Source organism: Saccostrea echinata, unplaced genomic scaffold, assembly GCF_033153115.1.
Source record: "Saccostrea echinata isolate AGI-Se365-2 ecotype Australia unplaced genomic scaffold, CSIRO_AGI_Sech_v1 ptg000018l, whole genome shotgun sequence".
Classification (NCBI taxonomy): domain Eukaryota; kingdom Metazoa; phylum Mollusca; class Bivalvia; order Ostreida; family Ostreidae; genus Saccostrea; species Saccostrea echinata.
Window position 1 is genome coordinate 466153 of NW_026889767.1, and position 72089 is coordinate 538241.

Sequence of the window (72089 nt, forward strand, 5' to 3'; positions counted from 1 at the left end):
CATTGCGAGGGGATAATAAGCAGATAAAACGGTTGTGGAATAAGGCTAAATGGAGAATAAGCATAATAATCATAGAAATTACGAAATGCTGACTTTAACGAGGTTGTTGAAATCCCTACAACATCAACGTACATGTTTGTGTGAGTAACCTGACTTGGTTTAAAAATTAATCCTACTCAGAGCATGCTCTTGAGTAGCGAATAAATTAATAGACATAAACTTCATAGGCAGTTGATAGCTGTATATAACTACATAAAAAAAGGACATTTGGAGATGGAAAATAAGAAGTCATCTCATCTGTAATGCAATTTCTTTGTTATTTGGACTTTGTCGTCTCTAGTCCAAATATGAAACAGATATGGCAGACTCAAGTTCACTGAGATAATAACCTTTTTGTGACATGTATTATTCATATACAATGTTTGTCAATTTTGTTTAGGAGTTTATGCTCCTAGTTTTACACATACCTAGTTTAGTGTAACCCTGTTATGTATCTAGCTCTACCCAAACCACAGTTTTGCCTTTTTAGCCAATCAGCGTGGCTGCTCACCATAATGTGATCATTGTTTATGGGTGGGCGGATCCAATATCCTATTGGATTTCTGACCTTTATTTTTTAGATAACCCACCTTTTTTGTGGATAGGCAGGTTGCGTTTTGTAGCTGATTGAGAAGTAGATTCTCATGTAATTTTATGTTATGTTTGTTGGGGGTCAGATTGCATAATACTTCTTGAAGATACCCTTTGTTTGTCAATGTTTTCTAGTCTTTTCTGACTATTTATTTGTAAAAGTTTTATAGTCGTCTTTTTTGCTCAAATGACATTCTTTCAATTCAACATTGTGTTACTGGTTCTGTCTGTCTGGTCAAAAAAACAAAAAACAAAAAAAAAAAAAAAAAAAAACAAATTCAGTCAACTCGGCAAGGTATTTAAGCAATCAATGGAACATAAAGTATTTTTTTTTTAATTTTACTGATGACCGGTAGCAAACAGCAGCTAACATTTCAGCAAGGAGTAAGGATAGGGGCTTCGTAGAGTATTTGCTGATACCTGTTTATCTTTGTTTGTTTGGATTTTTATGAAGTTATGGAATCAAGTATGGATAGAGTAGATAGAAGTTATCTTGGTTGACTGGAATATTAAAAGTATGAAACACTGAAATGTGATTTGAAGAATTTCATCCTAGGAAAGTGAACTGCGAGTATACATTATGTAAGGCTTTAGACGGAGAATTAAAAGCGAGATCTTCCAAAAATAATGATATAAAAAGCAAATTAATATTTAAATGTAGCTAAACTTGTTGACGTCATCTTTTTACTCGACGTTCTTTTTTTTTTTTTTTTTTTTTTTTTTTTTTTTTTTTTTTTACGAAGTACTATTTCATTGTCTCTTGAATATGGTGTTTGTATATACATGTTTATTCGACTAACACAAGTTCGATCAATGTTGAAAGCTAAGCAGGCTAATGACTAATACGTTGATGTTATAGAGATTTTAGGAATCTCGATTTATTCCTTCTATAATAAATTCTTTAGGTCTATGGGTATCAATCGTTTTGTTTTTTCCCCGGAAATGCGAACTGAAAATGTATACTCAATGGGATGCATGCGTAGTGTTTAATTTAAGTTAATTTTTTTTCTGATACTTACTTCAATTTGTATAAACTTTGGCTTTTATTTCTTGTTTCTTCATTTGAACTAACTGTAAACGTATCTGTGTTTTCGTGAAAATATATTATTGTTCGGAAAACATGTACAGGGAGAATAACTCAACTTGTGGGAGAAAAAAAACCCATACATCTCCTTCATTCAGAGTTGTTTTTTTTTTTTTTCATCAGTAACTTTCTAAAAAAAACGGTAAGGATAGTTTAAAATCATTATTTTTTTTATTAAAGAAAAGAAAAAAAAACAGGAAGTATTTATATGAATTATATGATAATAAGATAGACAGGTAATCTCAATGTTATTTGTCAAATTGTAATACGGAAAAAAAAAAACATTGTAACTTAAATATTTACTGATAAAAATGTTTCTGTATAATCACAAATACAGTTGAAAGGATTTATCAACTAAATTTAAATGAGGAAATCTAAGGGATAATTTTCTACGATAAAGATCCTTCACTGCTCAATGGCCCTGAATGCCAAGTACAGATCTAAATTTGAAACCCTTCAGAGGTATACGGTGACGTCTCTATATGAGTGAAATTTTTTTTCGAATAGGACGTAAAACAACGTACAATCAATCAATCCTCTTAATGGAGGGGAGGAGGTTCTAGCAAATGCGCAAATGATCGAAGATAGGATTTTGTATCCGTTAATAAACCAAAAATCAAAACCTATAATCTATTTTACTTTAAGAACATTGGGATCGTATCGCTCGTCATTGTGACGGTTAATAATTAAAGTCATATTCAACTTCAAGTTGATTTGAAATCGCAAGAGTTATCTGAATCACTGTGCTTTTCATCTGTAATCCTAACACTCATTCCCTTCAACAGAAATATGATATTGAATTTGGAGACGTCTTTTCCTTTTAGGGCTAATCAAGATTTTTTTTTCTTCAGGTATTTTTTTTCCATACAATGCCCTTCTCTCTCTTTCTCTCTCTCAAAATTGAAGCTATGTGTCTTACATTCATGCCCAAAATCAATGTGATAATTTATCCACCTTCGAAGTATATTCAGCTTGCCCTAGGGCCTTGTGAATGGCACTGCTGTGATGGCTAAATCATCGTATTGACCTCAAAGACAGAATCTATAGTTGTATTATTATAATAATATTATTATTTTTATTTTATTTTTTTTACAGATGATCATTTTTTTTTTTTTTTTTTTGAAAACAAAATTGTTTGAATGTTACTATAGGTTTGAATAACGAGATTGTGCGGTAATTCTTTCGAGGATTTTCCAAGTATTGTGATAAAAAAGGCATTTACTTACCAGAATGATGTAGCAGACCCATCTGAAATATTTAAAAGTGGTACATTTACTACAGTCGTAAAGTATAATTGAAAACAAGGTTACTTTCGGTTTGATATCCCAAAACGTAGACTTTACCTTTAAAACTTATAAACGACACAAATGCTTTTGGTCGTGTCACGACTTGATTCTATGGTGGCATATTTCTGCTACCTATATGCAATAAGTAAGTCCACATGCAAAATGATAAAATCAGCTTATATAAAGTAATGAAATCTATATGCTATACAATATGTTTATATGCATTTTAGCAACTCTTTTAAAGTGGGTAGTTTACTTACTATCCCAACAGTTTACATCTTGTATGCATGATACATGTCTGTAATATTCGATGTGCGGGAGTGAATCCCTCTCATTAGAAAAGAGAGTGATATAACAATCCAGGAATGAATTGCATAATTATATAAAGTTCCTGATTTCAAATATAAATGACAGGGAAAATAAATAATCTTAAATGCATTTTTCAAATACGTATCTTCACCAAATGCCAGGAATGGCTGCTAGAAGAGTAATTACGGTAAACATAATATTAATGTCTAGATCTTTTATTTTTTTAATTTCTTTACTTGCAGCTTTCACCTTTAGACTGATGTCACTTCTAGTATGTCAGAAATACTAAGAATACACATTTTTAACTACAATGTGTATTGAGCGTTTGCGTTGTTAATACATAAAAGTATACATGCTCAATATGTTATAGTTTTTTATATAAATGCGTATATATATATATTTTTCTGATAAAGACTATTTGTTTCTTTCGTAAATGTACTTATGATTTAGGCATTGTTTAAATGCTTTGGATATGCTGGAAATCTATAACTGAAATTTAATTGTTTTATTTGATCTTTAGAAAGAGCAATATTAAAGCTCCAGATAAGGTGCACATTTTGAGAAATACGCATTGAATTTTACAAAATACGCATTGAAAATTGAAACTGGGCGTACAGTAACGCATTAGCAATCGTAAATAAGTATTACACTATAGCATTACACTATTACACATAGCATTACACTATGAAAGTACTGCATACGATTGAATAATACAAGTACGACTTAGCTAATGATATGAACTAAGGTCAGCTCAGTATTTCATTTTACTCAAAACGAAATTTGGATTTAAAAGCGTTTCAATACCCAGGGGGTATTCTAGTAATGGCGACGACGATTTCTCCAGTTCGGGAGAAAGAATTCAAAGATTTAGATTAAAATCAATAGAAAGACTATGCACTAGGCACAGTAACTTTAAAGTACACAATTTAAGCTTGTTTCGTCTATATAAGATGATAATGTAACAAGTGTAATAAATAAGCACGAAAAGTAATAGAAAACAATGTTACCTAGAAAACAAGGATAGTTGGACAAAAAAGTCTTAGCTGGAGAAAAAAGTGTATAGTACTGAAATGCTATCAAAGTGTACATGTGTAAAAATAAATAAATAAAATAAAATAAATAAATAAATAAATAAATAAATAAATAAATAAATAAATAAATAAATAAATAAATAAATAATAAAACAAGCGATATTTGTGACAAAATAGAAACATTCTCCAACACCCCATGCATTGAAATCAGGATTTCGAACTTCTCGGATTTTTTCGACAAAATCGGAAATCGTGACGAAAACATGACGTCATATACGATTGTTTACTGAGTTTTGTAGCGTAGAAAAAGCCTGTTTCCTGGGCCTTCCAATAATGCTGCGCAGCATTATGGGAAGGCCAGGGAAACAGGCTAGCGTAGAAAATGCATAAAATGATTATTTGTATATTTTCAAGTAAGTTGTTGCTATGTTTAAGTCACCATGTTGCACCGCAGAGAATTATTGGGTGTGAATTTTTTTTTTCACGTGGACTCATAATATTTTCTTTGTGCAGATTAAACTCGAATTTTCTCCGTTCGTACACGTTGTCTATGGAGATCGCTACGCGAGCAGCACTTCGCGCCGCCTAGCTGCGCTTGCAATTAAAACCATATCGAAAAAAAAGCTTTGTTAAATCTCACGGCCAATTACATGAATAAAATGCTGTAGATTGACATTACACATAACATTTATTTTAGCTAACCGATTAAGACTTCTCCTAGATTCTCAAGAGTTCTCTAGGGTTTTTCTGTTTAGTAGGACCCTTACACACGGTTTGTAAATAGCGGTTTTTATGATTGGTCCATTGCCAGTTTCTTATTTCTCTCAACTTGTCATATTAATGAAGGTTATTTTTTCCTCGGTTTGATATCTTCTTATATGGAGGAAACATTTTGTGTGCTTTTCGTAACTTTACCTACTGTATGATCCTCCTTGTCAATAAAAAGTTTCTTACTTTTAGCAAAAAGCTAACAAAAAGTCTTGTTGGCATTTTAAAATTTTTATTTAAATAAATGCAGGAAGTGACCTTTGTATTTTTTTTCCCTCTTCTAATATACTATTTTTTTCGATAACAAGCTCAAAATTACAATAGATTTCAAAACTTTCTTATATTAACAAAATACTCTTAAATCATTTTACTAAAAATCAAAATCTGCATTGATATGAAAATCTACGAAAGCCATGAAGGGACATGAGGATTTTCAAAGAAGTGTAAAAGTAAACCGAGATCTCGATTTATATAATCCGTTCTCTCGGATTGACAATCTGTTATAACGAATTACTAATTCGTTCTCACAGATTATCAATTCGTTCCCTCAAATTACACAATCCGTTATCTCGGATTGTAATTCGTTCTCTCGGTTTAAACAATTCGTTCCCACGGTTTGATTATTCGTTCTCTCAGATTATCAATTCGTTCCCTCAAATTACACAATCCGTTATCTCGGATTGTAATTCATTCTCTCGAGTTAAAAAATTCATTTTCTTGGAATGTTTGTCGTTATCGGGAGGAAAATAATTTGTTTTACAGGTCTTCCATTTTGATTTCATGCACCATTTGCTGGTCTACCAGCTGGCAGCTGAGTGCACTTATTCATCTGTCCATCTCAATATATATATCTCATATCTCACACATCTCATATAGCAATATTTGTTTAATGAAGAGAATATAGAATAGTACACACTCTACATTTCATTACATATCACGGTCCTTACTGAGAAAATTACACGAATATTTTTCCAATCCATTTACTAGTACTAATATTTGTACAAGTAAATTCTTAGATATTTGGTTATTTTAGAATCATCGAAAACACTGATAAAAGTAAACATGGGTCCTCTGTAATTATTTTTATTAAATAAATTTACATTTACTTAATTTAAAAATACTACGGAACGGCCTGTTGCATAAACAAAATAGAACGCATGAGTTGAGATAAGGGAATGGATTCTTCAAGTCGTAAAACATGTAATTGATGGATTGTCTAAATCAAGAGGCCGAAGTGATAATTAGTGGGAACGGATTATGTAATTCGAGATCTCGAATTATAAACCGAGGGAACGAATTGGTAATCAGTGGGAACGGATTATGTAATTCGAGATCTCGAATTATAAACCGAGGGAACGAATTGGTAATCAGTGGGAACGGATTATGTCATTCGAGATCTCGAATTATAAACCGAGGGAACGAATTGGTAATCAGTGGGAACGGATTATGTCATTCGAGATCTCGAATTATAAACCGAGGGAACTAATTGGTAATCTGTGAGAACGGATTGTGTAATTCGAGATCTCAAATTCATTTTTGCTTTTTTGAGAAATCGACGTGTCCCTTCATGGCTTTCGTAAAAATCAGGGAGTACATACACTTTGGGTTAAAAAATTATCTGGAGCTCTGCAGCATTGCCGCACGTATTTGTAATACGTTCTATTTCCACCAAGGAAGAGATATAGTTCTTAACACACTCTTTTATGAAAAAGTCGGAAAATGTACAAATCTCGCGGGATTTCTGGGACAATCGTAACAACACATAAACAATATGTTGAATGTCGATGAAAAAAAAGCCTAACAAACATGCAAATGAGACATTGTATTGTTGTGGACTTAACAAGCATCAGAAGTAGAAACGACAACGTCAATTTATGCAGCACGGGATTTGTTGACGAGACTTAGTGTTGCGTTTTGTCTCTAAATACAGTTTACATACCTGGGAAACTGGTAACTAGTACTACCGTACTAATAATATACATTGTCAATATTAAATTATTTCAGAGTTAATAAAAAGCCAAACAAAAGCGATATATATAGGATGCTTTAATGTAAATGTTTTTGTCTTTTTGCGATAATAAATATGTAAACAATATTTATTCTGTGTAAAATAAAAAAAAAAATTATTGACACATTATTTATCACATATATAAAATACCAAAAACATACTTAAACTTAAAGTATAAGCGGATTTACTTTTACATGTCGATTTTCTTAAACGAAACGTATAATTTCTTCTATTAAACTATATTATTCTCGATGTTTTTTGCATTAAATCTGATTATACTTATTTGAAAAGTGTAGTAAATTATATCACAATATATTTTATATATAATGTAACGTTATACATAAATTAAATTCAAAACAAGAAATTTAATTAAGTAAACAAATTTATTAAATTATATTAAGCGCAACTTTTCATGCAGTGGACCTTTATCAATGGATGATAAATTCAGGGCTTTTGCAACCTCATATGCCTATTAGTTCTTCTTTTCTTTTACTGGAATGACACATTTAACATTCAAAATTGGATTGATTGATTAATTGTATGTTGTCAAAATTGGATTGAGATTGGCATGTATGTATTCTCCGCTACGTCACTGTTGTCTCAGTCAGACGACCAAACGCAACTCTAATTTGAGGCAATCAAATTTTGGAACGCAGTTCGCAATTCGCAATTCAAAAGTGAACTGCATTCTAGAACTCAGTTTGCAATTCAAAAATTAACATATGCCTCCAGGGTCTGAAATTTTGTGGGTGGGGCACTAGGGGTCACTTACCACTTCTGTGAAAATATGGTGATGGTACCATATCTAGTTTCCGAGATCAACCCCTCCACTTTTTATGCCTACTATATAATACTGAGTGAATAAACATCGGGCTTGGGTACATAGAAGTCCACGTCCTGGGGTCTGAAATTTTGGAGGTGGGGTACTAAGGGTCAGTTACCACTTCTTTATCATTATAACAAGTAATAAAATCTGAACAAAAATTGCGAAGAATACATCTGCATTTTTTGCACCAGAGTTTCGGAATATCTTAAAACATAATGCAATTAAAATGACAACAAAAAGATAATGTTTTTTATACAAAATAGCTTTTATTAATCCCGTGACGTTACTAGGCATATCTTTAAACAAGAGGCCCATAAACCACATCGCTCACCTGAGCACATTGGCTTAGGAAAAGTAGAAATCAGTTCAGTGTTGAAACGTTCCTCTGAAAAACTCTAACTTGTTGCCCCACCCTAACCAGAGGGTCAAGATTTCAAAAACAAATGAAAGTACACTACCCGAGGATACTCAATATCAATATGACTAATCATGGCTTCCCTGTTCTTGAGAAGAAGATTTTTAAAGATTTTTTTTCTATATATTCCTATGTAAAACTTAAGCCCCCATTGTTGCCCACCCTACCCCCGGGGGTCATGACTTGAACAAACTTGAAATAACACTACCTGAGAATGCTTCTATAATTAAATGATTAATCATGGCTTTGTTTTTCTTGAGAAGAAAATCTTTAAAGATATTTCCTAAATATCTTATGTTAAACTTTGACCCCCTGCTGTGGTCCTGCTCTACCCCCAGGGGTCATAATTGGAACAAATTTCAATCTTCATTGCCCAAGGATGTTTCTGTTATAATATTGGTAATCATGACTTTGCTGTTCTTGAAAAGAAAATGTTCAAAGACTATATATCTTTCAATGTAAAACTTTGACCCCTGTTGTGGTCCCGCCCTGTCCCCAAGGGTCACGATTTGAAAAAAAAATATAATTGAATCTACGCTACCCGAGGATGCTTCTATATTGATATGACTAATAATGGCTTATCTGTTCTTTACAAAAATATTTTAAAGACATTTACTATATATCCCTCTGTAAAACTTTGACCCCCTGTTGTGGCCCTGCCCTACCCCGGGGGTCATGATGTGAACAAACTTGTATCTACACTACCTGAGGATGTTTCTATAATAATATGACTAATCATGACTTTGCTGTTCTTGCGAAGAAGATTTTTTAAGACATTTCCCTGTTGTGGCACTGCCCTATCTTCGGGGGTCATGATTTGAACAAATTTGAATATACACTATCCGAGGATGCTTCTGAATTAATATGACTAACAATGGTAAGCTGTTTTTGAGAAGAAGATTTTTAAAGACATTACCTATATTTTTCTTTGTAAAACTTTGACCCCCCTTTGTGGCCCCGCCCTACCCCCGGGGGTCATTATTTGAACAAATTTGAATATACAGTATGAAGCTTTAGAATAATTTTTTTGGACCCAGTGGTTCTTGAGAAGAAGATATTTAAATGATTCAACCCAATTTTTATTTTTTCTTAATTATCTCCCCTTGAAAGAGGGTGTGGCCCCTCATTTGAACGAATTTGAATCCTCTTAACCAAGGATACTCTTTGCCAAGTTTGGTAGAAGTTTACCTAGTGGTTATTGAGAAGAAGATGAAAATATGAAAGTTAATGACAACGACAGACTACGGATAAAGTTTGATCAGAAAAGCTCACTTGAGCCTTCGGCTCAGGTGAGCCAACAATAGGGTATAGAAATGTATATAGTAGAATATAAAAAAAGAGAATAAAAGAGTTTGTGACTAATGTGGATTTCCTGACAATAGGATATTTAAAGAAGATCATTTTAAACGGTATAGTCGATTTTTCAGCTTGAAAAAAAAAGAAAACATGAGCAAGAGATTTGAAACCCACTTTAAACAAATCAGCTTTAGAACAGTCATAAAAAAATATAAATAAATAAATTGGCCTTTCTAATAAAACTAGTTTGATCTATAGAACAAACAAGAGACCTATTGGCAACATCACTCACCTAAGCACATTGGGTAAGAAAAAGCAGAAATCAATTCAATATTGAAAAAAAATAAAGGGGGGGGAGGGCTTAAATTTACACTACCTCAGGATACTTTCATATCAGTGTTACTAATAATTGCTTTGTTCTTGAGCAGAAGAATTTTAAAGATTTTTCCCCTTATGTTTTTCTATGTTAAAAAAAAACTGATTGCTCATTGTGGCCCCACCCTATCCACCCTAAAAATTTGAATCTACATGAGGATGCTTCTACAATAATATGACTCACACTGTATCATGGCTTTGCTGTTCTTGTTTACAAGTTGATTCCTATATATTATTATGTAAAAACTTTTACCCTTTGTTGTCCCCCCTCCAACCCCTGGGGGTCATAATTGGAGCAAACTTGATTCCACAATACCTAAGGTTGCTTCTGTATAAATATTGCCAATAGTGGCTCGGTTGTTCTTGAGAAAAAGATTTTTAAAAATATTTCCTATGTAACATGTATGATCAGGTTCTCACAAGAGACATATATATGTATGTTTTCTTTTTAGTCTGTGTGAGTTAATGATTGGAATGCTTTTAAATAAGACCGCTCTGTCTAAATGACACACAATACTAAAATTTTTCTCTTATCTAGAGACGGGGACTGGGTAAGGTACTACTTGCACTGTGTATCTCCCCTAGGTTCGTCGCCCGCGTGGCGCAGTGGTTAGAGCGTTTGCTCTAGAATAGCGGAGTAAGGAGTTAATCCTTACGTCGCAGGTTCGAATCCCACTGTGGGACGTGGAGACCGGTCCTTCGGATGAGACCGTATAAACCGAGGTCCTGTGTCGCAGTAGGTGCTAGTAAGTAAATGATCCCTCACTGCTCAATAACCCTGAGTGCCGAGTATAGGTCAAAATTTGCAGCTCTCCACCGGCAAGTGATAGATAAGAACCGGATGTATCAATCTTCTTCAGATTAACTACACCCAAAACCTAGCATCAATTCCCTAGGATACTTGTCACTGGTGCTTATAACTTTTAGTTTGATCTTAACCTTAACTTTTTTTCTTGCTGATTTAACGGCCAACATCTTCAACTACAGTAGCTGCAACGTTATCGTTGACAACTTACACGAACGATCACGTTACACGAACGATTCCGCACGATTCACGCACGATAAAATCTGTTACACGAACGATCCTTTACGCACACGATTCTACACGTTACACGATCTTACACGATTGCTAACGCAACGCACGATTCGTCACGCAAAATAGTTCAAATTCTTTAGGAATGGATATTTTCAAAACGAAATAAGGCTTAATACTTATTTTAGATTTCAAATAATTATTGATATTATTTCATCGACTTTGAAAAATGGGGAAAAAAATAGAAATAGATATTTCTGGAACTAAATATATGTAAGATTTATGAATTATTTTAGATTACAAATAATTATTTATGTAATTCTCTGACTTTAGAAAACTGATTTTTTTTTTTTCGTTCTATCAGAGGATGTACATGTAGGTGGACCGTGAGTTTTGATTGAATTGGATTTTATAATATGCAGAAAGGGATAAGTTTGGAAAAAATGGCATGAAAATGAATTAAATTATAAGTTATATCCACGTTTCAATTTGTGAATCTCTAAAATCAACAATTATTTTACAAATCATTTATTTGCAGAAATTATAAAAATAATTGAAAGTAACTTCCAGAGATAACACTGATAAATGAAACCCCGAGAATCATGTCGTGTAAATGTACATTCGCCGACTAAATACTTATGTAAGCATTGAGAATTATTTATTTGTAAAAATGTCTATTTTTGATCTATTGATTTTAAAAATATCTTGACCATAATTAGCAATAAATATAATTAACATCAGAGAAAAAAATCAAACATCTAAGCACGGTTTATCAGAAAAAAAAAATCATGCTATTTGACGAGAACACAATATTGTACGACTTACTATGTTGTTTATTTCCAAGCGATAATTAGTTCGTTCTGTTTTCAATTATGTAAATCGCGCTTCATTCTTTTTAATTTGGATTGAAAAAAAAAAACAAAAAAAAAAAAAAAAAAAACAGACAAGCGAAATGCTTGTATAACAAATAACATTCCGATAAAAACTTACAAAACGAAATTTACACGTTTCTTAACGCACGATCACGCACGATTAAAACCGCAAACGATTGAGTCTGATACACGCACGATCTCGCACGTTACACGAACGATCACGCACGTTACACGAACGATTCTACACGATTCTTTTGTCAACAATAACGTTGCAGCCACTGTAGCTTCTGAATGCCCGAATTTCCCAAAGCTTTCCCTTATATACCCTTTGGCTAGTCCATTCCAAGGGTTGTCAGGCCACTCCACAATTTGAAGACCTCAATGCGTTTTTTACGGAAATGCCCCTTCACCCTAACACCTTTTATATTCCTATGTAAAGCTTTAACCCACTATTGTGGCCACGTCCTACCCCCGGGGGTCTTGATTTAACAAACTTAAATCTACACTACCTGTGGATACTGATATGAGTAATAATGGCTTAGCTGTTCTTGAGAAGAAGATCTTTAAAGATATCCCTATATATTCTTATGGTAAACTTTGACCCCTTTTGTGGCCCTGCCCTATCACTAGGGGTCATTATTGGAACAATTTGAATTAATAATATGACTAATCACGGCTTTGCTGTTCCATATTGAACTGAAGAAGATTTTTAAAGAATTTTCTATTTATTCCTTTGTGTTAGGGTACGATATGAACAAACTTTTATTATTATTCTTTATTTGCTTAATACATACGTATTATCACAATTGTATTACATTATACACAGAAAAAATCAGAATGGTATGGTATGACGCTTCTGTACATGAAAAAGCAGCGCATGCATTATAGAACAAATTTGCATGGTTTGGCGCTTCTATGCATGAAAAGATAGTACAAATATTGTAACACATAATAAATACATATATACAGACAGGACAAATGAAGAATGGATCACAGCTTTTTTTCATTTCTTAACTTAAAAACTAAATGCAAAAATTTTCCGAAATTACAGAGCTCAGAAAAGATTTGGACACTCAGTAATTGAACTAGTTTAAATGCGGATGGTTTTTTCCAGTAATAACTTTTAATATATTTATTTCTCAGTTCTTTGTATAAGGGACAAATCAAAACAAAATGAAATTCATCTTCTATGTTGGTTTTACAAAATTCACAAAATCTTCTTTCTTTTACAATATTTCTATGACGCCCGGTTTCAATTGCAAGGTTATGTGAAGACATTCTTATTCTACTTATTTGTTTTTTGTAAAGAGAAGGTATTGATTTTCTTAAATAATACTGCAATGTTAAGTAATCTACAATATATCTGTAAAAAATACATTTTGTTGAACAATTAATTTCAGCCATGAGATTTTGTATGAAATTATCTGTTATTCTTTGTTTGATAATAGGAAAATGTTTATTAATCAATCTCTTGTCTTGTTCATACCAGATAAATCCAAGTCCATTTTCAAAAAGTTTTTCCTTGATATTTACAACCCAGCTGTCAGAGTGTTTGCTGGAATATTCACATTCATGGAACAAAGATTTATAACACATTTTCAGGATACAATTATCAGTTTCTAACAACTTGAACCAAAATTTAAAAATACGAAAAATGCGAACAATCTTCATCGGAAGTCTACCAGTTTCAATATAAATCATAGCAGTATTTGTGCTCTTTCTTACACCTAAGACATATTTAATAAAGTCCAAATGCACTTTTTCAATATCACTAGCATTGTGTCCGCCCCATACTTCGCAGCCATAATTCAATATGCTTGCAACATAAGTATCAAAAAGTGAAAACATTGTCTCCGTATCTAAACACATGTGATTGATTTTTGATTTCAATGGAAACATTGCTTTTCTACCCTGGAATGCCAGCTGTTTTTGAGTAATATTAAATTTCCCATTGTAATTCAAAAGTACACCAAGATATATAATTTGGTCAACAACCTCAACTGATTCACCGTTTAAATGCCATTTTTCTTCCTTACGAACTTTGCCACCGTTTCTAAAAATAACAATTTTTGTTTTCGATATATTTACAGAGAGGTTCCATTTTGAGGAATAATCATATAAAGTGTTTAACATTCTTTGAAGTTCATTTACAGATTCTGCAAAAATGACCATATCATCTGCATACATTAAAACAAATAAATTCAATTCTTGCAAATCAACAGGCACATTTCCTTATTTCAAAAACTCTATTTCAAGGTCATTTACATATAAAGAAAATAAAATAGGAGACAAAACCTCACCCTGCAAGAGGCCGTTATTTTTAAATAATTCTGATAGCAATCCCGCGTATTTTACACAACATTTCATACTAGAGTACATCGACCGTATAATGCCAAGTATTTTTCCCCTGATTCCATATACACTAAGTTTGTACCATAAATGCGCACGTTCGACAGTATCAAATGCTTTTGTGTAGTCTATAAAACAACAACAGAGTCTATTTTTCTTACTTAATGATTGATTTATCAATGTATGTAGACAAAATATTGCTTCAGCTGTTCCACGTTAGGTTGGAATCCAAATTGTGCATCTGTTATAACAGAGTTCTCATTTGACCATATTAATAATCTTTGATTTAATACAGTAGTAAAAAGTTTGCAAAAACAACTGAGAAGACAAATACCTCTGTTATTATTTGTATCATTTGTATCACCTTTTTTAAATACAGGCACAAAAATTGATTTTGTCCACATATATGGAAAAATACCAGAATTAAATATTCTATTAAATACGTTATATATAATAGGCAGCAAAATAGTTTTAAATTCAATGAAATACTCATTAATAATCAAGTCAGTTCCATGACATTTTTCTCTCTTTAACTTAGTAAGTGCGTCTAGTATTTCTTTATTAGATATTTCACAGTCCAGTTCTTCGAAAACTGTCGTATCGTCACACGGTATATCACTTACATTGGCACTGACGGATGTTGCAAGCTCTCAAAAGTGTTCAAAGAATCGCTCGGGTTTAACCACTGATTGTTGTTTATTATTCTTACGGAAATTTTTGTAGAAAACTTTTGGGTTGTTTTTACGTAAATATTCTAACATGTTTCCTTCAATACGCTGGTAGTTTCTCCGAAGCTTTGCGGATAGAGTCTTGTATTCTTTCTTTGATTCGATCAGTTTACGATGAGTGTCCGCTCCTTTATTTTTATTGAAAATGCGAAGATCTGTCTTATACATGTGATATTTTCTTTTCAATTCAGGTGTCACCCAGGGTTTATCATCGGGGTTCTGCATGAGTAATTTTCTTTACTAGACCGTGTCGGAATGTTGTTTTTGATCTCAAAGAAGGGTTCCATGGCTTTAGATATTTCTGACGTAAATAGATCAATAGATCTATCTATTGATTCTTGATTTTCTTTCTCTGGACATTCTATACAGAACTCTAATACATCTAAATGCGTTAAAAGACTATTTTTGGCTTCTTCTAAATAATCTGGCTTCCACCTAATTGTTCTAGACTGGGTTCCTTGCGTATTTGTATATTCATTTTTTTCTTCACATTTATCAAAACTGGTAATTTTCAGCTGTACATGTAAAGGTGCATGGTCAGAAAACGTCGTAAAGTTTGAAACAATAAATTTTTCGATAAGGTCAAAAACATCTGGGGTAGATATACAATAATCAATAACACTTAGCCCCTTTGATCCCATAAAGGTGAAATCTCTGTCCAAGTTTCTATTGTGTCGTCCATTAAGTATTCTTAAACTACTGAACTTACATAGACTCAGTAACTTAATTCCATAATCATTAATTCCTCGGTCAGGATTAATACGGGGAGGTAATACAGAATCCATTTCGTATGATAACATTTCTATCACTTAACTTGAATCTAGAGTATGTAATGATGCTTTCACATAAGATTTATCCATTCTTGCCCAGCGGTTCTTGAGAAGAAAAATTAAAAAAAAAAATGCAACCAATTTTTCACGAAATCTTAATTTTCTTATTTGTACGCATCTTATTTGTATATGAAATGCATTTACATAATACATACAGATATATGTGTATTAAAGTACTTATTTACACCGGCCTCTTAATCTTATTTTTAGAATTAAATTCTAAATGTGCAAATTCAAGTATAATCCACATTACTCTCCACCCACTTTGGAATAGATGTCTTTACTTGGCTTTAGTACATTTTCAGTTACAAATTTGTTAAGAATGAAAAGAAAGACCAGGGTACATGTATCTCTTATCAAATATTTATCCTAAGGCTTTTGAAAAGGAACTATAAAACACTTTGAAGCAATTTGACACTAGTTCTAGTTCTAGTCTATACCTGGTTCTCCTTGTATTATTTCTTATCGTACATAAATCGACACAGGGAAATAACTTCGTGACAATTCATTTTGCTTATAACCCGTTTACTATCGAGTTTCATAAAAATAAGTAAATTGCTGTAATTCTATAATAAAATTCTCGATTTATTGCTATTATTAAATATAAGAATAGAAAATACCCTCAAAGTGAATTCAAAATTGAATACTGTTCGGCTCGTCAGAAAATAAATATATTCAATATGGCTACGTGCCTTGTATATCTAAATAAATGCTTCTTTCATATTACGATGAAGTCAATCTCCTGCATTTTATATTTAAAAAAAGTAAATGTAATAATCACAGGGGCTTGAGGACAGAACCCCCCCCCCCCCCGACCTCCGGATATAGACCAACGGGGCCTTCCGACTTTCCGATGTTTTGCTGAATCAATTTCAACCAATTTTGGCATAAAGCATGCATGAGTAAAGGTGAACAAAAATTGTGAAACCTTAGGCCCTGGCATCATGGGGCCTGAGGGGTGGGGCAAATGTAAACCTATAAGGTTTGAGACAATTATTTTAATAAAAAAATAAAGATAAGTTAATTAAAACGTACTCATGATAGGGTGCACTGACCTATAATCCAGTCGGAATATGGAAGTGTAACACTTTTCCGTAAGAATAAACAAACCTGGTAATCGGATTAGGAGTAGTGTAAGCTACCAGGATGTAGGCCTTTCAACTGCCGCTAGGGTGCGATGTTAGGAACGATAACTCATTACCGGAACATGTTTACAGCAGGTCTGAGGTAGCGAATTGTTTTTAGGCATGTCAATTTTTAGTGTTTTTCTTGTGGTTTTAAAATTCAGCACAAATGGTAAACTTATTTATCATGAAGTTACTGACACCGCACAATAATATATGAGTGATACTTAAAAAAATATAAAGTGAAATCTACTCCCTTCTAAATTTTAACCTGATTGCATATTTATACTTTATCGTTTTTCTTCGTGCTTAGCATAAAGAATAAGATACTTAATTATCAAATTAATTGTAGAAATATAGATCTTTATAGAAGAAGCACAACAATGCAAACACAAAAAAGTGACATCATATTTTCTTCTTCATAATAACTGTCAGAGAGAGTTATAAATCTTGAATATAGTCCGTTTTCCATTCATTTTGATCCCATTATTGCATGTAATGTGAAGACATTCTCCTTGTTTTTGGTCAACCCTTTTGTGTATATAAAAATACAAGAAACCCTTTTGTGTACATAACAATACCAATCGAAGCAGCCTATACGCTATTCCTATAAAAAAAAAAAACAAACAAACTCATAAATCAGCAATTTGTTGATAGTTTTTCACACTTGAGTTACCTGTATTTAAAAGACAACATCGGACAAATCAGTAAATAATAATTTATTTTTTTTATGATTTAATTAAACGTGTGTATAGAAAATACTCTATTTTGAGAATTTTACGTACCTCTTGCTATCTATCAAGTGTATTGTTATCATATCTGCAACTTGAAAAATTAGTTGAAAGGCCTACTGGATGTTTATCTATCTTGGGATCTCTATACAGGAACAGTAACGGAACATTGCTATAAAAACTATCTTAACATTATTTTGACGATCACATAATATTAGGACATTGAACTAAAGCTTATTTAAGTTTATGTTTAAATTGCAATTTAGTTTGTAAAGTTCTAGGATTTTGTCACAATGTATTGTAAATCTCGTTTACTTAAATCTGAATTGTTTTTTCCATATGTAAATGAGTATTGTTCATTGTACATTATAAAAAAGAGATTCAAATTTTATTGATCGCACTCCTCGGAGCAGGGTTCTTCGGAGCGACGTTCTAAGACAGAGCCAAGAGGGAGTCACTATACCACCATTTATTAGACGTATAACTCTCAGTTGAATAAAATCTTTGAAAACATTTTGGACTTGTTGGCTTATACAATACCATAAAAAACTAATGTTATCTTAAAAAAAAATCTTTTGAATCCTGGACATAAAGCAATCAAACTGTTGGCATAATTGTAATAAGTATTGAGCCCCCTACCAAAATTGTGAAATTCATACCCCAAGGGTCAGAGGTTCTGGTGCTAAGGTGGGGCCATATAGATCATATAGTGAAAGTGCATTATTTCTTTGGTAATCTTATTAAACAAACAATGTTTGTGTTTGCCTGGTGTTAGAGCAGGGTTCTATGAAGTATATATTGAACCTACATGCTTTAGATAATGGAAACAAACTAAGTGCGGGGTTATGATGAGCAAGCGTGTCTCTCCCAAAAGTGTGAATATCATGGCCCCTAGGTCGGGTTTGAAGTGTTAGGGTTGGGTTTATTAATTATGTAGTGAAATGCAATGAAAAATTTCTCTCTGCCTCTGGGTAATCAAATAAACTAAGTGCATGGTTATGTGAACAAGGGTGCCTTATTCAAAATTTTGAATTTTGATTTTTAAGGAAAATCCTGGATCATGGGTTGTGGTGTTAGGGTTGGACTCTTTTGATCATGTAGAGGAATTGCATTATTTCTTTTGAAAACCTTCTCTAATACTGGACATCCACATGTAGAAGAAAAACAGAGTACAAAGTTGTAATGAGCAAGGGTTCTTTTTTACCGAAATTCTGCACCAGTGGGTTGTGTTTTGTTGCTAGGAAGGTTCTGTTGATCTTGTAGTGACATTTGTACTCCACTGAGAAAGTTATTCTCCTTTGCTCACCACCTTTAATAACTAATCACTGTAAATAATGTAATTTGAAGTTCAATTGAATAAAATATTTCAAAATTTTTTATACAAAAAATACTTTCAAAGATTTTAATAGTCAGGTAAATTTTTAAATAAAAGACAAATAAAAACTGAGCCAAAAAAGCCCTATCCTTGAACATTTGATATTCTTCAAAGACTAAAAGAGGTCAATCTTAGAAAATATGTTGGGTTACTATTTGGGTTACTATTATAGACTAGGAAAAAACTCTGACATTCATTATCATTGACATTTATTATTCAGGTGATTGAAAGGTGTAATTTCATCCTTTGTAAGGATGCTTCAATTTATAAATGACTAATCATGGCTCTGAAGAAGATTTAAAAAGTTTTTTCCTATGTATTCCAGGGAAAAACTTTGATCGCCCATATACATATGACGAACCAGCACCATCATATGAATCAGTGGTTGATCACAATGGAGTGATGCCCCCTTTTTATGCAACACAGGAAAATTGGTCAAACATGACAGATCCCCCACTATATAAAGCGTAACATTTAAATATCTGTGAACTTTTATTGAAATATGTAAATATTCGACTTTGTTTGTTTGTTTTTTCTTTAAATTTTTCAGACTCGTCAGATTACAATGTGTTTGTTTGACTGTATGTATAAGCAGATTTGTTATACAGACAAACAAACACATTGAAGTCCAAAATCTAATTATAATTCCTGGCGTAAAAATGAAAACTAAACAGAAAAAAGATCGAACGCTTATCACTTTTCACATAGACAATCAAGGCAACAAAGGCAACAGTCAACCAAAAAAAAAAAAAAAAAAAAAAAAAAAATAGAAAGACTAGATCCGATCTCGTTGCGAGCAACGAATGGGTTTTCCGTCCGATTTTTGATGAGATAAGAATGTGATTGAGATTTTCGTTCAAATATCATCAGATATAAATTGTTAAGAAGAACAATTTTGCTTCAGTAATGTGTAACAAACTATTGATCATTAAAGAGTTATAGATTAAAGACTTTCAACCCCTCTTGGTCCCTAATATGAGGGGTCAGTCCGTTATTATTGATACCATCTGATAGCTCTCAAGATTTTAAACACTTTTTTGTTCAGAAATTCGTTTTCGTGCTTATCATTTTTTTTTTTACTTCGAGATATAAAGTCTTAAAGATTTGGCATTCTGGTCCCTTATGACCCTTAATTATGTAACATATGACATGAATGTTATAATATATAGTTGTACATTGATAAGATAAACATTTATGTTTCAGTAACGTACAGCAAAATATTGATCGTTAATGAGTTATCGATTAAAGAATTTTGACCTATCTCGGCCCCTAATTTGAGTTTGAGTGCCCAGCACCTTTTTTCTTGATTTCAACTTGAAGCTCCTAGGTTTTTGAACACTTTTTGTTCAACAACTTTTCAGAGATTTTTTTTTCGTTTCCGAGATATTTGCAAAAGATATATTTAGTGGCCAACCCTTCAACTGCTTAATGGGGACATTTTGCAAAAATTGAAAGGTTACATATTGTTCAGAACATTATTTTGAACATCTTTTGTTCAATATTACTTTTCAAAATATTTTGCACTTTCGAGAAAAAATCGTCAAAGATTTAGCATTCTGGCCCATTGTGGCCCCTATTAATGTAATATATGACGTAAAAATCATAATATATAGTTGCAGATTGTTGAGATAAACATTTTTGCTTCAGAAATGTAAACAAAATATTGATTTTTAAAGAGTTATCGATTAAAGCCCCTCTCGGCCCCTACTTTGATAAGGCAGCGCTTTTTTCTTGATATCATGTTAAATATCTTGTCATTCTGCACAAATATTGCTCAGTATGTTTTGACAAAATAATTTTATACTTTAAAAGATATGATACAGAATGTCTCAAAAATTCACTCATGATCCGTGTCCTAAATTTCGACCCTTACCGAGCTTCCATACTAGGCACTTTCGGAAAATATCGAAACCCAGTGCATAATGGCAACATGTCCTCTATCATCATTGAAAATTTCAGCTCTCTAGCTTAAGCCGTTTTAGAGTTCCATCACAGACGAGGTGGTCTTCTGAATTTTAATAAAAGGGCGACAATTTTCGACCGGATGTAAATATCCCTTAACAGACTTGCCGGAATTAACTTCAGATGTAAATGCATCTACAGTGAGAATTAGAATAAAATCGAAAGAGCCATCTCCGAGAAATCTTCTGCACAAAGGACAAGATATGCTAAGACCCCTTTCTGTCCCATGGTTTGGGTGTTTTTTGTTTTTTGTTTTTTTTTTTTTAGAATGATGCAATAGTTTATCAATTAAAAACCTATTGTCACCCCTGCCACAAAATGAGTATTGGTTCTAAGTTTTGGGATACACAGAGGTGACAGGAAGGTCAGAAAATATGTCAATTTCCGAATTTTCTCATTTTATGCAAATTTTCATCGATTTTACAGCACATTTTGGTTCAGAGAACATAGAGCACAAGTTTGCCTATCTATCAAATTTATATATTTCACACACTAGTATCAGATGCATCTGATGAATAAAAATCTCAGATAGGCAAGCTTGTGCTCTATGTTTCTCGAAGTGAAAAGTGTCTCAAAATTCACGAAATTTGACCAGAATTGAGGAAATTCGGGAAAATGTCCTACTTCTGCGCCCTCTTGTGGCCTCCATGTAAGCTTTGAATCGAAATTATGCTGGTTTTAAAGCAAGCATCATTTTAAGTTGCTAACTATAAACTGTCAGAATTTTAACTGTGTTCTGATTTTTACATTAGATAAGGGGCCAGTTTTACCATTGTTACAACACGAAATGTAATAACAACGCAAAATGAAATAAACCGGATTATTGCATTTTGCGTTATTACATTTTGCGTCGATATCAAAGCAGAATGTAATAACGCAAAATGTAAAAACAGACTTTTAAGGGTTATTACATTTTGCGTTGTTACATTTTGCGTCGAGATTAAGCAAAATTAACAACGCAAAATGTAATATCACACCTTTTGGTCAGTCAGGTTGAGAATAATTTTCAATTTAGTAGTGGATGAAGAAAATAAACGAAAAGAAAATAAAACAAAAGGGAAAATAAACATATGCTAATTCTAACTTTAGATCTTTTTTCATCATATATTGATTTCATTAACCATTTAAAATCATTTAGTATTCAAATCATAAGTGTTGCAAATAAGAAACGTGCGTGCGCACGTGTGTGTGAGTGTGTATCCGTTTGCTTTTTCTTTTTGATAGGCACATGCATGAAATTTAGAAAAGAAATCTATTTATTTTTACTGGCAGATGTTAATATAGCGGGAAGGGGGTTTCTTGACAAGTAAGATTTCATTCTGTTTTACAAATCATGTGCATTGCAGACCAGCAAAAATAAAATTCTCTCTCTCTCACTTTCTCTCCTTCTCTTCAAATAATAAAATGGATAGTTTCTGCATGCGCATAAAAATTCAATGATCATCATGCGAAGTAACCCCTACCCCCGCTTCTCCTCGCTAGACACACACACACACATACACTTCTGATTTGCTGACCAATGTACGCATGCACGTCGTACATGCATATCAAGAGAATTTAATGTACACATGATCAATCTTTGGTAATTGCAAATAAAATTACAAATTACGAGCCCCTGATTTTAGGTGGCGAAAGCCTCGTTGACGTTCAACACTTTTCGTTCCTCCAAAGTTTGAGAGCGTTGATGCGGATAGAACTTGTTAATTGAAGTATAAAATCTCGTTACTGATGACGGATTACGGTTCGTGGGACCTAAATGCCTTGAGAGGCGAACTGAGAAAACGCAATGCGCGAGTGTCAGGGCGAAAAAGAGAACTCGTGGAAAGGTCTGAGCGCTTTTTCATTTTCGTTTGAATTTTCTCAACTAAAATGTCGAATTTGCGACATGACAGAATAAAGACCACAACGTAAAACAATAAAGAAATAATTCACTGAAAATTATACTTAATTGTTTATTCCTGTATTTGCCCTTGTTAGAGTCATAGAAATCGATAGTGTTAACAATTAGCGAGAAATACACGCATGTAAAATCAAAACATGAGAAAACTCGGTATGCTATTAAAACTGTCGAATCTTTTCCACTGTTAGATGTCAATCTTCCAAAATATACAGAAAATCGAAATTATACTTTAGGAACCCATTTAAATATATCCTAAATATACTTTCATTATGATAGTAATTTTATGACTACTTACTGCTTCTTAACCTAGTCTGTTCATTGAAGTGTATAGCAGTTTGGTTTTCATTTACATTGCATGTGATGCTTATATTTCATTGTGTGAACCATACCAGTAGCTTAATTGTTAATTGAGAACTTTTGCAAGCGAGGATAAGGTCAATCTTGCACCTATTGCAGCTATCACTTGATAGAATCATGATTATACTGTTTTTAATTGTACATGCCCCTTGAGGACCCTTGACTGGTGAATAAACATAGCATATTCTATATATTAAATAATGATCATTAATGTTTCAGACTTGAAGCATATGATAGAAACTATAATTTTGGTGGTGGTGAAAGAGTTGAAAAAGAGTACAGCATGGAAGTACCCAGTTATGAGAAGTATAAAGACATAAATAAAGATACTGTGATCACAAGAATAAGAGAGGAGGCTGTATGTGCATACTTGGGAAAGATGAACAAAGATATTGATGCAAATGTAAAATACATTTATGAAAGCAAATTTTTAAAGTATGCAAGATTGGCGTGTGAGGATGGACTATTCTTTGTGAAAGCAGAGTGCAAGGCACAGATGAAGAAAGCAGTGTCGTACAAGATTGATGCAAGTTTTGATGTTGATGGGTGTGTTGTTGAATATCAGTGTGAGTGTGCTGTAGGAATGGGTCCAGTAGCAGCATGTAAACATGTGTGTGTGCTTTTGTTTGCTCTACAGAAGTTTGGTGAAAGTGGTGATTTGATCACAGAAGAAACTTGCACTCAAAATTTGCAAACATTCCATCATGTTAAACCTTACAAGGGAAGTCCAATTAAAGCTAAAGACCTCCCTTTAGCAAATGATGCCGACGTCATTTATGACCCAAGGCCACATGAGTTTAGGAACATGCCTGGATATCAGGACACTTTTAGAAATGTTTGGTTAAATAATCCATCTGTTAACAAATTACCTGTTTCTCAATTGTTCCCTACTGCAAACACAGTTGGCATTGATTCTGATCATGATTATTTTCAAGAAAAACTTTCAGAAATGTGGCTTAAAAATTCTAACATTACAGAAATATCTTGTGAGGAAATAATGAAATTTGAAAAAGAAACCCGTGGCCAAAGCACCAATCCTCTATGGCAGTCTGAACGGTGCAAGAGAATTCACTCCTCAAATTTTGGTAGAATCTGCAAATGTACAGAAAAAAAATGATTTGAATAAGCTTGCTAGTCGTTTGACTAAATATGTCCCACAAATCCATGCCCCATCCATACTTCACGGCAAATGCTACGAGTCAGTAGCCATAAAAAGCTTTGAAGAAAGAAGTGACGTAAAAACCCAAAAATGTGGCACATTTGTGTCAAAGTCCCACCCATTTCTTGCTGCATCACCAGATGCATTAATTGATGAAAAGTCAATTGTTGAAGTAAAATGTCCATTCACTGCAAAAAATGAACAAATATCTGATGAAACTGTTTCATTTTTGAAGACTGTAAATGGTTCATTAGAACTTGACTCATCACATGATTACTTTTATCAAATTCAGGGGCAGCTTTTCTGCACAGATAGAACCAATTGCATTCTTGTGGTGTACACATTCAAAGATCTAAAAATTATTCCTGTGCCAAGAGACCAGAAATTCATTGGTAACATGCTTGAAAAATTAGAGTTGTTTTTTGATAAACATTTTAAAAATGCAGTGTTGAAAAAATTTTATTATCAAATTTGAGTGTCTTAATAATAAAAGTACTGCCAGAATGTGACACATTTTAATCTTGTTATATGGATAAAGTTTTTGTTTATAATCATTACTGCATTCCTTTACAACACTCTTTCAATTCTTCTTCAAGAATTAAAATAACTTTAAATTCAAGTATTCAATTTTGTATTCATTTTGAACATGTTGAATGTATGGAAACTATTCTTAAAAGTTTGCAAGCCAAACAGCAACTATATACATTGTACATGTATATAACAAAATGTGTACTTGTAGATCATTAAAACACAATATTCAATTTTCGACATATGTTTTCTAGCAGTGCACAACATATTAAACAGAACTTTTGTGCTATTATTCTTTAACTCAGTACTGCTACATACCTGTTACTTCAATTTAGCAATACTAGTACACTTTCTCACAAGCCAAAGTTAGCTATGGAAATTATCTTTTGTGCAAGTCAAGCATGTTTGGGAATAATACATTTTCGAAAATTGCACAAAGTGAAGCAAACAAAGATAATTTCACTAGCCAACTTTGTCTCAGTGCTATTCAAAGGGCCCTTCAAGATTTTAAAAGTTTTGGCTAATCCAATAATGCGCTCAATGTGGACTCTCTTGCTAGATATTTTACGATCGTGCAGCACAGTTTTTCCTGACAATCGATTTTTCTTTTTAAAAAATGTTGGAATGTTAATAGTTACATCTCTAGGAGCAAATAGGTCCTGTACATTGAAACGCTTATCTGACATTAAGGAATCACCAGGCTCACAAAGATTCAGCAAGGGGCTGCGCTCCACAAGTTGGCGGTCACTTGCAGAACCTCCATAGGCAGGAGAGATGAAAGACACAAGACCACCAGGTGTTGAGCCAATAAGAACCTTCACGGTATTCCTGTTCTTGTACGTAGAGAAAGTTGACTGTTGGGCAACTGGTGGCTTTGGCTTCTTGACTGCAATCTCTGTGCCATCGATTACGAGACGTGTTGTTGGGAACTTTGAGTAAAAATCCCTTGGAGCAAGAAAACTTACCAAGTCTCTATCAGGCCAAAAATTTACCTCTCGCCACTGTCTGGACATGAAGTTGATCCATGTTAGCCATACGTTTTCCACAGTTGTTGTAGAGACTGAAAATAACCTACTAAGCTCAAAGTTAGTTTTATGTTGTCTCAGTTTTATAAGAGTTAGAAATAGCTGGTTTTCAATTGAAAGATTCTGCACTTGATTGTAAATGTAATTCAGATGAAATGCAGCCTCCCCTAAACTATAAAGAACATGCAAAAAATCAGTGTATGTTCCGAGCCCTGTATAGAACATCAAACCTTCGCTATCATTAATGAAATTTTCAATCGACATTATTGGTGTTGACATTGTTTGACATGAAGTATCTGTATATACTGCAGCAGAGTTTTCACATGAGCTGTATGTATATTTGAAACTTTATCCATTTGATTCACATGTAGTTTCAACAAAATTACCCACATTTGAAATGATATCCGCTTGACACTGATCAGCGTCATCCTCATAAATAATTTCTTCAGGGCTACAACATGCTTCCTCCACTTTCTTTTCACGCATAATGCGTCTCTGCTTTCTCTCATCAAGTGACTTTGATGTGTTCGGACTGTTCCATGGAAATATTGAAGGCACTGCATGTGGCTTCCTTTGCCTTCTTAGAGGATCAGCACCTAAAAAAAATCCATTCAAACTAACAAATACAATTAGGCAGTATTACACATGTTCAGACTTACATGTACTGATTATATTGCATCTCTTAGAGTCAAGTCATGTTGACACACGTCAATTTAAAATTAAATAAAAAATAAAAACAGTACTATTTCGTAGACGTAGCTTGAGTGTATCAAAATTTGATTATTGTGATCATAACATTTTTTTATATGATAATGGAGATGCAAAAATATCTTATCCTGTGAGGTATGTCTTTGACTTTCTTCGGACAGCTCTCCTTCCATGCTGATTTCAGAGGCCAGTAATCTGTCATTGTGCTGTCTGCATTTGTAGTCAGAGTTTCCGTAGTTTCATATGACATATCAAAATAGACATGACAATGCTAACTTTTTATAATTAAAAAAGAAATTGGCAATTTCATTTCATATTTTGATAAACGTCAAATTTCTAATCAATATGGGAGGCTGTTCCCTGAAGTTTAAATTTAACAGCATGTAACATGAAATAAATAACAATTTTCTTGAAAAAAAAGATAAACAAAAACAATTTGAAATACTGTCGTTATTTCTATGAGAATCTATATTATAATTATTATTCTGTGTATTTCTATACAATTATAATTAACAAATAAAGCTAGGGCATTTGTGTTAACAAGACTTTCTGACCATTTTGCAAATTAAGGAAATTTGGGTCGTAAAATGACAGTATTGCTCATGTAATCATGAATTAAGAAACAAAAACATTAATAAATAAAAATCTCTTTTATAACAGACATAAAATCAACCCACCGTATCTAGTTTCTGTAACGAAGTCCTCGTCCTTGAAATGCAAATGACACACTACGCTCCGTGGATGTGGGGACCATAACTTGTGCTTATTTAAATTACTATTTCTTTTAATGGCAATAATCCACAGCTTTTTCAATGCCGCATCTTTAGGAAAGCTGAGTCCCCCGCGAGTTGAGCACCCCGGCACACAACAACAAGACGGCATTTCAGCTTAAATGCTCGTTTCTACAACTTCTTGTTTATGATATTAAAGAAACCGGAAGTAAGCTTGAACGTTAACGAGCATTGCGCCACCTATGTGTTAGTTAGGGGAAATAACCGACAATTATCGACAATTAAGAATGTCAGTGATTAATATATGATACAGACTGGATTATAAATGGACATGCCAATCAAAGTTAAGATAATATTTTATAAGTATTCAATAAAAATATTAGAAACAGAGTTTAAAAATATACAATTAATTTAGTAATGTCTGTAAAAGCCGTAACGTCTGTCTCATAGTCATAGGTCTGTCTGTCTATTTAATAAAGCGAGTTTCCCCCTTGTTATACGTTTAAATCAATTTTGTGAGGTTCCGTGTTGAACACAATATAAAAAATAAGTATATTTTGTTTTATCACATTTTGTTTTATTACATTTTGCGTAGTCCCCAACGCAAAAATTAAGTAACGCAAAATGTAACAATCAAAAAGTGCATTATTACATTTTGCGTTAATCCCAACGCAAAATGTAATAACTCAAAATGTAATTATCCCAAAATCATGTTATTACATTTTGCGTCATTACATTCTGCGTTGATTTCGACGCAAAATGTAATAACGCAAAATGTTACAATTCCACTTTATTACACTTTGCGTTGTTATTACATTTCGCGTTGTAACATACCATACCTTCTTTTTTTTTAAAGAAAAAAAATAAAAATAATAAAAGTAAAGTAGAAAACCTAAGAATGATAGAAGGATCCTCCGCTGAAGACGGGGGACCCTGATAATAACTTAGAACTCATTGTGAGCAATGATAGGTCTTCCGTCCGATTGACCATACGCATGATATTGTTGCCTGTCGCTGGATCATTTTTTTTTCGTGGTGCAAAATAAAAGGTTGTAGTTTTCGTATTTCCACTTGTAGTTATATTATTTTCTGCTTTGAGATACAAAAACAATTAAAGTAGACGTTGAAGGAAACATCGTTTTAAAACTCTAATTCGAAACATAATTGCAACGTTATGGTTATTCGGACGCGTTTAACCCAAATGGTTTCGCCTACTCCTCAAGGTATATTACTCGTCAAAATTTGGTGTTTTAATCTCTTACCGTTTTTTTTAGATGTCGCTCAGATAACTTCACATATGGAGTACAGGAAAAAACGCGACTGGAAGTGAATTTTCTAAGATATTTGAGGTTACTTTAGACATTTGCAGTCTGAATAACATTTAAAAATCATTTCAAGTACTTTATCTAAAAAGAATATTTTTGGGAGAGTAAAATACTCAATTATGTAGTTTTTCTCTTATAACCTGAAATTGTTTTTGTTTCCGGTGGGACCAAGATCTTTCAAAACTGCGAAAGAGATGCAAATTTGAATTTTAAACAGAAAAGTTAAAATTTTTGATTTCTTTGATCACTTCCTGTGACGACCGAAAGTGACGGCTGACGCTCTTAACCCAAATTGTTTCGTCTAATTCTTCGATCTGTAAGTGTCTTAATCTCTAACCGTTTTCGAGATCTCGCTCAAATACACGTATTTTGATATCCTTTAACACTGTGACAGAATATGACTTTGATATCCTTTCACACAATGACAGAGTATTAATTTTATTCAATAAATAAATCGCAGTTTTACTGCCGAAATTTAAAAAATATAAATATTCAAAGCTAGCAATGAAAGACATAATGAGTGACTTAAGGACAGCATTTATGTTCATTGGTTGTGAACGCAAGGATCAAACCACATGCCAAAACCTACAGTCGATGTTACAAGAAAAAATAAAAATGTAATTAACAGAATATAATATATCAAATTCATCAAAAACAAAACCACGACATAACAAAGAACGTATACTATATATCTAAACAAAGCGTATAAGATAGTCACAACTCCCGCAAACAAGATAACTACCAGAATAAACTCGAGTTCTCCATGCTCTGGTCTTTCCGTATCTGTAAAACAGTAATTCATAGAATCTGAAAATATAATCACAGAAATCTGATTAGGTAACAATTGTATTTTATATTTAAATAATTAATTTTTGGTTTTTTCATGCCATTTGATTGGCGAAAAATAACTTTTAATCGTATTAATTTTATTGCTTACTCACAATCACTTGTGATCTGCCTGACGTTCTATTTAATTTGTTGAATTGAAATTTATAAGGCCAATTAACTTATTTACTAAATTTTCATTCAATTAGTGTAAGTAATTACACTAATTGAATGAAAATTTAATTATAAGGAATAGATTTTAAACCTACACAATAAATATGGTATAATCTGGGTTGGATCAGTTTACGCTTTTTTTATCATCTGAGAAACAATGTAAACTGTCCCAACGTAGCTTATACCGTAGCTGCAGAAATGAAGCGTTATGGTTTATATTTTAGTCTTTGTCAATGGTCAAAGACTAAAATATAAAACCATAACGCTACAGTTCTGCAGCTATTTATACCGTTTAAATTTGCTAGCTATCAAACTAATTTCTTAAATAGTACAAATCTCTTTTCTGCATAATCTTTCAGTAAGGCGTGACATTCTCGGTGATACATAATTAGCGTCTCGCAAATGGTGACCTAGATTCTCATTGGTTAAGAAATTAATAACATAACTAACTTTAGGTAGTTGCTAACAAACGATGAGATGACATAAGCCACACATCTTTACTGTAAGAAACGATGTAATTGGTTCCTTGCGTCACTTGTTGACTCTGACTCATTTTTATCCCACGTGTATTTCACCCGTGAATAAAAAGCTGTGTAAATTTCAGCATTGTTGAGCTAGTCCGGCAAACCAATGAGAATCTAGGCAACTATTTGAGAGACGCTAATTATGTATCGCCGAGAATGTCACGCCTTACTGAAAGCTTAAGCGGAAAAGAGATTTGTACTAATTCGTTAAAAAAACTAATTTATGCTGATTAAGTGTCTAAAAATTGAGCACATTAATTTCCTTTTTTTATTTTTACCTGAGATTGCAGAAAAGACTTGACTAGTTGATAATGGTAAAGCTTGATTGTACATGTAGGAAAGATGACTTTCTTGGGCATGCTTTATAATTTTTTTTTTCAGTTACTCTGTACGCTCTAATACATTCTCTGTAGATTAGAACTGTATTTGTCTGAGATTTCCAAGTAGTTATACAAGGTTGGCAAAACCTGTGGCCACACGCAAGAACATGGATTTCGGATTTCTTCGAAACAAATTGTGCAGCTTTCCATTTTGATGATGGTGGAAATAAACGAGTCAAATTGGTCTTTTTGCTACGCAGGTGAGTTAAGGCTAGGTATAGGCATTCCTATGCAAATAATCGAATTAAAATGCCTAAGGACTATATCTATTATACAGAGAAAGTTAAAAGTTATTGTCTAATACATACTTGTTACCCACGACATGAGGTAGCCAGTACACATTATGACGTCATATTATGACTTCATTGTTTTTTTTACTACACAAGATTACAATGGATATCAACAAAAATGCTTCGGTGCAAGGACATCATCTGTTTTATAACTGAAACAAGGTATATTTTGAGGTAATATAGTCCAGAGTTTGCTGGTAATGCTGCACAAATATCAACAACTCAGTTGTATAACTTCTATTTGTAAAGTTTTAAGTTAAATAAGGGTAAAATGTACAGTACGGTATAAGTTTCCTCAAATTCCGATCAAATGAAAAAAAATGCTTAGGATTTGTGAAGCAGTTTTATTAAGCTATAGAATATCCCTCTTATCATTATTCAATTTTAATTTAAAAACAAGTAGGGTAATCCCTTGGGCCGAAGCTGTTTTGTTGATTTGTTTTATTACCTCCAGTAGGTCCGATCAGTGACGTCATATATAACGTCATAATGTGTACTGGCTATTACATATCGTGGGTACTAAGTATGCAACACTTTCTCTGAATAATAAATATACCTTTTATGCGTTTTTATTACCTCATTTGCATAGAAACGCCTAAACCTAGCCATAACTCACATGCGTAAACTTTTGAATGAAAAAATACTTACTTTTATTCAATTGAAACATTTGTCTTCATATATTATTCAATGTAAACCAAACACCATTTAATCTTCCTGTTTTATACTAACTGACAATTGTTTAAAAGAGCATCACCAGTGTGGTATATTAGAGAAAAGGAATGGGAAGAGGCACAGCTCAGAAATAATTAAATGTCAGGGAGAGAGTGGTAATAAATAGTCCCCATTCAATGTTTATTTACTACAAATTGTGATTTTGCTTATATTTATTATCTTATAGAACCAAATTGAAATAAACTATTTTCCACAGTACTCTAAAATAATAAGAACAGGTGAAAGCAATGTGTAGGTCACAAATGTATGCTTTTAATGAAATTAATCAATTGAATGTACATACAGTATAGAGTTGAACTCCAGGACCTACATCTATATATATTTAGCAGAAGGAAAACCAACGTAATTTTATACCTTCATTTTTGGAGAAAGGACAAGGTATGGTAACAGCCGAATCTGGCCCCTTATTTGATGTAAAAATCAAAACACAGTTAAAATTGTGACAGTTTGTACTTAAGAACTTAAAATGATGTTTGTTTTAAAATCAGCTCTAATTTTGATTCAAAGCTTACATGGAGGCCACAAAAGGGTGCAGAAGTAGGACATTTTCCCGAATTTCCTCAATTTTGGTGGAACTTCGTCATATTTGAGATACTTTTCACTTCGGGAAACATAGAGCACTAGCTTGCCTATCTGAGATTTTTATAAATAAGATGCATCTGATACTAGTGTATAAAATATATAAATTTGGTAGATAGGCAAGCTTGTGCTCTATGTTTTCCGAATCAAAATGTGCTGTAAAATCGATCAAAATTTGCATAAAAATGAGAAAATTCGGAAATTGACATATTTTCTGACCTTCCTGTGACCTCTGTGTAGCCCATAACTTAGAACCAATACTCATTTTGTGGCAGGGGAGACAACAGGTTTTCATTGATAAACTGTTGCATCATTCTGGAAGACACCCCAAATCAGGGGCCAAAAAGGGGTCTTAAGCTATCTTGTCCTTTGTATCTATTTGAAGATTATTGTTTTGAGGTTAATTAAAATCTGTATTCTGCTACTTTCCTTTTACAGAAATAATGACTGTAAAATAATGCTTGCCTGAATTTTAAACTAGTACTCTTAATCCTTGCACATTTTTTATTTAAATTTTGACAAGAGCATGGTAGTACACTTTAAACATAATCAAATACCTACTATTTGAACTTCGCAGTGGCAGCTTGAAAAATATTACCTTGGAATGTTTCTGTTGTCAAGTTTCTCTACGCATCAGACTTCATATATATAACACAACGTTAACATAAAAAAAAATGAATTTTAACAATGTTATTCAGCAGACCATTTATTCATAATGAACCATAAAAAAGGAAAGAAATATAATCACTTAGGTAATTTTCAAACAAGAGTAAAGAAAAATTACAATTTTTGAAGAGTGACAAATTTTCGTATCTTTTATGCCGTCTGAATTATCGGATGATCTTTCAGACACTTGAGCAGGAATTTTGTCATGGTTTGTGATATCGTGTTAGTTTATGAATATATCTGAAAGGAATAGGCTGGTTTTGGTGCAGTGAATATATATGTTTTGGAATCTGCACTTTTATTGAGTAAAAGTTATAATCTCTTAATAAGGTATATTATGTAATTCTTGAGCAGATGAAAGGCAATTTTACTTACAAAATGATTGTTGTCCTGAAAAAAAAAAGAAAAAAAAACTTTATTTTTCTTTAAGCTGATTAACTTGTAAAGACAATGCACAACACTTTGCTGGTTTCCTGCATCAATTTTAAAATGTAGGCTATAAAGTATTCTATACGAAAAAAATTGTTTGTGCAATTTGTTTTCCTTTTACAAAACAGATTCGATTTGAATAGCGTTGTTGGATATATATTTCGATTACCATAACCTCGTAATAGAAGGAACCGTGTCATAATCTTTTGATTATCGTTTATAGGGGAAACCTGTTTCATAGATATAGTCTACTATACAGTACCAACCAGACCCAACCTGACACCTAAGCAGTCCCAGAAAGCAGTCCCCGGGACTGCTTTGGGACTGCTCTGGGACCGCTGTGGGACTGCTCTGGGACCGCTATAGGACTGCTCTGGGACTGCTGGGACTGCTCTAAAAAGCAGACCCAGCAGTCCCAGCAGTCCCCGGGACTGCTTTCTGGGACTGCTTTGATCACTCATGCGTGAAAGAGGTTCTGAGTGACATGATAGCTCCGCCCCCTTGTGTATTCTGAATTTGCAGTCTTTCTGTCGTTGTTTTGTTTACTTTCAGCAGAGTGGTGTTTAAGATAAAAAATAAAAGAACAAGGATTTCTTACAAAATTTTAACAAGTAGATATATATATATATATATACATGTAATTACTACATGTCTTCAGGGGCTCTAAATTTACACAATTGTGGTCTTGAATTAATTTTTAAAAAATGAAAGTAATTAAAAAGGGAAGTCAGGAGATGATTTTTATCCGTTAAATTAAACTTTAATACAAGTGTTTGAAACAAAATTATCTAAGCCTATTTAATTAACTAATGCTATCAAATTATTGTACTCAAAGTTTGCATTAGCACTATTTAAAAAAAAAAAACAAAAAAAAAAAAAACAACATGTTATTACAGTAAGATATTCAGAGGGAAGTACTGTACTTGATTTTTTTTAATTGAAAAAAGCTAAAACCATGCTTTAAAAAAAGCGCATTCAGTGCTATCCATGCTATTTTTTACCGCCCTCAAAAAAAACCTAATGATTTTTATTAAATGACCATGATATTCTTCCATTATATAAACAATGTGAACAAGTATTTGGGGATTTATTTATGAATGAGTTTTTAATTTATAAACAAGTAATTAAAAAGGTACATTTATTTAAAAAAAATAAACATTTGAAAATATCGGGAATTGTGTGTTGTCAAGACTTGAGGTTTCAATCGCCTTTGGGCATGATTAGCAGAAAGTCAATGAATGGTATCAGCGTTACACATCGCTGAACACGCTGGTCAACAATGACACTATTTTCAATTATGAACTGCAAAAAAATCTTTGTTTCAATAAATGTGTATAGATTTATTTCGGAATTAATTAATTTAAAACATAATCTGAGAGTTCCATTCTCGTGATTTACAGATGTACACTCGAACGTTTATATAATAAAACACTTAAAACTGAATGATATTGTTTTCTGTTACATAGCTATAGGTTACATAGAGAATCTAACGATAATCAAATTGGCAAGTCAGTGAAAATAGTCATGACTGAAATATAATACTCGGCAAAATTTTACAAAGAATTTTTCAAAAGCCCCAGTACTTTCCAGTAAGAAAAAAGCATTCAGAGTATATAGTATAGGAATCGGCCTTGCTCTATAATTATAAAATCTATTTAAACTAATTCTGATAGAAAAAAAAATAATTCAAGTTTAATTTTTAATAAAAATAAATAAATATGGAAACCAATATCAATCACAGAAAATAAAGAAATTGATTTATTTTGGTGAAAAATTAATATACCACATCACTTTGTTTATAAATATTCATGTTATTAGTAGGCGTGAACACCTTCTTTGTTCAATATTTATTATTTGTTTCTATAAGCGTACTGTGATTTCTTAACAGTTCAGAAATGACTGTCACACAAGAATTGTAAATATTTATTGTTACTGCTCAGAAAGAAATGCATCATCAATTTCCATTGTCTTTTATAGTTACATTGCTTATTGATAATCTCATTTCTGAGTAATCTCCGCCCATTAAATTGATAAACCCCGCACACTGGGACTGCTGGGACTGCTTTCTGGGACCGCTGGGACTGCTTTTTGGGACTGCTGGGACCGCTGTGGGACTGCTGTGGGACCGCTGTGGGACTGCTGTGGGACCGCTCTGGGACTGCCTTAGCAGTCCCAGAAAGCAGTCCCCGGGACTGCTCTGGGACTGCTTTGTGTCAGGTTGGGTCTGGTTGGTACTGTAGCTATATCAAAGTTTTAAACATTTTTAAAGAATAAAAAACAGTATTAAGTTTTAAAGATGATGGAGACAAGTATAATTTCTTATAATTATTTATGTTTTGATTGTGGCCACGACCAACATAATACAATATACACTTTATTAATCGGTAAAACATTAACCTTTCTGAACTTTATAATCCTTATCCTTATAAACCTTACATCCTTATCCTTATTCTTATGAATTCTTTAAAAATGTGAATAGTGACAACATTCATACTGTTACTGGGTGAGGAGATACCTACTCAGCAGCAGTTGTAAAAAAAATACTTGTATCAGAGAAGGCGTCTCGAATAACCGCCAAATGGCTGTCCGTTGAAAAAGACAAGCACCGTCAACAAGTTAGGTGGAATGAGAGCCGCAAAAATTTGTGTAGGCGTGGCCACATCTTGAAGATTAATCCACATATTTACTATTTTATAGAAAAACATATTTTTGTAGAGTCCTTTGTAAGTTGAATAGCAAGAAACAATTTCCGAAGTATGACATTTGAACTCCATCACTACTAAACATTTCCTTGAATCCCAAGTAATCTCTGGGTATTTCATTAATAACCCACCACTGACAGTGACTAAATGATTCGTAAATTATTGAGGCTGACAGTAGCAAGTTTTTTGAGCTTTCGAGTTTGAACTAAAACGCCATGAAGTTTTGGGCAACATATTTGACCAACCAACTGTTGTTTTAGGAAGTAGTTACTTAAGTTTCTCGAGTGTTGAACAGATAATGGACCGTTGTTGCAATATTGGAATTTTACCCATATGAATAATCAAAATTTCTGGTGGGGATTCATACCTTAACAAAAGCTTTATTTTTGGAATAAGGTCAAACCATTTCATTCCATTTCCTTGCCAAAATTTTTTGTAATTTCTGGTCTTAAACCTAAATTCACACATCTATGGGTTTCTTGCATAGTAGAACGCTCATTTGATAATTGAAGAACCAACAATCCAAATAACTTTTTCACTTCCTCTATAAAAATATGAAAAACAATTAAGAACATCACTTAATCCTAATATACCTTTTGAAAGTATTCGAACTCCATCTACCTTGCTTTTTTATTTCTGTTTCCGAACGTTTTTTATTTCTGTTTCCGAATGACCGAAAGAGAAACTATCTGATGCGGCCCCAATACCGAAAGAGTGAGATTTGTGTCGTGAGTTCGGAAGGCCAGCTACTTCAAGAGACTTATTTAATACTGAACAGAACTGAAATCTTGTGAGAGGACTACCATCCATATGTATAAATAACTGGCCGTCAAATTTTGACTTCATAGCGATCTTCCTTTTCAACTACTCAACTTGACAGACAGAATTCTTTCTTTGTTGCAAAAATAAGGATGTCCCTTTCCCAAGTTGGTCAGTTTTTGAAAAAGGAATTCTAAGCGCTATGAAATTTCCACAGAATCTTCGTATTTTTCCAAACTTTATATGTTCAAAAGCAATAATTAAATTTGCTTGATTTGAACTACTAAAAGTAAATTTCCCGACTCTAAGAAAAGCACGATAAGCTACTGAAAATGCCTTTCAAAAAAAGGATGGTTTCAAAGTTTGACGAACAAACTAAAGATGTTGTTCTGATAAGTTTCTCAAGAATGTGTCTTGTGATAGGAAGTCTACAATCTTTTGAATGGTTTGACCTTTTGATTCCTTCCAATAACATTCTAACTAAAAAGTTTTCTGTGTTGTCACAGAGTCCCAATATTTTGTATTTGAAACTTAATCCTGATACATAGGATAAAATAGTAGCATGAGCCAAACCTTGCAATACCAATAGGTGATTGCCTTAAATTAGATAAAGGCTCATATTTGAAAGGGTCTGCTATGCGACCCAAAGAAATTCCCTTGTCAATTTTTTCTTTTACCTATTTAGGTGATGGTTCACAGAAACTAAATTATCTGTGTTATAGATTGTTGACACTCTTGAACCTTCATAATGTAGATAAAAACCTGATGTAAAAACGTTCTTTAATTCATTGGCTGTAGTTCGATTTGGAAAAATTGCAAGGTATGGACACACACTGTTCAAGTTAATTGGAGTTAAACCTGTTCTTACGAAAGGAACCTGTTGAATATTTGCTGCCTGGCAAAAAACTTAGAAGGGAGCTTGAAAAGCCCTTGAGGATGATATCCTCTGTACAGCTAGTTTATCGGGACAGTGAATAGCAGGATGTTTGTTTTTACACTTTAACAACTGGTGTTGATTTTGACAATTTTGGATGCGACAAGAACCTTTGTTGAAACTCGACTAGCACCGAGCTTTATATTAGCCATATATTTGATAAGGCTGTGAGATTAATCAATATGTGCTGACAAATATATACTCATATAAATTAAAAAATGCGTCTAGCCAAGTATCAATTGTTGTAATTTTGGTCGTATTTTCAGGTTTTAATGTAAGCTGACTATTCGTAAATAGAACTGTTTTCCTGCATTTCAAAATATGTTTGCTTATTCAAAAATGTATGTAGTTCCACAAATTCCCCTTTCATGATTTTTTGGTTTAACTGATTGTGTAACATGCATACCTACATGTAGATCATCATGTACACTGCTTTTGCTATGAGGGGATAAACATGAAGGGGAAATTGAGTCAAACCACTTGATCTGAATCAGATAAATTTGATACATTTGTAGTTGGTGTACTTTAGGAGACTTTGCTACCTTCAATTGACGATGTGTCAAGGCGGTGAGAAATAATCGTCTCTATCCTTTTGTTAATTTCTAGCAGCATTTTTTCTGCGACTGACGAGACATCCTCCTCTAGTTCTGGCATGGTGTTTGACATTTTGCTTGTTCCGGGATCCGTATTTTGAAGTGGCTCTGAGCTTTTTTCCCTCTAACATCTTTTTTTTAACGCCAGGCATTCTGGACTTCCCTACAAATTTGCGTTTTCTATTCCTCCCCCCTTCGTCAATGAAATGTGACTTTTGTCGAGGCTACATAATGATTTTACACTCACATACTTTGACTACCTATTGCTGTTCAACAAACAAATTCCAATTCTGGCCAGTTTTACTAACAGAAGACATGATTTTGACAACCTTAGTCTGCTGCATATCAATATGATTAGTCCTGGCTTTGGCGAGGTAAGAATGAAGATTCGATCTCAAATGTATTTTTCCAATATATTTCCAAGAAAAATTTTGAATCCCAATTGTGGTTTATCCCTCAGGGATCATGGCATGAGCAAACTTGTTAATGAAAATATGCTGAGTAAGAATTACTCCAGCATGCTAGAGGTTCACAGCGAGATACTTTTGACTTGGCGCCGCGTAACCTCTAGCATCCATCGTAAAAATTCTCGCCGCTGAAACCCAAGTGGAAATAAATTATTTAATTAAAAATTCAGGCTTTAAACATTAACAAATGACACGAAACAATAAAATATTCACCATTTACGATAAAACTTACACATAAAACAATGTTAATCTCTCTTATTAAAGATAAATCCATTATTTTAAAAAAACGAAGCAGAAATGAAAACAAGTCGTCTGTTTGAAATTCGGGAATGGAATGCAGAATATCTGACGAAACGAAACTAGTTTTCCGCTACGAAATCATTGAAATTTTCGTTTTCTGACTAGCAATCCGCAAAATTAGCATGAAGTCAAATCGAAAGTAATTCTGGTGACAAATTGAAATAATGACGCTTTTGATTAATGAACAATGATGCATACTGAATAAAGTGGATTTTAGGATTTCCTTTGACTTTTATACCCCAAGCGACACGTAGGTACCTGAGAATTACTTGTTTACAGTTTATTTCACGCATTATATGTTCCGCCAAAAAATCTCAAGCGGAACGAGCTCGTAAGAAAATGGCCTTTAGATGTAAGAGTCCGAGGTATATAAGGAGCGTAGGGACGTTAACCGAGGCTCTTACTTGTAGGAGTAAGTTAAGAATCTTTTAATTTTTTTTCGACTTCTACGGCCTTATGTACACTGGAAGGAACATTGAACATGCACTTAATTTGAAAAAAAAATCTCTTTACCGAATGATCCGCTGTTCTAGTTTGGTTGAAGTTTGTCTTGTGTTACTTTCTTCAAGTTCAAGTTAACAGACAGACATATGGGAAGACAGACGAAGGACAGACATTCTTCAGTCGGAAGGGTTTTTAGCCCCTTATTCAGGTGAGCTGAATGTAAAATAAAAATTACTTTTAAAACTTTTAATGTCAATAAGAACAATAAAACAAATCACCAATCAATGCTTATCAATTACAAGTAATTATTAAAATTACACTTTTTGTTACAATTCAGTATTTCTTGTTTGATAACATGCATGCCCTGATTTAAATGAAAAGAATATATCTATAATACACCTTTCAATATGTTAGAGACGCATTTTAATCAGTGATGGTTATACATGTATCACATAAAACCTAAATACATACAATTCGCCTGACACTTGTTCGGAATATTTCCTAATGAAATCGTCACAATCATCAACATGAGATAAAAAGATGAAAATTGAAGAAATTTTTAGTAACTTCAACTTTTAAAATTAACTAGCCAATCCATAAACAACTACACTGAAACAGATTGTAATTTACTGAGACTTGATTGTGTGTGACCACTATGCCTTGAAAGGGTCAAAAACAAAATTTCAAGGGAAGTGGTGAATAAACTTACTTGTATGAATTTGAAGCCATGGAACCAACACACAGAAACACAACCTATGAATCGGAAATAAACCGAAGATTCATTGTAGCTCTTTAAAAAGAAACTAACTGGCTAATAACGTGTACCTTTCTCTTACTGATAGATATTGTAAAAATAAGTCCATGCAGATAGGGGGAGGGGGGATTGACATGCACATATTTCATCACAACAACTTATACAATGTACACTCGAACTCACTTACATAGAACTCTCTTTATTTGAAAAATCGCTTAGTTTGAAATATGGTTTTCCGTAAAAAAATACTGGTACATTTTCTTCGTAATAAATACACATTTAGATTGAAATCTGTGAAATCGAAAAACTGTTAATTTGAAGTGATTTTAGAACCCCCTGAACACAAAGCTTGTTGTTTTGATAACAGTTACATTGAAGTCGCAGATTGCGACACGTGGACACAGGTGACTGATCATATACGAAATCAAGCACGTGTAATTTTTTCACACATGTGATTTGATGTCGGTGGTCTTGTAAAAAAATAATTATAATTATATATTGTATGAATAAAACAATTGAGCATTTCTCACCACGCGGGTATGTTAAGGAAGCATATAAATCGTTTCTCGGGAAATTTAGATTTTTTAAAGAACATTAAGTTTGATAATTTATCAAAGTCGCCGATAAAACGTAAACTATCATTAACTATTACATAAAGACAACAAAGTGTCTGAGGCCAAGAAGTGCACCACTACAACGTCATCACGTGACTGCTATTAATAACAAAATATTCCTTAATAAAAACCTTAATAGAACAAGAATACCCCGGGGTTTGATAATTTCTTTTAGTAAATTATAGTTGAAAAACCTCTCTTATGCCTAAAAAGTGCTGCTAGATCCCACTGTCCGGTCGAGAAAATAATTATTCCACATATTCGCACGAAACCTTACCCAATGTTTTGCATTTTATACATATAACCCGAGATATTTCTTCAAACCAAGTTTACCTCACGATTCTAGCAGCACTTCCCAAGTTTTATAGAACGCAAGCTTTCGATATGTACTAATATTAGGTTTTGAAGTATCCAGCTTAGTGTTGTTCTTTTGCATTATTGTTGTCACGAATGACAGAGAAAAGGCCCACCGGGATACGTAAATAGCTGACTGTATTCAATAGAAGATATATCAATGAAAATGAATTAGCATACCTGTTTAACAAACTTTAACTTCACATGAATCACACAAAATATTCACGATATTTGCTTTTAAACCCCCTTTTACGTATCTTTTTACATGCCGTCTTAGCCAAATTCTCGCTACACAACATGATCAATATTAAAGTTACTTGTTGAACATATAGGACGTCATCGGTCGGAGTTTTTAATTCAGGTGACAGATACAGCATAACAAAATAAAAACATTTTATTTTTGTTAATATTTGCAAGTTTCTATTCAAATTCAGGAGTTAAATAATATCTCTAAATGACAGTATTTAGAAAACTTGTGTTCTAAAATTGACGTCATCTCGCCTACTATGACGTCATATGGTATCACTGATTTAGTCAAGTCAGATTATCTTAGTGCTTCCTTAACACACCTGCGCAGAACATATTAGTCGTCCTTCTTATTTTCTAACTACAGGCGTCAAGAACGAAGTGACTAAAGTAAGCAATGGTGTCGTGTGTAAATTGTTGTGCGGAGAAAGTACTGGAATAAATAAATCCACTGTAAGTGATTGGAAAATAAATTTCTTGATTTAACTCGACGTATGTGAAGCATCTGTTGGCAATGCTGAGTAGACAGGGTTGGTCTATAGATGTGAACCTGACAAATAATTGTATCTACGCGGCAATGTTTAAAACACACTTTTTTTCGTGCGTAAATAGTCTTGATAGTTTTCTAACACGATTCAATAGAAATACAGATTGGTCCAATCATGTTATTCCAACACCAACCTTAAAGCAACAGATTGATACTCTACCAATATTGGGACAATATTTGGTTGTTGACTAGGTAGTGTACGTCCTTGCACTTTTGAGGTTTATCAGGAATATGATCATCATATTAGCGATTTTCTTCACATCCTCTGTAACTGTGGAGCTTTTTAAGGTCTTGATAAAATATTAATGTACACATATACAAATTCGACAATTCGTTATATTGAATTCGTATATATTTTACTATTGGCCCTATTTGTTGAATTTGATTAAACGAATTTGATTCGTTATAACAAATTTTACAAAGAGTTTAAACGAATTTAATTTATTATACCAAATAAAAGAATCCTTTAAAACAAATTTTATCTGTTATAGCTAATTTTTGAATTCATTATAACGAATTCCACAAATTTGTTATAACAATTTTAATTTGTTATAACGAAATCAACAAAATTGTTAAAACAAATTAAATTTGCTATAACGAATTCAACAAATTTGTTATAACAAATTTTTTTCGTTATAACAAATTCGACAATTCGTTATATCGAATTCAAAAAAATGTTTTTGATAGGTCCTAATTGTTGAATTTGATTAAATGAATTTAATTCGTTATAACAATTTTTACAATTTGTTTAAACGAATTGTTAAAACAAATTAAATTTGCTATAACAAATTCAACTAATTTGATATATCAAATTTTATTTGTTATAACAAATTCGACAATTCGTCATATCAAATTCAAAAAAAATATTTTTGATAGGTCCTAATTGTTGAATTTGACTAAACGAATTTAATTCGTTATAACAAATTTTACGAGTTTAAACGAATTTAATTTGTTGTAACTAATTTTTCAATTCGTTATTACAAATGCAACAAATTTGTTATAACAAATCTAATATGTCATAACAAATTCAACAAATTAGTTATAAGAAATTTTATTCGTTATAACAAATTTGACAATTCGTTATAACAAATTTGACAATTCGTTATATCGAATTAAAAAAAAAATGTTTTTGATAGGTCCTAAATGGGTTTCCGTTGAAGGACAGACGGACGACAGACAAAGTGTGATTAAAAAACCTCACTTGAGCTTTCAGGTCAGGTGAGCTAAAACTGTTAACCCCAACACCAATTATTTCTGCACTTGTATGAGAATAACTTTAAAAATACTTTCCAGTTAATCATTACTACTGAACAAAAAAAATAGCATTCAATCTCCACGTATAAATAACGGGATAAAAATAGGCTTATTCATCAGATATCTCAAGAATTACGGTATCTTGACGTAACATAGAGATGTACACCAATCCTGGAAACAATTTTCTGACAAAAACCTTTTCTCTCTAGAGTATTGCTAAATAAATATTAAGTATTTGTTTACTTATTCATCTTCCATACTTTTTGTCTATCCTTCTGTCTGTCTGTCTCTGCATGTGTTGGTGTGTCAGTCTCTCTCTCTCTCTCTCTCTCTCTCTCTCTCTCTCTCACGACCTTAGTAAATATTCTCTAACACAATATATTGGCGACAAAATGTGCAAATGTTCACAGTACATATTGTCCCCGACGACAAAATGTGCCGATGTGTGACTGTACATTTTGTCGTCTATTATGCAGGAGGAAAGAAAGTCTCGTCTCGGTACATATTGTCGCCGGCGACAATATGTACCAATTGACTCCTCTGAATCACTTGTCAAGGCGAATGGCAATATATATGACACAAAAGAAATTGTTTCTAAATGTTCGTCAGTACTGTTATCATATGGTGATATTTTACAATCCAATATAAAAACGAATAAAAGAAATACATGCAATTTTTCATTTTTGCATCATAATATGGAATAAATAATCTATGTTACTTATTATTTTTTTTGGTAATGTCACAACGATCCATAATTATTGTTAACTCAAGCCTTCCTTAACGTAGATAAGCGGCTTCCATTAAAATACTGCTGAGCGTTGTTATACAACAGGTAAAGTGTGCTTTCTAGCTGTTTCAGAATTTTTTCAAACGCCTTTAGCCAAAATGATTGTTTTGCAGAATTCATTAACAAAATAATCACCAAAAGAAAAAAAGTTATTTTGAATAAAGTCGACCAGCTATTATCAAAAAGGTATGTTTTAAAGCCCTTGTAGAAATTAAAAGGCACATCTTTGAGAATCAAAGTGACATCCAATAGAATGCAGCAGATAGCATGAAAAATATCATAAAGATTTTGGACTAATGTGAAAATCAACATGTAAATACATTTCATTGATAGGAAGAGTGTTATAAAAGGAATACGCAGAATATTCCACAAAATCAAAGCAGCATCACGGCATAGGGGATGCATAAAAGACCGAAAAAATCCTGTTGAACTCGGGATATCGAAGAGGATGAAAAGGACAATGATCAAGATGAATATAAAGAGATTGTTCCAATCGTTGAAGCTTGGTGTTTCTGCTTTATTATCTGTTAAAAAAATAATGGCAAGATTTACATTGCTGTTTTTCAAAAAAGAAATAAAGTTCGCGTTTCCGTGAAATTTGCAGGATAACCTCTGAGGTCGAGAAATGTTGTTTGAAATATAAAAGCCGAGGCGTTAACTGAGGCTTTTGTATTGCAAACAACTTTTCAAATCCCAAGAGGATATCCTGATTCACGACATCAAGAACTTTATTTCTATTCTACTCACAGCTCTAAAATACGGCTGATTGTTACCTCTATAGAGAAAGGAAATTATGCTATTCTATTTATCACCAGAGTGTCAATTTCTTTATTTACTTGTTTATCGATTGAAATTGAATGCAGACGATTTGAGCAATAGTTGGATAAAAAAAAATCCTTAAATTCTTTATATTTTTTTTTATCACATATTGATTAATTTTTATGAATGTAAAATAACAAAATCAGTTGTCTATTTCATGTGTTACATCAGTAAATCACGGAGCGTAAATGTTTTGGGGAGGTCCATTAAACAGCCCCATTTATCTATAAAAATCGACATTTACCAGTTGCTTTAAGCAATACACACTGTTTAGACTGTGGAATATTACACATCGAATGCGTCTAAAAAAGTAGTAGGATCTAAAGTCAAATATTCATATCAAATTTACATGTTTGATATGTCTTTCTGATCCGATGATTTTTTGATGACGTTCGTGAGTTACTGAATAATAATGTTCGCAGCATTACCTTGATCTCGGCAATAACTGTAGTAGAATTGGTGATAATAGTTCATGTCACATTTGAACAATATATTTAACATTGACTTATGCTTAAAACTTAGCATAAAACCTTTCAATCAATTTCATATTCTCTTCGTACTAGAGAAGGGCAAGAAGTGTCTATAAAAGTTCACATAAAAATTTCAAACGAATAGAAAAAAGAAACAGTCTTATCATATTGACAAATTATTCTTCTTCAGATTGAGTTGCTTGAATGCTCATGAAATTAACAGAGAGCTATAATTATATTACTACCGACTTCTGTTAGTAAAAGACATTTATACTGTAAAACATAAATGTCATTTAAATGTAATTACCTCTAAAGCAACAGGATTCCGAGTTTTGGTCTCTGCAACACTCTTAACGATATGAAATAAATATTGTATGTTTGAAAGTTCCATCAGAATTGTGGTAAGTAATATGGATCAAAGTCATTCAGTTCAAAAGGAATAAGGTAAAAATTGATATTAAACTGCAACTTAATCTTATTTAAACAGTTTCAATTTATATAATGCTCAGTGAGGTCATCTTTAAAAAAAAATGTTTGGTTGCTCTCTCCCGATCGCCTGGCAAAAAATGGCCCGACTCAAAACTTTTTTAACCTTCATGAAGCAATTATTTTTTTTAGGTATTCTGGACAATAGATTTAAAAAAAAATAGCATTGAAATTGAAATTTTCTGAGAAAAAAAATTCTTACCTACCCACCGACCCAATTTTTCATCTTGAGTCAGGAGAAGGCAAGCAAACATTATTTTAAAGGTGGCCTGACAAAAACTGCTCTTACCTGCTGCTGTAGAAGACACTTGCTCACATAGTATTCTCTTCCACGCCTTGAGATCATAACACAAAATAATTCTGGCATAATAAAATAGAAGTAAATTTCAATTGAAATTCATTTGATATTTAAGATTAATAAACAGACAAAAAACAAGTAAATTTGGACACCTTATCATTCGTCAAGTGCAAAGTAAGGCCATCTTTAAAAAAAAAAAAAATGTTTGGTTGCCCTCTCCCAACCGACTACTAAACTGGCCCGACTCAAAACGTTTTTAACCCCCAGGAAGCAATTATTTTTTCCTGTATTCTGGACAATTAGCATTGAAATTGAAATTTTCTGAAAAAAAAAATTCACCCACCGACCCAATTTTTTCATCTTGAGTCGGGATAGGGAAAACAAACATTATTTTAAAGGTGGCCTAACTTATTTTATTAGAAAGATATTCCAATTCTACAGACAAGTACTCTAAGGTTGGTGTTAATAAAAAAAAAGGTGAAGATAACGAACAGTGAAAAATCTACAAACAATATGCAAATCTTTGAACAGGTCATAAAACACTGACCCCCGGATATAACAGATGTGAGATCAGGTGCCCAGAAGGAGTAAATATTCCCTGTGTCACACCTGCTTTGAACCTTATGCATTGATCAGATAGACGGAACATTGATAATCAAATTTAGTATAAAGAAAGGTCTTACATTTGGTATGGAATAAGTCAGCCAAAATACGACCCGGTGACTGGTTATATTTGCTAACCAGGTCATTACAATGACCACAGAATATACGATATGCTGACTTTAAACGAGATTGTTGAAATCCCTGTAACATCAACTTATCTGTCAGTAGCCTGCCTCGGTTTAAAAGAGCATTGTCTTGAGTATCCAATACGTTGGAAGACGTAAGCACAATATGATTGATTGATTGATTGTATGTTGTTTAACGTGTCATTCGAGAATTTTTTATTCATATAGAGACGTCACCATCCACATACCGGTGAAGGGCTTCAAATTTTTACCTTTACTCGACACTCAGGGCCATTGAGCAGTTAGAGATCTTTATCGTGCCAACGCCTGTCGTGACAAGGGGCCTCGGATTTTAAGGTCTCATCCGTAGGACCCTCAACTTTCACTTCAAAGTGCAGAGCGCATGGCGAAGGAACAGTTGGTACCCATTTCTTTATCGACTTAGGTCAGTCGCGGCCGACATTCGAACTCACGACCTCCCGATCACGAAGCGAGCGCTCTACCGACTGAGCTACCGTGAACGGTTAAACACAATATTCAAGTAATAGCAAAATATTACTACAAAAAAGAATTAAGTTGACGATGGAAAAACTGAAGTCATCTCGTTTGTCGTATAATTTAGTTGTTAGTTGATCCTTTTTGTCTATAGAAGTAATACATCCAAATATGAAACAGATTCTGAGGTGTCTTTTATTTCAAGTTCACTGGGACACATCCATTGGATATATAAACTATTGTTAATTGATAAAAGGTAGTCGATATATCTGAATGTGGAGTTGAAGGCCATAGTTAGTTTTTTTTCTTCTCCTTGAAAGTTTTGAATATATTCTGTTTCCTAGAAATAAAAAGACAGGTTGGTTAAAAAGGAGTAAGTACAACCAGTGTCCATGAGAATTCCAACAGTTTGTTGGAAGTGCTTGTCTCCGACGACCACATAAATGTTGTCATGGAGGGAATCCAGCCAGCCTCCTTTTAATATAAGCTTCAGAGAACAGTACCTGTATTTAGAATCAGAATGATTTTTTAAAAAAAAGTATTTTGTAGAGGACCAATCACAAGATACGAACATTTCCAAATTTCTTTTTTTTATTGAGGGAACAGTTGTCTATGATATAAAAATTCCAGTATTTACTCTTTAATAATTAAGTGAAGAAAAGTCGTACTTTTTGACGTTATTGACTTTTGAAAAAAATGGTGATTTAAATTTTTACAGCAGTTAATACTTTTGTACAGAGTAAAAATAGGGACTTGGTGAAGCATTCGCTGAACCTTGTAATGCATCTTTGTTTAAAGACTCTTGGGTATCTCATTGACAATTTCAATGAAATTTTTGAAAGGTTACAAACACATTCAGACAAACAGCTTCTTAATAGAATTATGTATTGATAACAAAGAAGTGTTGTAAACAATAGGACTACAATATTTTTGTATACAATCTCATTGATCAATCTCATAAATCTAGTAAACAAAATGAATTCCGAGAAGACAATAAAATTAACACTTTAGGTTTCCTTTGCAAAAATATGCTATATGCAAAAATTGGTTGAAATTAGATCAGTTACTCAATGAAAGAAGTTGAAAATAGTTGCGTCAATAGTTCTGCTCGCATTTGTTTAATTCGGGAAGGGTTAATGACAAATTTTGACGTAATTATTTACCTTTTTTTGCGATAACAGTCTCATATTTGGAAAGAAATGATTCTTGAAAAAAAATTATTAAAAAAAAAAACCTGGCTTTATGCATCCCCCCCCCCCCAAAATGCACCACAAGGGCGGATCCAGACGGGGTTAGTGTAGAGTGCAACAAGAAATTCATAAGAGGTTGATCTAGGATACCATATTGGACAAAATACCTCCTGTAAGGTAGAACAAGAGTTATATATGAGAAAAAAAAGCAATCAGACCCTTCTCCCTAATGCATTAGATTTTTCTTCTTTTGAGAAGCTGCTTAACTTTTTTTCCTTGCAAATAAAAGTCAATTGCTATGGAGTTGATGTAAGCCTCAATTTGAAAAATGCATGGACCCGCGTACCAGCATTGTATTATCAGTCAGAATTACTAACACACGTTTCCGGCTTTAGAAAACTCTGCGTGCATAACCAATTCAATCGAATTCTGTTGTATCATTTTAACCTTCTATCCACAAATAGCTAGAAGCTTAAGTTACCTTGTCATTTGTGTGCATTCAAGCTAGAGGAGAATTCATCTTGTATTTTACTTTTGTATGCTTAAATTACTTGCATTGAATAAATATAACATACCTGTTGGAGTACATATGAATTTTGTTTGCTTTATTTCAAACTACGTTTGAGATGGAGCCTATAGATTACATTGGTCGGCCGAAAATGCACAAATACTTTGACTTAAGGATCATTACATTGTTATTTCCTTCACCCAAAATGTATTGTATTTTTTTCCCCATCTCTGTAAGATCTCATCACAATCGCATCGAAGTCGAGAAAAGCATAGAGGAGTCTTTATTCTGGGTAAAAGGGGGCCTTCCTGCACTATTTTTTTCTGGTAATGAAAAATTAATTTCTTGTATTTAAAGATACTAAACACATTTTTCATTCATATAAGACGTCAGCAGATACCGTTGAAGGGGTTTAAAATTAATTTTATACTTGACAATCATGGCCTTGAGCAGTGAGGGTGCTTCTGCATGACAACGCAAGCCATGGCATAGAACCTAGGTCTTTAAGTTCTCATCCGAATGTTCAACAATGTTCACTTCAAAAGTACACATATATATATAACCAACGACAAGAACAACAGAAATTGTCAAATTTTCAGGACACCCTGTCCCTTTCTCAGAAAAAAAAGAAAGAAAAAAAGCACTTCAACTAAACTACCAAGCACTATATATTTACAATTTTACATGTTCTATTTACAAGCTGATAACCAATTGCTTTGAAATAAATCCGGAGTACGTCTGTCTGGTGTACTCTGGTGAAGTGCACTTAACATGTACATAATTGAACGAATTAATTATCGCTAATTAATTAAGACAAAGAAGTGAATCGTACAATATTTTATTGTCTCAAAATAGCGGAACAGTGCTATAATGATGAAAAGAAACAATTTAAAAGAAAGATTAGAAAGAAAAAAAAAGGAAAAAAATTGATTATATATATATATATATATATATATATATATATATATATATATATATATATATATATATATATATATATATATATATATATATATATATATATATATATACTCTAGATGAAATCCCGGGGAAAGGATGACTGCACTTAAGGACATGCGGATTTTGCGACAAAATAAACTTTTAAAACAAGCATTTTTCTTTTCCTTGCAAGAAGGGTCAACATCCAATCTACAACTTTATGTAATTACGTTTAATAAAAGTGTGTATTTACGAAGTTCGAATCTGTTTTCAAAGGCAGGGGTCATCACAATTTCTTGAATCTCCGTTCAATAATAAGGACGCCCACTTTTTCTACTGACTTTATACATAGTCAGCGCATGTGTGTATATTGTTCTACGTTGAACAGTAGTTGTATATTTGCATAGATAATAATGTGTCAAAAGGAGAATAATAATAGACAAACATGCGCTCATGGTTAAAAAGAGAAAAAAAAACTGCTTCTTCTTACATTCGCTCTCTCTGTTGTAACCAAGGATTGTGACATGTTGAATATTATAATTCTCCACGTGATTTATTACCTCAGGTAACTTTGTGAATACTAAATTCCGTCACGTGACTTTTAAGGTATCATGTTTGTGCTAACTAGGACATTGTGTTCGAACACGTTAAGTTATCTGGCATTGATATAAAATCTGATTGAATTACATTGATATGCTCATGTAAATTTCGTTTTGAAAGCTTTGTCAGAAGTGTATTTGTGACATACAGAATGGAGAGGGAGAATGGAAAGAGTGATCACGTTCGCTTTTCCAAACATGTCATTGTTATTTATCAAGTCTAATTTTAGACCCATTCTTACAATGTTAGCTCCACCTCTCATGAATATCTAATGTTCAATCAAGGGGAGGTAAGTGTAAATTCACTATATTTGGAAAGCAGTAAGGACAAAAAACATTGAATCATTTATTGTATCACAGTCTAAAATCATTTTAAGATTTAAATGCGGTTCCAAATTGACCGTATTCAAATGTGAGATAAGGTTTAGATATAAAAGCAACAGAAGCAACCGAAAAGGACCCAAAAACAGGCGTTATGTGCAGTCATCTTTTACTTTTTTTCAGTTACTAGCAGATCTATTTAATTACAGGCTTATAGCATAAAAAAATACTTCAAAATCCCACAGTTAGTTTCGGAAGAAGTAGATATACACCCTCTTACTTCTTTTTTTCTACATCAATTAAAAATTTATCTGTTTTTCTTTTTACATGTTAGAAACTTGATTTTTAAATCTATACTAAATCAATACCTAATATTACTTCGGGTGCTCTGTTTCCATTTACAACAATAATAAAAGGAGCAAAAGTGCACATTTAATTAAATTCATCAACATTTCTTTTCTTTTTTTTTAAATTTAAAAAAAGATAAAAATAAAAATATGCCTTTCGCCCCATATTTATATATGCCTAATAGGTATATATAGATATTTATGAAATGTTGTATGTAGGAAAAACAGCTAAAATGTATTGATCAAAGCACAAATCTTGAAAAGCTTTAGTAAAATATACAAACAAGTGAAAAATTAAAATGCACCACTTTTTAAATATTTACACAAATAACGATAATCATTAATTGACATTTTCTAATGGAAAATTTATTACTATATAAAAATCGTACATCCATTTTTTTTTTTTTTTTTTTTTTTTTTTTTTTGCAATGATGCTTTCAGTTGTAAGTATGAAAATTTTATTTGTAAATTGATAAGCACAACTTACTTGCAATAAAACAGATATATTCACAACTCATCTAGTGCTTTGCCTTCTTCCAATGCCCATTTATGATAATTGCCTCGATTTTCGTTTTTACCATCTAACGTTCTAGAACTTTAAATCAACTGTGAGATCCAAAGGAAGGAAAGGACTTACTTGCAAATTTTGCTTTTTTAATCAGAAATCACAGCTTATTTCTTATATATCACTTAACAGGTTTGAATTAAATAATTCATTAATGACGTCTTTGTGAAATAATTAAACACTTGCTTGTTATCATTTTCATTTAAAATGCCAGTAACTTAGATCCGCCATCCGTAACCACCATCGTTCTCTCTTTTTCTATTATGAAACCGTTTACCGGAAATAAACGTAGACTTTTAATTAAATTTATGATTAATTTCTATGCGAGTGAAATCTGAGTATAGATTAGGGACATCACCTTTAACCTAGTGTTTTCCTAGAGAAACGTGTATGAGCCCTGATACAGGCGTTTCCAAGTTTATTTGCAAAATTTATTCATCAATTTATATATATATATATATATATATATATATATATATATATATATATATATATATATATATATATATATATATATATATATATATATATATGTATGCCTTTGAAATAGACGAGTGACTAACGCACTGTTCCTGTACTGCTCAAAAACAGATTCCGTAGGTCGATATTTCAACCCAGGGCTGGGGCGGAAGTGGGTATCCTTATAAATGTGAATTTCTTTGTACTTTATATATATATATATATATATATATATATATATATATATATATATATATATATATATATATATATATATATTAAACAAATATAAAAAGAAAACACAAGAATCCTCCGTAAAGCTTTAGCGCTTTCATTAAAAATCTTCAGAAGCTTTACATTACAAAAATGTATACAACGGTAACATAGTAACAATGATTATGACGTTAAACTAAGCGGAACGTTTAATGTCTATATTGTGACGTCATAGATAAAATACTGCAATGATGATGAAAAAGTTCGGGAAAATCATAGGTAGTTTATAAGAGACTATTAAGTTTTGGCTTTAGAATACAAATAAAATGTTTTTCTTTTTCCCGTCTCTGGATATCACTGGCACATCTGAGTTTATAAAAAGGGAAAATGTTAAATCGTTTTTTTCCACAAGTTTCCAGGTGTGCACTTAACTGGATTTGTCTATATTCAGGTGTACTGATGTGTTGCTTATGTACACGTACACGGGCACGGAGACTGTTGCCAGTTTCACCAATATAATATTCTTTGCATCCAGGACATATGATGGCGTATATGACATCTTTCGTATCACATGACATGTTGGCATTAACTTTAAATTCACGCCCGTTAAAACTATAACTTGTCCCTTCTGTAATGTAGTCACATGTTATTAAACAAAATACACCAAGACTACAGTCATTGCATAAAAGACAAACTTCTAGGAAAAGTTACGCGTCCGCCGTAAGAACCAGTTCTGCAAATAATCCTACAGTTACAGGGGATTTCCCTACGGAAAATGCGCCTGAACCATCGTTTTCTAAAGGAATAAAATCATTTTCGGGAAAACGAAAAACCGCAAATAAGAATCAATACGAGAATTCTGAATCCAGAAGTAAATCTTCTCGTAGTGCTTTTCCACAAAATCAACAGATTCCTAAGTACCACAAAGGCATAAAAAGACGGAATCAGGGCAACAACAGACAAAATGAAAATTACCGAGGATACGTTAGAAGTAGGCGTCCACCAAACTTTTACAGAAACGAAAGAACTACGTATATTGGAAGAGGGGTACGCAATTATTTTTTAGGAGGAGGCAAAATGAACCAAGGCCAAAGATACAAGAACCAATTACCACAATTGTTAGCAACGACAATTCCAGGGATGCACCCAGGAATATAATTAAAATAGAACCAAAAGTATTTAATCTTTCCGACAGAACATCTGACGGATTCCGAAATCAAATTACTGTCTAAGGGTCTTAAATACACCCCTACACCTCATGTAAATAATCAAGAGCTTAAAACGGATATTAAAGCCTATACTCGACGACTCAGGCTATATGAATATTTTCATGAAAGTGATACCAATGAATCTAATTCCGAGTCTCAAGAAGCAGAACAAATAGACCTGGTAAGAAACAAATCTAAGTTTAATCCAAAACGAGGAAGAAATCGAACTTTGGATGCCGTTTGCGACACATTAGAAAATATTCATTTTCCAAACAAACCCAGAAATATCAAACCCAACCTTTCTAAGGAAGAGGAAAAAGCTCTTAAAAGCCTATGCGATGACCCTACTATCATTATTAAAGAGGCTGATAAAGGAGGTGGAGTTGTGTTAATGAATAAGGATTTTTACAAAAATAAAATCTTACAAATGTTACAAGACAACAACTTTTATGAAAGACTGCACAATTGTCATGAGAAGAAAACAATTACTAAAATAAAAAAGCTGGTATATGGACCACTATCGGAAGGTTTAACAGATAAAGAACAGGACTACCTGACAAACTTTGAATTCCGAGAGAGCCAATTCTATGGTTTACCTAAAGTTCACAAGTCTAAAATTATTAAGGACGCCATAGCAAATCAAAATAGTGTATGTATTACGTGTCTAGATCCAGGTGATTTATGCTTCAGACCCATTGTAGGAGGACCAAACTCATCAACACAAAGACTGAGTCACTTATTGGATATACTTTTAAAACCATATTGTCAAAAAGTACCCAGCTTTGTAAGAGACGATCTGGATTTCATAAATCATTTACCTACTCAGATCACCTGTAACACAAAACTTGTCACTTTTGATGTCGTTAGTTTATATACTAATATTCCTACAGAATTAGGATTGGAAGCTGTAAAATTTTGGATGGAAAGTTATCCCGATATACTAAATGACAGATTCCAACAGAATTTTATTTTAGAAGCACTTAAATTAGTTCTAGAAAACAATTCATTTGCTTTTTCTGACCATCATTACCTTCAAACTAAGGGAACTGCAATGGGGACGAAAGTCGCACCTACCTATGCAACATTAACCTTAGGTTATTTAGAACATAAGTTACATGAACAATTATGTTCGTTGTGGGGAATAGAATCTGCAAATAATATACAGTCTAAATGGAAAAGATTTTTAGACGACTGTTTTATCTTATGGGATGATGATGTCGACAAATTATCGGAGTTTTACGATCTAATAAACCAAATGAACTCGGATATCAAATTCACGATGGAAACAGATGATACGCAAATGCCATTTCTCGATGTTCTTATATCAAAAGATAATACCAGGTTAAATACGGATATATACTATAAGCCGACAGATACACACCAATATCTGCATTTCGGATCGTGCCATCCCCACCATACTAAAACGGCTATACCATATAATCTCGCAAGAAGGATCTGTACCATTGTGAGCAATATTAATACGAGGGATATCCGTTTGGAGGAATTAAAATTGTATTTATTGAGCCAAAAATACCCAGAGCAACTGGTAGATAATAGTATTATGAAAGCCAAGGAGTGTGATAGAACACAATTACTTTCAAACACACGACGTGCGAAGGACGGAGAAACTATACCCTTTGTTCACACGTACAATCCGAGAAATAAAAACATCAATTCAATTGTTTATGAATTAAATAGCTTACTTAGAGAGGATGAACAAACGAAAACTACATACAAAAACTGTCGTTTTATCAGCAGTAAACGTCAGCCTAAAAACCTTAAGAGAATACTTTGTTCCTCCCAATTCGCTGACCATAATTATACAGTGTCAAAGTGTACGGACCCTCGCTGCGGCACATGTGACTACATTACAGAAGGGACAAGTTATAGTTTTAACGGGCGTGAATTTAAAGTTAATGCCAACATGTCATGTGATACGAAAGATGTCATATACGCCATCATATGTCCTGGATGCAAAGAATATTATATTGGTGAAACTGGCAACAGTCTCCGTGCCCGTGTACGTGTACATAAGCAACACATCAGTACACCTGAATATAGACAAATCCAGTTAAGTGCACACCTGGAAACTTGTGGAAAAAAACGATTTAACATTTTCCCTTTTTATAAACTCAGATGTGCCAGTGATATCCAGAGACGGGAAAAAGAAAAACATTTTATTTGTATTCTAAAGCCAAAACTTAATAGTCTCTTATAAACTACCTATGATTTTCCCGAACTTTTTCATCATCATTGCAGTATTTTATCTATGACGTCACAATATAGACATTAAACGTTCCGCTTAGTTTAACGTCATAATCATTGTTACTATGTTACCGTTGTATACATTTTTGTAATGTAAAGCTTCTGAAGATTTTTAATGAAAGCGCTAAAGCTTTACGGAGGATTCTTGTGTTTTCTTTTTATATTTGTTTAATATATATATATATATATATATATATATATATATATATATATATATATATATATATATATATATATATATATATATATATATATATATATATATATATATATTGATTGTATGTTATTTAACGTCCCATTCGAGAATTTTTCACTCATATATAGAGACGTCACCGAAAATTACTGGTATATTACCGAAAATGTTCTTTATTCTTTCAATAAAATAATCTTCCTTTACCCTTTATTTAAATCACAGTAAAACACATTTATAAGAAAGGGTCAGGGACGGACGGTTTTGCTTCGTTTAAAGGGTAATTCGTTGTATTCGTTCAGTTCACAATATATTTCAAAGCCTCGGGGAATGAGATTAACTTCACTGTAAGCTTCAATTCATTATTAGCGTGTTCGCTATAAGCGTGTTTTATTCTACATGTAATGTAACATGGAAACGTACATCAGATCACCTGTGTGTGAAATTTATGTATCTAGAAGAATACTTCATTCATTTTTGTTTAAATACAGAAATAAACTTAATAATCGTCCCACCATCTAAAATATATTATCACATGTCATTCATGTTTACAAGAGACATGTGTGAAAATCGAATTCATTACAATTTCAATTGAACAATCACTTGAATACAAACACAAGCAACCATAGGAATCTAAATTGATGCTATTATAGACGGAACAATTAATTTTAACAATCGTACGACCGAAAAATAATGAATCGCTGTTTAAATGGGAAAAAAGATGATCCTCTCATCACACAGTCATACATATATGACATGACTTCACTTTGATCTTAAACTCTTAGTATCATCATTTGATCCAAACTAATTGCGCACCAATACTTAAATATGGGTACGAAGAGATTGGGGTACGAATGGGCCTAGCCCATGTGAGAAGAACAAGGTTCTTTATTTTAAAAATAATTATTAAGTATATTTATCTTATTCTTTGTATTTTAATTTATGTACTCTGATACCTAATTATCTAGTTTTCTATAAATCGTACATGTATTTCTTTTGATTTTTTAATGAAAATATCTGCGAACATTATTTTCTAAATTAAAGGAATCCTTTAAATAGAGTGTGTGGAATATGGACAAATATTATGTGATATATATGATATTTTCTATTGACGCCTACTTAGATCAAAATTACTTAGGTTTAATCATTAGAAAATGAAAATTGAAGACAATTTATAAAATACTGATATTACAAATCAAACAATGGACCTCTTTTGATTTTCTTGTTGAATAAGAAAATTCAGATGTTTGTAATAATATTATCCTTTGATATTATTTTTTTCTGTACGATTTCACATCTGAAAACGGAAAGCAAAAATCACTCTTAATATATTTTTTTAATTAACTTGTGATTGTCAACAGATTGTTACGAAAAGGGTGCACTTTTGCAATTAGTTTAAGGTTTCACAATTTTTCTGTTAGTTTGACTGAACTAAATAAATACTGTGAGACATTAGCAAAGACTGGTCTTTTGTCTTTTCAACCCACTGGCGTACTAGCTGAATATCTTTGTTATTCTTCTGTGCTTCTAACGTTAACAGACTTCTCGGTCTCCTCTTTATTCACTTTGGTGGATGACTTCACAGCTCTCACTAACTTCTTCCCAGTTAATGTCTTCACGGAAGGGTCAAATCCACACTGAGTGCACGGGAGAGTCAAATCCACACTGAGTGCACGGAAGGGTCAAATCTACACTGTGTGCACGGAAGGGTGAGATCCGCAATGAGTGCACGGAAGGGTCAAATCCAAACTGTGTGCACGGAAGGTCCAAATCCACAATGAGTGCACGAAATACTACTAAGGGCATCCACATTTCCGTGCTTTTTACCTGAATGGAACTCTATCTTTATGCCATAGGTGCCAAGCCATCTAGAAACTTACTGGCCTTCTGGTCATTGGTTCATGAATTTAAGCACCATGCATACGCGATCCGTAGTCTTTTTTTAGGAAGGAACGGCCTTCCGTGTAGATAATGGCGGAAGTGTTTTAAAAATCGTACAACAGTCAGTAACTCTTTTCTCGTCACACATATCTATTCTCTGCTTTGGTTAATGTGCGACTTGTATAAGCTATCTTGCGCTATTTTCCATCTATCTCTTGTTAAAGCACGGAACCTATACAGAAATAGCTGGCGTCTGTGTCCAGAATAAAAAGAACAGATGCGAAGTACCAATATTCGTGCAGAAATCAATCTGTTTCGAAGTGTTTCCAAAAAGTCTTGTGCCTCCTATGTCCATTGAAAACGCCCTTTCTCCTCCAGTGGTGTAAAGGTTTCGCTTCCAGGGCGAATTCTCTAATGAACCATTTATAATAACTGCACAACCCGAAGAATTAAGGAGCTGCCATCAGATACACTTGAAGGAACAGGTCATTAAGCAACCGCCTTATTCTTTACTGGGTCTGTCACAATGCTTTCTTTTCACATATGCCCGAAGTATGAAACTTTTGTGGCAAACAAGTTACAATTTCTTGCTTTCATTTTTTAGACCTGCTTTTTGCAGTCTATCGAATAACTTTCGACATTGCTAAGCATATCTTCGAATGATTTGCCAATAACTATTTTATCATCGAGATATACCAGGAAAAAATTCCACTGGAGACCTGCAAGAACTGTCTCTAATAGGTATATGAAGGTCGTAGGCTCACAGGTAAGACAAAAAGGCATCATATTAAATTCAAATAGACATTTGCGCGTTACAAAAGCGGTTTTACTGTTGTCCTTTTTTCCACGGACACTTGCCAGAATCCACTATTAAGGTCTAGGTCGGAGAACAAAGCATGTCCGGACGGATGATCAAATGTTTCTTCTATATTTGGGAGGGGATATGCCTCTTTAACTGTTACTGCATTTAGTCGCCTTTAATCAATGCAGAAGCGCATCAACCTATCTTTTTGCGCACTAGAACCACAGGTGATGCCCAAGGGCTATTTCAGAGTTTTATTACATTTATTCAAGCATTTCATTGAACTTTTTTTTCAATTTCTTGTATAACAGATGCAACGTATTCTCCCCCCGTTCTTCTTGCTTACTGGGTTTCCCTGTAAGATCAATATTAATTCTGTTTTTAACAACTGTAGTTCGACCTAGATCAAAATTCAAAGTAACATACAAATGCTGAAACCTATGAAATATTTTTTTAGCTTGCAAGACTTGTGCATCCGGAAGATTTTTTTGTTACATCGATCTAGTAGTTCTTGCACGTCAGATCGGAGTTCTACACTTTGATTTTTTATTGTTTCTTTTGCCTTCTCTTCATCAATAGCATACATTCCTTCTATATCTGTACCTGCAACATTGTGACGGTACATATTGTCGTTTTGTACATGTTGTCGTCGGCGACAATATGTACCTACCCTCACTGCACATACTGTAGTCCATCGGTACATATTGTCGCCGGCTGAAAAGTTACACATGTACATATTGTCGCTGGCGACATTATGTGCCTCACCCTCACTGTACATATTGTCGCCACACATATATTGTTGCTTACAGATTTCTTTTCTTGTTTTTTAGTAATTTTGTGAATGTAATTGGTGTGTGAATCACACTGACGTGTCTCGTATGTTATTTCATGCAGCGTGTTGTGACGGTACATTTTGTCGCCTTACTTTACATTTAAATTTTGTACAACCTGAAGTCATTTTTTAAGGACAATAATCTTTTTTCTTACACGAAATGAATGAAAATAAAATTATAAGGAATGAATTTAATAGCTACCCAATTTATACAGTATAAAGTGGGTTGGAACAGATAACGCTTTTATTTAAACTGCTTCGCAGTTTATAAAGCGTAAACTGCCCCAACCCACTTTATATCGTATAAATTGGGTAGCTATTAAATCCATTCCATAAGTAAAACTTTAATCGCCCATTGTGGCCCAATGTACCCTTGGCCCAGTTTGATTTAAAGATACTTTGAATCTGTACTACCTGAAGATGCTTCTATTTAAACATCACTAATCACTGGCCTACTAGTACTGCTGCTTTTCAATGGCGGATCCAGAAATTTCAGAACGGAAGGGGTGGGGTGCACGGTTCAGTATTGTTTTTGAAAAGCAAAAAATAAGTCAATTGTATGTAAAGGTGTGTTACTGTATATGTTAAATAAATTATGACATTTTAGCTATAGACTAAATTGAGAGTATAATTATTATTCAAGTTTTTTACCAAAACCACAAAATAATCAAATCACCAAGCGGGGGTTGAGAAGGGGGGGGGGGGCGGGGGCGGGGGCGTTGCGCCGGTGCTTCATTTGTCTTTGGTTTTTTAAGAAGATTTTTAAAGATTTTCTGTATATATTCCTATGTATAACTTTGATTGCCCATTGTGGACTTATCCTACCCATGGGGTTATGACTTGAACAAAATTAATTTTGTTTTTGTTTGTTTGTTTGTATAATGTCCCTCTCGAGAATTTTTTATTCATATGGAGACGTGACCATTTGCCGGTGGAGAGCTGCAAATTTAGACCTATACTTGGCACACAGGGTCATTGACGGATCTTTTTCGTACCAGCACCTCAAAATTGAACGTACGCTATGTAATGAAGCTTTCACATTAGTATCTTCTGACCCAGTAGTTCTTTGAAAGAAGATTTTGAAAGATTTTTTTTCAAATATTCTATGAAAAACTTTGTGCACCTTTTGTAGCCACACCCTTCCGCCTAGGTACATGATCTGAATTAAAGTGAATCTACACTTCACAATGAACCTTTCACATAAGTTTCATTTTTTTTGACACAGTGGTTCTTGTAAAAGATGTCACTAAATTTTCTGAACTCCTTCCCTTGAAAGAGAACATGACCCTTCATTTGAACAAACTTGAATCCCCTTTATCCAGGATGCTTTTTGACAAGTTTGGTTGAAATTGACCCAGTAGTTTTTGAGAAGAAGCTGAAATTGTGAAACGTTCACAGACGGACGGACGGTCAGACAAAATGTGATCAGAAGAGCTCACTTGAACTTCCAGTTCAGGTGATCTAAAAATTAACCCCAACACCAATTTTATCGGCACATGATTGTATATATAAGAATAACCCAAAAAATAATTTCCAAATAATCATTACCATTGAACCGAAAAAAAAAAACAAACAAACAAAAAACCGAAACATGTACATGTAATCAATCTCCATGTATATATTAAGAAAAAAGAATAGGCTGACTCATCATATATCTGATGAATTACGGTATCTTGACATACATGTATCATAGTGATGTACGTCAATTCTGGAAAAAAAAAATTTGACCAAAAAGTTTTCTTCCTACAGTACTGCTAGTAATGCTGTCTGTCTCCTCCGTGTGTGTGTGTGTGTGTGTGTTTGTCAATCTCTTTTTCCTTTCTCAAGTAAATATTCGTCAAAACAATATATCGCCGACAATATGTGCCGGTGCTTGACTGTACATTTTGTCGACCATTATGCAGGAGGAAAATAAGGCTCGTCTTGGTACATATTGTCGCCGGCGACAATATGTACCGGTGGACAACAATGTGTGCAGTGAGGGTAGGTACATATTGTCGCCGACGACAATATGTACAAAACGACAATATGTACCGTCAAACATTTGTAATATTCATAAGCCATACAGGCACGGCTCTGCCACTTCTACCAGTGTTCTGTTTTGCTAATTTTACCTTGTTCTACCAACCCTTCTGCAGAAATTTTGCCTCTGGCTCGACAATGTAATCTGAGCCTCCAAATGTATTCTGCCCTGGAATTCTAGCTTTAACAACTACTTCACTCCTAGAGAAAAAAATATCATTGGCTGCAATGACTCGTACGATGGTTTCCTCATTTTTTGTATATTTTGTATTTTACTAATTTAGCATGTACTACATGTACATGTACATATCTCATAGCAGTCTTTTTATCGCGCTTCGTACCTCCTTTTTAGGACACTGATTGACAAATACAGTGCCCTTAAGTGTCTACAAGGAGTTTTGATTCTTCATGTTCACTGGCCTATTATTCTGTCCATAATGGGAATTCTTACGCACAGATAGAAAATATGTAAGTAGACAAGTATCTTTTTAAACATTTCAAAATACGAAGATAGTTAAAAATTTTAAATAGCAAGTTTAATTTATCACAATATATATGGATGCGGAAAATTGCATACTTTTCACGACAACCTCAAGAACAAAAAAGTCATGTTTAGAAAAAAACTTAATTCCATTAATGAAGTTAATACTAAAACCTCATGTCCTTCATTCTATTTATTTGCCGTAGAAATATCGGAAGGTGAAGATTACCTCATTATTGCACTGAACATTGTTAATCTAGACCTAAGCACGATAAAAACGCTTCATGTTTACATTTCTCGAGTACGGGAAAACCAACTATGACCTCACAAGTAAGATAAAGAAGCGAAATAAAATACAACTACATAAAATTTCCGCTACCAACTTATGAAAAAATATATTTTGTGTTTCTAGTTTTACAAAATACCCCACCGTGCATTGATTATAAAATATTTTACGTTATAATACCGCCTGTGTAACTACCTAGTATGCTCTTTCTGAACAAACAGATCGTTATTGTCTTGTTGGATATGCAGTGTGGGGGAAAAAGTGGAGTGGATCAATCTATTTCAATATTTGTTATATATTGAAATAAACGTTAAAAATTTATTTTTTTTTTACAAGAATTTAAAAGAAAAGCAAACGCACTTACATTAACAAAGATCATGTATCCTCCCCCTTAAAACTTTCTGCTCACTCTCCTATAATGTAGGACCCTTTTCTTGCGCTATCAGGCCATGCGTCCTTATTGAAGCCCCTGTGCCGTTCACAGTTTTGTACATGTTCCATTTGCCTCTGCTTCAATACATATACAAGCATCATTGCTCATGGTGTTTCCACCTGCGCTAACTTGCATCTGAAGTTGATTTGTTTGAGTTTTGGACAATCCCAACGAATGTGCTCTTTTTCCTTCCAATAATAACAAATCACTTGTTTTCCTGAATGGCGACTGTGATGTTGTTTGCCTTTGCCTCTAGTTTTGATTGTGGATCTGTTTTCCAATTTATCTTACTGGGTTTGTATCTTTGTCATCCGGACTACAGATGTATTAGGTTCTGAAGGCTGTGCGGGTTTTACATGATCGCATTCTAAACTCTAACTATACTTTGCAAATTTCCTTCACTCTTTGGACGTTTTTTTTTTTTATTAACATCAAACTCTAGTGGAAGGCTTACATTTCAGGTTCAATTCCGGAAGTTTTTTTGCGCTTACGCTGGCCTCATCGTGACTTGTTCGGTTTTTGTGCTTTTCTCGTCCACTTGCTTTAGTAATACTGTTTCATTAGATGAAGATGATTTTGAATGACTCTGGCCTCCACTCGCACCATCAAGTTTCCTAATTGCACGCTATCTAATGGAGGAGAGTACTGTTATGTTGAAATTGAAACCGGGTTTTGTTCATTATACTATGTACATGTATATGCGCATGAATACCAAAGGTAGTTCTATTTATAGCGTTCTTTTGAAAACATGGGTTGTGTTAGTCTACGTTGCAACACTTTTTTTCTGGCGATGAGGAACACCAACCATCTCTGGGGTGTCTAATAGGCAAGGTAGGGGCATTTGACGAGACGGTAGAAACATGGTAATTATATACGGAACGTCTAGACTTATTCTTATTCAACGGAGTTGCTGTTCAATTGTTTTATCTGTTGCTGCAATTTCGGGAACACATTGAACGATTCCCACAAAAAGATATAATGGTCTGTGGGATAAATAACGAAATCGTACAGAAAAAGTTATTAGCAGAACCCATCCTTACATTAAACAATACATTTAAAATTGCACACGCAATGGAAATGGCCGGCGGTTAAATTAAGAGAACAGCGGAATACATCACCAGTGAACAAATTTATCAAAACAGTTGGGACCTCCCAAAACTACACGTTCAAAACAGAAATTACCCCAAACCCCGTAAAAAGCAATCGTCTTTGTTTCAGATGTGGTTGAAATCACACAGAAGATAAGTGTAAACATTTTTCAACAGCGTTCAATTTCTTTCATAAGAAAGAACATCTTGAAAGAGCGTGTATGAAATTCAAGGAGTCTACTAAGGTACATGATTTTGATAATTGTAATACAGATTTTGACGGACACGAACATAGTGAACAAGTACTATATCACTTTGGATTGTATTCTGTGTGTGAACACTCTAATTCCAGCTATGGACCAATAGTGATGCAACCACACCTATCTTGAAAGTGTATTCCAATGGAAGTGGCCGCTGGTTTTGCAGTTTCTCTGATATCTGTGTCAATGCTGAAAAAATACTCACCATGTCATATACTCAGAAGTACCGATGTCCGCATTTAGACATACTCTGGGTAATAGATACATCCATCTGGCAAGGTTAATGTTGATGTAAACTTGAATCAACAGTCATCAAACCTGGAACTCATTGTTAAGCATCAAGATGGGCCAGCATTACTTGGTCGTTACTGGCATAAGTTTTTTTTCTTTTGGACTTGCAAGAAATCAAGTCGATGCCGAAAGTTGATTCTACCTCGTGTTAAACACAGGAACAGGAACTTCTAAAGAAATATCATAGTGTTTTTGAAGCGGGGATCGGTAACCTGAAAAAAAACTTGACAGGAAGACTTACACTACAGGAAAATGCAAAACCACGGTGCAGAAAGGCACCTGACCTACCGTACTCGAGCTCGAACAATTGACTCAAGAAGAGATCATTACACCTGTAGAGTTTAGTGATTTGGCGACACCGATTGTGCCTGTACTAAAATTAAAAGAAGCGGTAAAGTTCGGATCTGTGGGGAATATAAAGTAACATTTAATCCTGTGATTAAGGTTTAACAGCACCCCTTTCCCAAGATTATTGACATCTTTATATCACTATCAGGAGGAAAGAATACACAAAGATATATCTTACTAATGGCTTACCTACAAAGGAAGATGACAGAACAGTCGAAGTACTTGCTTACGATCAATAGACAGAAAGGATTATCGCTTCAACAGATTTCCTCAGTCGGCAGAGCAGTCGCTCCGTGATCGGAAGGTTGTGTGTTCGAATCACGACCGCGACTGACCTAAGTCGATAAAAAATAGGAAGCAAATGTTCCTTCGCCAAGCGCTCGGCACTGTGAATTGAAAGTTGGGGGTCCCTTGGATGAGACCTTAAAAACCGAGGTCCCGTCTCACGGTAGGCGTCGACACGATAAAGGACCCTCACTGCTCAAAGGCCTTGAGCGCCGAGTAAAGGTGTAAATTTGAAGCCCATCACCGGTATATGGGGACGTCTCTATATGAATGAATAATTCTTGAACGGGACGTAAAGCAACACACAATCAATCAACAGATTTCCCTTTGTTATAGTTTCTGCACCTGCAATATGGCAACGTGCATAGAGATCAGATCCTGATCAACACTCCTAAACCAAAGTGCGTAAAAGATGATATGATTATCACTGGAGAAAATGATGATGAACGTTTAAGGAATCTGAGTGCAGTATTTCAGATACTTGAATACTATGGACTGAAGGCAAATTTAAGAAAATGTGAATTTTTCAATAAGATTTCCTACTAGGACGGTGTAACGACGAAAAGTGACTCCCGTTGAATATTGACCGGGGGTCATTTTTCTACGTAGAAATTTGACCCCCTGGTCAATATTCTACGTAGAAAAATGACCCACTTTTTTGTAGAAATTATGGCCATTGGGGTCATTTTTCTCCGTGTGGGTTGTAGAAAAATGACCCCGTAGAATAATGACCCCATGTTATTTTTAATGCAAAAAACTGGTTTTGGTAGGAACATTCTTGTTAGGCAAATACGTAGGGGTAAAATCACGCAGCCTAAATGCTTAAAAGTTTAAATAACAAAAGGTTATACTAAACCCTACATGTACATCAATAATACAAGATGATTTATCCCATTAAAGGAAAACAAATAATTAGGCAATTATGATGTTCGATGACTGTAAGAGCAAAAATACACGTGTTCTTAGATTTGTTTTATCACATTTTATAAAATAAGTTTCCACAGTCGTCATTTAAAAAACAAGATTATTTACTTAGCTGGTGTCAGAAAGAGAAACTTATATATGGATAAAAAATGCATGGTTACTGTGTATAATTTTAATGATCCTCTTTAAATTTTACTCTGGGTAAATAATGCAAAAAAAAAAAAAAAAAAAAAGAATGAAAATAAAGTCTCAAGCGGTTTTTTTCTTCAGAAGTTACAAGAAAGATTAATGTTTTCGAACCCTACCCAAGTTAATTTGCATGAAAAAAAGAACAATTGTTAAGAAAATGAAAAAAAGATCTCATATATACCTTTGATTTTCTAGTATAAAACTCATAAAAATATAAGGAAGATTAAATTTGTGTAAAAATAACAGACAGGACTAAATCAATATTCCTCTGATATTCGATCTCAGGGACACCAAAAATGGTTAGCTCAAAATCTTTACCAATGTCTTTTGTTGTTTGCTAGTGTCAACAAAGCCTAAACAAAATGAGGCTTTTTATATAAAAAAAAATAGATTAATTAATAAAAGAGGTATTTGGTATACTAAGAATTAGCATAAGTTTATACACAGTAGAACGTATTTTCCTTTTCTAGTTACATGTAATTATTTTTACCAATAAAAAAAAAAAACGAATGTTGCATTGTGAAAAAGCTTCTCTGCCTAATTTACATATTATTTTTTCCCTAACTATGATTGGCAATATTAGCACTATTGAAGTTGCATTTGCAAAGAACATACAACTGTGCCAAAAATATTGTAACACATATTGTGTTCGAATCAAGTACGTGATTCGTGTCGGCGTATCTATAGTGGTAAGTTTTGAGGGAGTGGGTAACGTGGATGTAACCCACTCTTTATATTTGCTAGCCTATAGAAAAATAATTTGCCATTTTTTTCCTATACACAAATTAAGCGATCTTGCTGTGTGATACGAGGTTTTAAAAATATAAGTTTTTAGGATAAAAAAAAAAGTTTTAAAAAATCTGATTTTTCTAACATCAAACATTTTACTTATAAGGAGTTACATAATGCGTATATATGCATGATAAGGTAGAGTATACATGTACCTATATATAGATCAAGGAAGGGGAGTATATTGACAATCGAAAGGCACCCCTAACAAAAATTTACTATTGTAAACTATACTTAACTATAGTTTACTATTATTTACAATAGTAAATATTTTGATTAACTATGAAACTTAGTTTGGAACTTTTTTGAGATTTCAAAGCTGAAACTTTCTTAAAATTAATATCAGTAATGTAAAATTTTGGGATGATATATTAATATACAAGAAATACGAAGGGGTAATCAAAAAGTTCACGAACTAATTGAATTACTTCTATAAAAGAAATAAAATCAGGTTTCAGTGTTTATTATTTTTTAAAGTGGTCTTCGATTCTAATATACATCTGCCGCTGTTCTGCCCATGCGCGAATCACGTGATCCAGGCGGTCACGTGACATGCTACGGAGCGTTCTGTTCACAGAAGTGAAACGATTTTTCCGAGTCTTATATTTCTTGCCATGCAAGTTATTTTTTATAACAAGAATAGTCCATTTGTCAATGGCCAAATCTCGGCAATAGGATGGGTGGATTAGGATATCTTTTCTCAGAATGAGCATGGTGACCATCTCAACCCGACTCTTTTGTATTGGGTGCGTCGTGTATCCATTGTGGATAAAGTATGGGCGCCTTCTTTTTATCATATATTGTATGTTTAAATTCTAAGGTAAACAATATTTTAGGGATTTAATAATTATATTATTGTTAAGATATTCAACTATTTTTCAACTGTAATTTGGTGATCTTTCGTTTCAAATTGCTCAACTGAAGATACATCGCTTCCCTAGCTTACTTTCACTGGGAACCAGAACAAACATCATTTTAACCACCTCTCTTCCTTCACTTAAACAATTATTCCAATTAATGATTGAACTTCTGGCAAGTCTTTTGTCTTTATGAATCTTGTACAACTTATTATATGCTACTTCAAAGGAATTTCCAAGATAAACGTTAAACTTTAAAGCCATTCGATGCTCAAGTACGACTGAGTCAACCATTTTTTGTTACGTCATCTACATATTGAGTTATTTTTATATTGTGAAGTCACAAACGTGGGACAAACATCTGCTATTTACAGAACATGTTTATGACTAAATGTGGGCCAAATTTCATTTTGATCTGAAATGTGGTTTTGTAAATAAAGAGATAGTTCACGAACGTTTTGATCCCCTCGGAGTTCCCTAAAATATAAATAAAATGTACACATATAAATTATAAAATATAGGAATCATATATAAAAAAAATACTTTGATAGCAAAAACTTTGATAATGCATTAAACTATAGTTAATTTAAGTAAACTATAGGTTTTTTTGTTAGAGACTATTAGTGTTTTTCAACTTTTCAACTTTTTCCAACTTTTTGCTCGTACTGTATAATACTTTACAATTTGTTCTGTTATTTCTTACATTATTTTGGCATCTAAGAGGGGAGATCATTATACAACTTTACTTTTTCATGTAAAGAATATTTTTATAAGATAAGGTTTTTTGGATCTCCCCATTTATTGTCTTGTTAATACTCATTGTTATTCTCAATAAATGACAATTCACACAAATATTGTGTTCTGCTATTTAATCTGGGAAAGAAAGCTGTAGAAATATTTGGAACAAAATAATATCTTATCAACATGTATTGCATAAATAGTGTTTCATAGTTAACGTTATTTAGATACATTCTTTTTTCTCTACAATACAGATAATATAATTCTACAGTCAATAAATGCATTGTAAGTAAACAAATTACAGGAGAAACAAGACATCTATGAGCCAGTTGTCTCTAGTGATACCCCACCCGCACAGACAGACGGACAAGATTTGTACCAAAATGAATACCACTGTATACCATGCCCAACCAAAGAGTGTGTTAAAATTTTCAAGCATCTGCGATGAGTTGTTGCAGAGAAAACTGCAACAAAAAAATAGTTTCGGACAGACAGACAGACACAAACACTCCCCGTAACACACAAAATTCACAGGGTAAAAGGTATATACCCCCCATTTCCTTCGTAGCGGGGTTATTAATTTTAATGTAATGTTTGGATAAGGGATGTCAATTTTGTCAATAATTCATATTCGAATATTCAATGAAAGTATTCGAATATATTCGAAAAAATAAATAAAGTCTGTATTATTTTAAATATGCATCATCCTACAATCATGAAAGGTTTAGCGTAGGTATACTTATCTTGGAAGTAAAATTGTATGAAGACTTTTGTAAGTGTACAATAAGAAGTTCCATTTGATATTTGTCAATGTTTGAATTAAATAATTGATTTAGACGTAGAAAAGTATAATTTCAACAAATGAAATATATGTTTTTATAGTAGCTCCAACTGAGGAACCATTCGTCTTACAAAAGGCAAGATAGTCGTAACGGTATACTGTTTAGATTTTATTACATGTAATGAATTACGCAGCTCTGTTAAGGCTGCATAAAGGGGGCGGGGCCTAATTTATACGGGAAATGTCTACTGTGACATCACACAAGTATAACAATTCCTCAAAACAACAGAAAATGAAACAATTTGCGGTTTTAAACTGAATAAGAGTGTTGAACTACATCAAAACTTACCACTGCATTCATTTTTGTCGCTAGTTAAATCCTACACGGCAAGATATAAACAAGTCACTGATCGCAATGCACTTGTCGACATGACGTCATCATGGTAAAATTTGATGCATTTTATGTGCAGTAAGAGGCGGATCAAGAAATTCTTCCACAGTGAAAAACGCATTTTATTATTAAACAGAATATTATTTGCAAATGTTAGGAAGACCATTGTTACAAAGCTGAAACCTTTGTTTAGTGCCATTCTTTAAAAACTATCGAGGGAGTGTATTAATTTAATTCTACCGTGTTTTTATGTACAGAGTGTGCATATTTCACTCCGAGGTGCCTCATTAAATCGCCTTTTCGCAAGGGCATACACTTAATAGATCTTGACCATTTTTTGAATATGCATAACGGGAACATTCCTTAACTTAAAAAATGCTGCTGCTTTCCTGAAATCGAGAGCTTTACTAAATAAATAAATAAAATACATGGTAAAGGTCACACATATTTCGACTAGAGCCAAATAACTTGAAATTTAAACTAATAAAATGCGAATTCTATTTAAAGCAGCAGCACTTTTCATAAAGTACAAGTTATGTAGATACAATTTATTACTGAAATTTTTAATTCTAACTAGGGTATGTCCTTGCGATATTGAAATTTGTTTATGACCTACATACGGTACACATTACATGCATTTATCACGTGACTGTCAAATGATGTGACGAAACCAAATTCTGTACAGAGCGGGATATGCACTGTTATTTCAATTAAAGTTAAAGTCATGTGATAATATAGTAGTTTTACAAAAATAAATTCAGTTTAAAAAGGTATGTATTTATGCACGTTTATATTTCGTTGATTTATTCGTAGTACGCCTTAACAGTCCTGTGTACAATTATCTGCCTAATACATGTAAGAGATATGATTGTAATCTTTCATACAATGTAAACAAATGTTTCCATAGACAGTTTTTTTGCTGAATGCCATAAATTTCCCGATAATGAATATAACCCGAGATAATCAAGTAATTTACAAATTCACCCTTTACAGTAATAATAACAGACTAATTCTATCGAACATTTATTCAATGATCAATTAGTTTATACTCCACGCCTTTTAGACATTCTAAGATTTCATTTTGTTATCAAAACTATGAAAGTACGTTTTGTGTTGCACATAAAGCATCATTGTACAATTCTTTAACACCTTACTCAAAACAAAATACATGTAATTTAGTAGGTCTTAAAGATAAGAAAGTAGTGAAAGACATCAGGCGATCGAAATTGATCGCCAGTAAATTAAACAGGGATAATCCCAGCACTGTTCTTATCAAAATTTATTGATAACAGTACTTCTTTTTATGAAATCTGAAAAACACCGAATATTCGAATCTTAAATTCATATTCGAATATCAACTCATCGAATGAATATTCGAATGTTCGAATATTCGTTGCCATCCCTAGTTTGGATAAATGAACTAAAAGAGGGAAAAAGATATTACATGATATTAAAAAAGAAGCGGTAACTACAGTTAATGATAGCATCTCCATATTGGACACTTCATATGCCATGCTTTCTCTAATTTTTTTCCTTGTACATGTATAAAATAATAATACAATACGTTTTTTGTTTCAATGCATTGGTGTATCCAGAATTTAATACATGTAAAAGGTGGGGTCGAGGCAGGTTGAAAGCGGGCACAAATTTTAAGCTAGAAGTATGAGGCCACAAACTTGTCCTTTAAATGGCTTTCGACAACATCCATCCCATACAGGTATATCGTTGACAGAAACACATGTCATTTTTGGAACAAAGCTTGTGAGAAAAAACAAAAACAAAACAAAACCAAGGGAAAAAACCCAAAACGGATTTATATATATATATATATATATAAATATATATATATATATATATATATATATATATATATATATATATATATATATATATATATATATATATATATATATATATATATATTATAACATACCACGTACATTGCATTGTATATGATGCTAGCATTGAGAAGTGGCGTTAAAGATGGGGCCTTCACCGACCCTCCCCAACCTCGGATTAACGCATATTACATCTCATTTCTAAAGTTCTAATTATAAAATATAGTGAAAAAGTAGGGGGTCAGATTTCTAGGGGGGTCATTTTTCAACGTGTGTGGAGTCGTAGAATTACCGGCCTGGAAGGGTTTTCTACGGTCGAAAAATGACCCTACTTGCCGTAGAAAATTGACCGGG

At 33.2% G+C, this 72089-nt stretch overlaps 1 pseudogene; it reads right to left on the bottom strand.

Moving 5' to 3' along the window:
• Positions 1–37667: 37667 nt before the first annotated feature.
• LOC133189414 (uncharacterized) lies at positions 37668–38425 on the bottom strand (annotated as a pseudogene).
• Positions 38426–72089: the final 33664 nt, after the last annotated feature.